Raw genomic sequence first — 72,089 nt, 5'->3', positions numbered from 1 at the left:
GGACTGAGTTACCTGATTTGTGTGCAGGGCTATAAAATTTCAGTGTAGGTATTCCTAGCCTGGGTTATGATTCTGCCCTCCTTTTTGGGGTCTTAGTGCCAGGGCTCTAGCCCAAGCCTGAGCACTTACACTAGAGTTTTATAGCCCCCGTGTCCCAGCCACATGTGCCCAAGTCACCTGTGCTGCAAGTCTTTTATGACTCTGTAGTTACTCACTTTGAGTCCTACTTTCCTAAATTCAAGATCTGTTTTATCTACCTATTTTTGTGTCTTGGTTCCTAGTATTCCTTACCGAATTAGTGATTTGCCAGATTTATACAGGCGCAAATTGCATAATTCAGTTGTTTGGGTCTAACTGATGGAAAAGCATGGAGGAGCTTGCTTGTACATGGCTTTAAATTGATGTTTAGTTAATTTCCTTGGAAATACTTTTGTGTTTTGCTGACAACTTTCCCCTAACAGTGCTGTTTTGTGACTGCCCATGTATCTTTAAGCTATATTCTTCCATCAGGGTGACCAGATTAGGGATTTAATCGTATAGTCAAATACATGATTAATGGATAAACCTGGATTTATTGGTTAATCTTATCTACTGCATGCACTCTCTATCTCCCCCCCCCCCCCTTGCTGCCCTGTATCAGCTTTTAGCTCCCCATGAGCACTGGATCCAGGGAGCTGCCTGCCCCCACTTCCTCGTTGCTGCCTCTGTGTCTGAGGCGGCAGCATGGGACAGCAGGCGGGACCTGGTCTGTGCAGGGAGCTGGTTTTTAAATCAGCTTCCCTTATAGACCAGCTACCACCTTTCACCCTGCACTGCTGACTCCAATACAGAGGCAGCAGCACTGGATGGCAGAGGGCTCCCTGAGAGTGGGGCCAGGAGCACACTGGCTGCCAGCCCCCTCCCTGAGACTATCAAATAGTCATGTAACCAATAATATTTTAGTTGTTACACAACTGTTCAATTAATTGCTATCTAACATCCCTAGACGAGATAGCAAGAGAGAAAGATGGGGGAGGGTGCCTACATAAAACAAAACCCCAAATAATTGAGCAATGGTAATTTTGTTTAAATCTGTGATTCTTTTAAATAGCGAAGCCCATGCTGCTATCCAAAAAACTTGAATTTTCTAATAATCTATTAACACTTAATGCAACTGATACTGGTGAATACGTGTGCATATTTATTGCTTTACTTTACCAGGTTTTTATCTCCACCTCAAAGCAAGATGTAAGCAGAAAGTAGGGGCTGCTGGAATTTAATTAGTAACAATTGGAGCTAGTGGGACAAACATCCATGACATTGTTAACTTTATTCTAACTGGAGTGTATGTTTGTAAATTAAGCTTTGCATCTCAAATGTCCTCGTTAGGGGGTCTGTTCTCTCCTACACGTAACTCCCACTAAATTTACAGTGAAAGAACATTATGGAAATGTCCATGCAGCAGATGTGGCAGATTCTCTGATTTTTATGACTAGTTTTGCCATTATTGTTTGTGATGCTGAGTCAGGTGGTAAACATTTTAGATGTTTGTGCATTTAAGAGTATTTGCTGGGTTTTCATCTTCCTCCTGGACAGATGGAATCAACATAGCTAAATACACCTGCTGCTGAAACACTCTTGTAATGTATACTGATTATGTTTACAATGGCAGGTGGTATGTGAAATAAAAGCTATGCGACTTGTAAGTATGCCACTTGTTAAGGTAATTTCTGTAAAGTGTTCCTGATAATTTTCAGTGGATTATTTGAAACAAAATAGGGAGAAAGCTTTTGAAAAATAGAGTTGTTTCCCTCCCCAGGTACATTTTTTTTCCAAATACATATTTGATATTGTGAAATGTCAAGTTATGTTTGTTAGAAATGATCCATGCAAGATTTGACATGAATAATTTTTAGGTATGATTTTTAACAGGAAGTTTTTATTTTGACACTTGAACAGTGTTCTTTTCCAGGCTGCAAGCAAATTACCTGTCATTGAGTGTTTGTATTTTATTCAGTTATATTATTGGAGAAGCTTCTTTGAAAAATTATTTTGATTGTGCAGAATACTTGGGTAAAGCCTAAAAAATGAAATTGTAAATGGCCACTTCAATGTAGCTTGAAAGTTTAATTGTACAGGCAGTCCCCGGGTTACGTACAAGATAGGGACTGTAGGTTTGTTCTTAAGTTGAATCTGTATGTAAGTCAGAACTGGCGTCCAGATTCAGCCGCTGCTGAAACTGACCGCCAGTTCTGACTTACATACAGAATCAACTTAAGAACCCCAGGCGTCCCCAAGTCAGCTGCTGCTGAAACTGATCAGCAGCTGATTCCAGGAAGCCCAGGGCAGAGCAACTCTGCCTCGGGCTTCCTGTAGTCAGCGCTGGTCAGTTTCAGCAGCAGCTGACTTGGGGACGCCTGGGGCAAAGCAGCTGGGGTGCTGCTGGGTTGCTCCAGTAGCGCCGCTCCTCGGTGCTACTGGACCTACCCAGCAGCACCCCATCTGCTCTGCCCCAGGCATCCTGATTCAGCCGCTGCTGAAACTGACCAGCAGCGGCTGAATCAGGACCTGGGGCAGAGCAGCTGGGGTGCTGCCGGGTTGGTCCAGTAGTGCCCAGAGCCGCGCTGCAGGACCAATCGGCAGCGCCCCAGCTGCTCTGCCCCAGGGTCCAAAACAAAAGCCTGGTCTGCTTGGGGGGGTGAGGGGGGCACACTAGCTGTGCGCCCCCCCCCCCCCCCCAGCAGACCGGGGACACGGGGACAAGAGCAGCAGCGGCAGCGGGGTGCCGCGCCTCTGAGGCTTTGCTCTGGCGGCGCCCGGCAAGATGCAAATGAAGCCCGGGAAATTCAAATCCCGGGCTTCATTTGCAACTTCGGTTGCCTACATTAACCACCCTAGTTCGAACTAGGGTGGTAGTGTACACATACCCAGATTGTGGCCAGTTTTAAAAAAAAAGGCAAAGAATAGTGCAGCTTTAGAGCAGGATGAAATTGTACTGGTCAGATATTTACACTTAGGTTGTTGATTTTGGGGGTAAAGGATGAGAAAAATAAAAACGAGTGGAGAATAACTATGTTGGCTATTTCTACAATGCTACCCTGAACCAATGCCTTCATTAAGGCAAGGAAAAGAAGCAAAATCATATGGCAGTCCAGATAAAATAACTGCACTTACAAAAGCTGTGTGTGAAGACTCCTGCATTTTTTTAAGAAGTGGTGGAACACTAAGCAACTGGTATAAGACACAAAAAAACTATTTGAATGTTCAGCCCTGGGTGGAGAACCACCTTTTCCATGGGGATGAATCTAGCATGTACACAGACTCAGATTCACAGAGGTGTATGTAGCTTTATTAATTCCATCAAAATCAATGGAACTTAGGATCATAAATACCTCTCTAAGGATCTAGACTAATTTTTGAGGTGATGGGTCTAGCCCTTATTGGTGGGGACATTTCAGTTGAGGTGAAATTAAATCTGAGGTATAGTTAATGGACCTACATTATCTGATCCAGAATTCACTATTGTTGTCTTCTCTTAGCCAAAATAACTATTTATCGAAGTACTGTAAGTAAAAAGGAAATAAAAGTAGCGGTTGAATCAGACACCTCTCTAGGAAAGACACTTGTTGCTGAGGGTCAAAGACTGCCTCTGCAGTGAGCTGGAGGTAAGTGAGGGGCTAAAGAGTTCTTGCATTAAAGTAGTTGTGCAAGAGAGCGTCTACACTGGCATGTGCTTTTGCGCAAGAGATCCATGCCAGTGTAGATGCTCTCTTGCGCAAGAACGCTCTGATGGCCATTTTAACCATAGGGCTTTCATGCGCAAGAAATTCATGTTGCCTGTCTACACTGGCCTCTTGCACAAGAACAGTTGCGCAAAAGGGTTTATTCCTGAACAGGAGCATCATAGTTCTTGCGCAGAAATCCCTGATTTCATACAGTAGAACATTAGTTTACTTGCGTAAGAATACACGGCCAACGTAGACAGGCAGCACATTTTTTTGCGAGATGCTGCTTTGGCACAAGACTGCGCCAATGTAGATGTCATGAATTTTTTTTCCCCCTTGTAGAAGTAGATGAAACAACAAATGTCCTTTAAATGTTTATTTCCTCATCTGTAATCTTTGAATAAATGCTTTGTCTTTTTAATGTTATTTACATCTGGGGAGCTAGAAACATCTCTCTATTGCGGGACACTAACAATACATTTTATTGAGTTTCTTTTAAACCTATGTTTAAAATACTATAACTGAAAACTTTTACAAATATGACCTCTTTCTAAAATCTGCATGTGCTATTCTGGACTTTGTTTCCCATCATTTATGCACAAAACAGATTTCTTTTTATTAGCCGCTTTTTATCCTGCATGATTCTTTTCACTAGAAAATTTCATTTTGGTAGCACTCAGCAGTTAATTTTACAAACATGACTTGTTCCTGTCTATTCTGATCGCAAAGTCATAGTGTCAAAACACTAACTTAATCAAGATATTTTGGAAAAGGAGGGAAATGTAGGCAGGTGGAGTATAGAAGGGAAGAGATGCTGTTTACACACATCTGGTAATGAGCAATTATGCAAATACATGATGTGCATTATTTTTCTGAATCCTCCTACAAAAGTACTAAATGTTTTAAAGTCTGCCTAAGTTTGGTGTGTTCCTGCCTATTTTTAGTAAGCTTCCTTTCTCTCTCTCAACTTTATACTTTAAGTATCTCGATTAATATGTATCTCAATTAAGATGAATGACTTCAAAACTGCCTTGTAATAACAATCTATATAAGTGGATGTCAAACTTGTGTTCATAGAGATATTTAAGCGAGTTAAAAAAACTATTGCTTTCTCATTCAGCGTCCTTTCCTATTGAATGTACAACATTTTAAAATCACTGTTATATGGTTTATAGACTAAGAACAGAATTCGTCTTTTACAGTTCCGATCACAGTAAGTTATACCTTTTGCATTCAAGATTGTTTCAGCTGGAAGTACTCTAAGAAGCTGAAACCTACCACCTTTGCCTTCAAAAATCCTTTTGAAATAATTAGCTTTTCAGTGTCTATACAATGCCTAAACCACGTTAAAGTTATGTCACTTAAATTGCAAGGTTGTCTTTTATAACTTATTTTGCTTGAATATTTATTGTAGAGCACAGTAGGCAATCATTCCCATTTGTAGGTGTCAGATCATATAAAAAAGTTAAGATGCAAGAGCAAAAAATTTAGTCCTGTCTTATTTTAAAGTTTTGAATTTACATTTTAAAGTAACTTAATAACATTAGTTGATGATGGAAAAATACTCCTTATATAACAAGGTACAATGAACTGCATTACTGTGTATGTGTCATCAGGATCCCAGGACGCCAACTGCAAAGAATGGTGCAGCCCCTTCACAAATTTGGCGGTTATTCCAATATTTAGATTTATCAAGCCATCAAGAAATAGCTTCTATAATACCCTTAGCAGGGCTACTCAATTTTGGAAGCCCCAGGGGCCACAATTATACTTTCAGCACATGCCAAAAGCTGCAAGTTACATGTGGTTGCATATAAATGCAAATAGATGGAAATAGCTTTTTTTCACACTTACCTCCATTTCCATTTATCTCTGTAAAAGCGAATTCCATCTTCCAAACAGGGTTGAAAGCCCTTTGTGCATCCAACAAGCATCTCCTCTGTGTTGCCATTTTTAATGCTTCTTATTAAAAAGAAAATTGTATACCAGTGTTTTGGATATTTAGCTTGAAGCTTGAGGTTGTGTGTTTCTTGGAATGATTTTACTGTAAAAAGAAAATCAATTCCAAGGCAGAGTGCTCCAACCTATGGCAGGTGGGAAGCTGCGTGAGTCAGGCCGGACATAAGAGGCAAAAAAAGACTGGTGCCCGGGAGCCCCACCCTGGATTCCTGCTGGGCTGATGTCCCCACACAGGAGTTTGTTACTACATGTGAGATGGAGGCAGAGCTACCTGGCCATGGCACTGGATCCAACTGTAGCCAGTGTGAGCCAGTCAGCACCTCTCAGGCTCTGCCCACAAGGCTAAACAGCATTTCTCACAATTCCCCAGCACTCTTGGCACCTCCTCCCTAGGGGCTAGAAATGCCGACACCCTGTACCCATCTGTTCCAGCCAGCCAATCCGCTTGCATCTTTCAATGCTCACCCTGCTTGGGAGCCGCCTTGCTTTTGTAGAGCATGTTGTCAGTGTAGGTCATGTTCAAAGGATCCATCCATAGGCCGCAATTGAGTGTAAACCCAAAAGGCATCATGGGCTGCAAACCAATGGGCCGCGTGTTGAGTAGCCCTGTCTTACTAGTTACCCAGTTGCCCAGACATCAACAGTTCCCTTAAAGCAACCCAGCCTTAGGCCTCCACTTAGACCCCAAGTCAAAAATCCCAAAAGATTGGATACATTACTGAATAATTCAAGTCTCACCCCAAATACACACAGCCAATTCTTAATAAACTGAAATGTATTTAAAAGTACTGGTTAAAAAATGAATATCCATACAGACAGGAGTACAGTTTTGACATCAGATTCACAAAGTTTATATCAGAGGGGTAGCCGTGTTAGTCTGAATCTGCAAAAGCGACGAGGAGTCCTGTGGCACCTTATAGACTAACTGAAGTGTAGGAGCATAAGCTTTTGTGGGCAAAGACCCACTTCGTCAGATGCATGTCAAAGTTTATAGTTGCAAAGTTTGTATTTGTAGCTTTGTCATTGCAAAGAGGCCCTGCAGAATTTATCCATCTCCTACCCACCCACCCTCTCAACAGACCCTCAGGTAAGTTACTAGCTTTGTACTTGGCTATTCTGGAGGTGAATATTAAAGAGTGGGCTCAGGTGGCTTACAGGTCACGTGACTGATCTACTGCTGCAAGTACAGCCAGGAGTTTTGATACAAAACTCTATAGTGCAGAGGTGCCTTCTCCTGAGATTGCTTTTCTGTCTTGCACTTGAATTGCAGAATATTGAAGAAAATGGAATGGAAATATCCATACAAACTCCCATCCTATCTGATGATTGCCTTAAACGTAGGATTGTAGCTGTTCAAGAAGTGGGAAGCAAAGATCTCTGTGATCGGTGGCATATAAATGCATCTACTCTTTCCTTCACAGTTAGGAAACGTTTATAACAACTGTAGGTGCCCTCTGACTATATGCTACCTTATGACCAAAGTAAGGTATTTTAAACTAGAATTAGTGATTCTCTCTCAGAGTATGGCAACATCTAAAACTTGCTAGGTTGAGAGATCCATTTCTTACTTTAAAGAAGCTTCATGGGGTAGCCGAGTTAGTCTGTACAGAATATACTTAAACAACCAATGGTCTTGTAGCACTTTATAGACTAACAAAACATGTAGATGGTATGAGCTTTCGTGGGCACAGCCTTTCTTCAGATGACCAGAGTCATCTGAAGAAACTCTGGTCATCTGAAGAAGTGGGCTGTGCCCATGAAAGTTCATGATACCATCTACATGTTTTGTTAATCTATAAAGTGCTACAAGACCATTGGCTGTTTAAGTTTATCCTATTTTAAAGAGTTTCCTATTTATCTAAACCAGCTTTCTTGTTTGATGTTTTGCCATAAACTAACCTAGTAGTGGATTTCATAGTGAAAGCCTGTTTAAGAAATACAAAACTAGAAACATTATATTGCAAATGTAAGAATCTCCAACAGAAGCTTTCAGCAGGGTTTGGACTAGACCTCCTTTTAGTGTGGCAGACATCATTGCCAAGCAGAGAGACAAAAACTTTCTGAAAGTCTGAGACTGGGGTATACTATCTTTTGCACCTAAATTTAATTCCTAGTTCTGCTAAAATTGACTCTCTACCACCTAGCAGATACCGTATTAGTTAAAAAAAAAAAAGTGCATCATAGTTGACTCCCTCTATAGTGGGGCTCTTAAGTATTGTTGAGTAATAAGGGCTGTGAAACACACAAGTATCAGCACTGGAAGGAATAGATAAGATTAGAACTCTAACCTACTACTAGTCTCCCCTTCCCCACACTGTCAACATCTCTAATCCCACCACTTCGCATTCTGTATATGAGGGTGTACATGAGGGAGAGAGGGGCAATATCACTTCTATTTCTTCAAATCTTCCTGTGCGCACCATTTTAAAAATACAGGAAATTCTATGAACCAAAACTTGAATTCGTGGAGGTTAACGCGTTGCGTGTAACATTTCCTCATCAATTAGAGGGGAAAAGCAGGAAGTACCTTGGGGTGATAGACAATCAGCAGGAGGATCGTGCTATATCAACATTAGGATAGGGTCAAGAGTTGTGTCTCAAAGTATTTAAGTGCTTTTGAGGGTTTGTGGTGGCAGTGCGGAAATTGTACATGTTTAGTTATTTCTGAATGAAGTTTCTGTATATGGAATTAACAAAAAATAGGTCTCTCAGGATCATCCTTTTTAGTGAAGACTAAAATTAAGTTTGCATCTCCAATAACCTATTTTCTTCAGGAGCTTCCTATTTCTCACAGATTTCCTGCTTCTGAGCTGTAACAATCTGCCAGTTGATCTCACACTCCTGTTTGCTGTAGCTCATGAACGTGATCCCTAGATACTTGAATTCGCCCAACAAAGGCAACCTGCTCTTCCCATCACCTACAGAGAACAGTCCTCTTTTTTCTGGGAAAAGACCATGACCTTAGATTTGGAGGTGCTGATTCTCAACTCAGCTGTTTCACGCTAAGCAGTGAAGTGTACAAGTGCATGCCTGAGATCACAGTCTGAGGAAGCAAACAGTAGAGATGCCATCTTTGAGTCCCCACACCAGATGCACTATACAGCTCGGCTGTGTCGTGGTATCTAGCCTTAAAAATAATGAACAGGAGTGGGGACAAGACATGCCCTTGGCAGAGTTCAATACCCACTTGAATGAGTTCATATTCTTGGCATGAAGTCATGTTCAACTTTCATTCCAAGAATCAAGAGACCAGATAGCATGCAAAAGCAGCACTGGCTCCTCATACTTCCACAAGACATCTCTAGGACGTGTGCTCATGTGTCTTTTCCAGATCCACAAAAATAAAATACCCCAGACTAGCAAACTTCCATAATCCCTTAAGTATCTGCAAGAGAACAAAGTGCTGTTCTTTTGTTCCCCCTGAATCTGCGGTTCAACTAATAGGCGTAACTTCCTCTCCAGTACCCTGGGATAGGTTTGGCCACAGAGCCTGAGGTATGTGATGCCCCTATAATAGGTACACATAGTTGGTCTCCTTTTTTAACCCATCACTCTAATTTGCCAGTCCAGAGGAACTACACCTGCCTTCCAGGCAACACTGAAGGCACCCCAATATTGTCCAATGCTTTCAACATCTCTAGGTGATGCCCTACCACTGTGAAGGCACTTTATTTCTATATCTACCTCAGCATCAGAAATAGATCCATTTCACCAGAGTTTTCCAGTGCTTCCCCCTGGAAGGGGAGTGTGTCCACTGAGTTAAGGTGTTCTTCAAAGTGCTCCTACCACTTCTCAACAATCTCTTCAGTGGAGGTCAAAATTTCACCACCCTTACTGAATACAGCCTGGGCAATGTCCTGCCGACATCCTACTAAAGGAGCAAATGGCTTGCAAAAACGCCTTTGAGGCTGTTTGATAGCTGGTCTCCATGGTTGTCTCCAAAATCCTCCAAGCCTGGACTTTCACTTCAATAACTGCCACAGTCATAGCCCTCAAGTCAGCCAATACCTCTCAGCCATATCAGGAGTCTGGTTTGCAAGCATTGCTCAGAAGGCCTCCTTCTTTAACCTGACAGCTTCTCTCTGGAATCAACCAGTAGGTCCTAGGATTGCTACCACTTCCTTTCATGGCTCCTTCAACAATTGAGGCCCTGAACATGTTTTATTTGGACTCATGTGTCCAAGACCTCACCCAGAATGCAGAAATTCTTCCAAATGTAGGAATTCTACATTAGGTCTTCCTACTGATGATCCCAGGTGACCTGTACTAATCTTTTGGGCCTCCCATGTCTATCCAGCCAGTGTTCCATGCACTGAATCAAGCTCATATGAGGTGGTGATCAGTTTCAAGCTCTTCCCCTTTCTTCATCCAAGTATTAGAGTTGGGTGAAAAGCTTTTCAATTTTTGACATTTGAAAAAATTATGAATTTTGACAAAAGGGTAAAATTTGGAAACTCTTGAATTGTTAAAGCCAAACAAGTTGTTTAAAAACTATGTAATATAAATTGAAATAAATGCATCCCACTGTTTCTAGGTTAAGGGATTATAGTTTTTTTGTAGTTTTATCGCAATTTTTTTTCTTACCCTATTCCAGCAATTTGACATATTCTTCTATATGGATATCCAATCTCCTTTTAGGATCTGATCCGATCCAATACCAAGAGAAGTCAATGAATAGACTCCCACTGACTTCAATAGGTTTTGGACTAGGCATGTAATACATACACATTGTTACTACTGTTTGGGAAAAATCTGAAAAAAAATCTATATATAAATTCCAGAAAGCAATTTAGAATCAGAGTAAGAAATACGTTCAACTAAATATTTTTCAAAGTTATTGGCTCATCTGTTTAATAATGAATTTTCACAGAGCCTGAATAACTTAAATGCATTAGAAACAAGTTGCTGCATTTAAGACTGCATTCTCAGAATAGTAAATAGTACATCTTGGCTCAAAGCTTTCAGTTGCTTTATGTTAACTTTTCCTCATTTTTTTTTATTTCCATTTCCAGGACTTTCCTATTATTAGTAGACACTATGGCTACGTCTACACAGCAGGCTTTTTGCGCAAGAACTGTTTTGTGAAAGAGTTCTTGTTCAGAAGGTCTTATGCAAGAGTGCGTCCATACTGCCATGTGCTTTTATGCAAGAGCGTCCATGGCAGCGTGGACACTCTTGCGCAAGAAAGCTCTGATAGCCATTTTAGCCATAGGGGTTTCTTGCACAAGAAACGTCTGTTGCCCATCCACACTGCCTTCTTGCGCAAATGCTCTTGTGCAAGAGGGCTTATTCCTCATGGGGAGAGGATTAATTCTTGCACAAGAAGCCCTCTTTTCTGACACATTACTGTAAATTTACGTGCGCAAGACCGCACGTGCAGTGTAGACGCTCCGCAAGCTTTTGCTCAAGAACGGCCGTGTAGACCTAGCCTTTGAGCATAACAAACACATTAAAGCCTCGATTAGAGTCAAACATGGCATCAAAGGGATATCCTAGGACGGGTGGCCAAGAGGCTGCCAATGGTTTGGTGGGCCAGATCCATCCCGCATCTGCTTCACCAGCATTCTTAGGCAGAGACCAGTTCACACTCTAAAAAGCTACAGCTGTTCTCCATTCTGGACAGCTGGGGAGGGAGGAGGGAGACTTTTCATGCTGCTCCTGCCTCCCAGCAAAATCTCTTAGCTCCCATCTGCCAATCTCTCAGTTTCCAGCCAATAAGGAGTTGAGAATTTTTTCTGGGAGCTAGGGCAGTGTAGGAAGTCGTCTGCCTCCCTCCTCCCTCTCATGCCTTGAGTGGAGTCTCATGGAGCAGCCTACAGCAGACAGTCTGCCTCAGGTTTCTGCTGGTAAGCACCTCTCAGCCCTGTTCCCTTCTTCCACATAACCAAACCCCCTATCAGATCTGGCACCCCAATCTCCTGCCCCAGATCACAATCCCCTCCTACCCTAGTTAGAATCATAGAACTGGAAGAGACCTCAGAAGGTCATCAAGTCCAGCCCCCTGCTCTAGGCAGGACCAATTCCAACTAAATCAACCCGGCCAGGGCTTTGTCAAACTGAGACTTAAACACCTCTAGGGATGGAGACTCCACTACTTCCCTAGGTAACCCATTCCAGTGCTTCACCACCCTCCTAGTGAAATAGTTTTTCCTAATATCCAACCTGGACCTCTCCCACCACAACTTGAGACCATTGCTCCTTGTTCTGCCATCTGTCACTACTGAGAACAGCCTCTCTCCATCCTCTTCGGAACCTCCCTTCAGGAAGTTGAAGGCTGCTATCAAATCCCCCCTCACTCTTCGCTTCTGCAGACTAAACAGACCCAAGTCCCTCAGCCTCTCCTCATAGGTCATATGCTCCAGCCCCCTAATCATTTTGGTTGCCCTCCGCTGGACCCTCTCCAATGTGTCCACATCCTTTTTGTAGTGGGGGGCCCAGAACTGGACACAATACTCCAGCTGCGGCCTCACCAAAGCCAAATAAAGGGGAATAATGACATCTCTGGATCTGCTGGCAATGCTCCTCTTAATGCAACCTAATATGCCATTAGCCTTCTTGGCTACAAGGGCACACTATTGACTCATATCTAGCTTCTCATCCACTGTAACCCCCAGGTCCTTTTCTGCAGAACTACTACTTAACTGCAGCTTGTAACTATGCTTGGGATTCTTCCATCCCAAGTGCAGGACTCTACACTTGTCCTTGTTGAACCTCACATCCCAAAACCCTGCATCTCAGTCCCCTGTTCTAGGTCACACCTGTCTCCTTCACCCAAACTCCCTCCCAGACCCCAATCCCTTAAGCCAAGCTCCCATCCCAGACCATGGAATTCCTCCATTAATATTCTGGAAGAGTGTGGCCCATGACCACTTTCCAAAATCTTGGAATGGCCCCGGCCAAAATTATTGCTCACCCCTGTTTTAGGGTGACCTATTAAGTAATCAGAAGTGACTGCTTTGTGAACAGCTGTACAGACCAAGTTCTGTTTTAAATTTGAGATTTCACACTGACTAATTCTGAGATTCTACTGGTGAACTTCAATGCTCATGTAGGGACCAGAAGAGATACTTGGTGGGGAGCGATTGGGAGGAACAGATTCTATGGCCTGGACCTGAGAGGTGAATTGTTATTGGATGTCTGTGCTAGTCATGGACTTTCCATACAAATACCATATTTTAAGACAAGATTACTCAAAAATGTACTTGGTACCAGAGTACCTTGGAATGAAGATCAATGATCAACTTCATAGTCATCTTGTCAGATCTAAGGCCTTTTAATACTGACCCTGATAGCAAAATTAAGTGCCAACAAGCAGCTTTGGGTCTTTTTAAACACACAAAAAATATGATTCAAAAACATCTGAAAATGCTTATTTATAATGTAGTTCTTTCCTTGATGGGTTTGCAACTCAAGCATTGCAGAATTATGACTGTGGAGGAGAACTAAGTGACAAATTATTTGTTTTCATTTTGCACTGCACTCAGTGTGCACAAAGTAAAATGGACAACAAAGGTTAAAACATTTTTAAAGGCTTTAGCTTTTACAATTTAAGTGTATTAAGAGGTAAGAGAGACTGTTAAATGAAGAAATTGCCCCTTTAGCAGTCTGTCATCTAAATAAATCTTGTTCTTATTTTCTATGTAATTTAGTGTTTTCATTGTAAATGTTGGACCTCCCAAATTCAGGACTCCCCGTTCCAGCAACATCCGTGGTTCAGCCAGATGTAGTATGTATCTACTACTACAAGTCTAGCAAACAACAGTGAACTCATTAAGATTTAAGTGTACTAAGACACTGATCCTCTTAACGAACCATTACGTTTTAAAGTCACATGCATAGACCAACAGGTCTAAGTTGCAATTTCCTCATTTTACTAAGAATAGTCAAGGGAACTGTGGGAGAAAAATCAAATAACTCCAATTGTGTCTAAGGGTGGACTCTGCAGGAAATCAAAACTCTCTAAAAGAAAACTGCTGTAAGGGTTAAAAGTTTTCCAGGCCTCTCTCTCTGTAACAGAGAAATCATCTTAACTCTAATCAAGACCCTTACAATGCCTCCTATCTCAAGTTCATGGAGACTCCTAGTCTGTCACAAATTGTCATGTAAACTCTTATCTTTGTCTCAGTTTGCCTTGTAGACTCCTCACTCAAGCTCTCATGTGCCTTTGTACTGTAAAACTTACTTCTAGCACTTCTGGTGTGAACAGAAATGTCTCCGAGTACCTCTGCTGAGACTTTGATATGTTAAAGAAAACAATCAACTAAACTGTCTGAACATACTGTATAAAGGATCCCTGAAACTCTCTCTCAGGGCTGCTGCTGCTCTCACTCTGGTAGCTGTCAGCCTACATGCATGCATAATAAAGTTTTCCTTCTAGATTTCTCTCCTGCCTCACTGCTTTGACCTCCAGCCTCGGACCCTTCTGGGGACTCTGTACCCCAGGGGAGCGAGATTTCCCCAACAGAAGCAAGCACTGTTACTAAATAGATTCATAAGCTTAAAATTTAAGTTTTATTGAATAATTTTTTTACCTTTCATTATATGAGAAGTCATATTGAAATTCAATTTAAGATATATTGACAGAAGTTACATTATTCATAAATAAAATATAATAAATATGTACACACCTGAAATGCTGAGGAACTAACAACTTCTACACAAGGAACAGACTTCAATCAAAGCAAGAAATATTGCACTGACAGAATATTACAATGCATCATGAACTGGAAGTCTAGCTACACTATAATGACAGATACATTTTCCCTCTATTTCCCTTCAGACTAGATCTTCTCCCAGGAAACTAGCATGCTAAGTGACCACTATTTAATTTTCAGAACTCTAGATATGTTAATTGCTAATTCTGAAAGATGCTTCAGTTAGATAAAAAGATTACAATAACAAGGAGTGAACAGAATTTTTTCCCCCCTCTAACTCTTACCTCACACGTTTCCTTTCCACATGCAATTTAGGCAAATTTTTCAATGTGAAATGTCGTGATCACGAATGTCCTAAAATAATATCCTTTGGAACTATTGTGTACACAGTGTGAAAAAAAACCAGCGTCACTATAGACTAAAATTTCAGCATCCTGGAGTAATCTTCATTCCTGGTCCGATGTCTGCCCACTTAAAGAAATCACACTGTCTATCCTTCCCCAAAGGGCACACAAAAAAATTCTTTCCATTATTAGGCCCAATCTTCAACACTGTCCTCATAATGCAGCGTTTCCCATGATTGCACAATGGAAACTGTAAGTCTGCCCACTGTAAAGAGAAATTATTAATTTACCAGTGGTGTCACTGTTGAATGGTCAAATTCCTATTTATGAACCAAAGACAAAAATTCAGACCCACAAGACAAGCCCTTCCATTTGATTCAGCCATAGCAATCAAAAACAGGCTTCCCTTAAAACAAGTCTATAACTAAAGTTATGGTAAATAAATTATATACACATAAAACTTTAAATTGGCATTAAAACACAAGCTTCTTCTCAACAACTAGTGGTGCAACTGTCATGTTAACTTCTTCTCAGTGGCCTGATAGTCAGACACATAGACCAATAGGTCTAAGTTGCAATTTCCTCATTTTACTAAGAATAGTCAAGGGAAGCAAACATTGTCACTAAATATACTCATAAGGCAATTGAGATGGATCTTTCTGGTTAAATGGTCCTAAAACCACTGTTTTTAATGCACCAGTCCCTACCCCCAGTGCAGTTGAATAACGGGTGTAAAATCACCACTCTCTGGCGGTGGTGCACACATTTTCTTTATCCAAGTGATAGCCCCAAGTTATAAAATGGGGCTAAACTGGAAGTTACATAACTACTGTTCTAGAACACTTTTGAAAATCCCATTCGGAAACTATTCACACTTCACATAAATACTTTTGAAATTCTGGCCCTTAGAAAACTCTGGCTTTGACTACACTAAAAAGTTTAAAGCACAGCTACAGCAGTGCTGTCACAGCAGTGGTTTAAACTGAAAGTGTGGCCATAGCAGAAGTGCAGGTAGAAGGGTCTCCCAGTGCTCTACGTAAACCACTTCCATGAGGAGAGTAACTAACAGTGCTGAGAGCGTGGCTCCCAATGCTGTAGCCTGGTTCACGCTGGCACATTAAGGTGCTGTAATTTGCTGCGCTTAGGAGGGGTAATGTTTTTTCACACCCGAGACAGTTACAGTGCTGTCAAGTGGCAGTGTAATTTAGCCTCAGTCACATTGAAAGTTAGTGGGACTTAAATACAATTTCAAAAGTACCCAAGATAAAATTGCAGTTTCTTAAACTGAAGTTTGCAAATATGCATGCGCAGCCATACTCTGATTCTTCACTAGTTACAATTTTTTTATTTCAAATACTAGATTTTCACAACACGCTAGAGGTGTGATTCCCCTGTGCTCATTGAGCCATCACAAGTATAAATAGCAATGTAGCTTAAGTGGTGACTGTGGAAGCATGGGTTAACTGGACTCGGTACATACCCTCTGCTTCCACAATGTGTCATTTGTACTTGAATTAACTTGATGAGTGCTAGCAAGAGTACATGTATGTGAGCAAGAGAAGTCACACATCCAGCAGATAACATAGATGCAACAACAGTGGGATCTTCCTCCCTCAGACATTGTTTTTAAATAATACTAATATAAAAATCTACAACAATCCAACCTTCCTCAGTTAACAAAACAAAATCAATCACTAGCCAGAATCTCATCCATTTTCCATGGCACTTTTTTTTTCTATTTAATAAATAGGAAATAGTCACTTCTTTATTAAGATAATACTAAAATGTTTACAAATATTTGAGAGGAAAAAAGTACTTAGAGCAAAAGAAGTTTTGACTGATGAATAATAGTTTTGAATAATTGAAAAGCTTAAAATTAGGGCCCGAGGTCTTGTACTTACTTCAAAATACTCACACTGAGTCCCTCTGGGTAGAGGACAAGTATAAAATTGTCTGCCCTTGTTTTCTCCCTCCTTTCTCACAACTCTGAGACTGCAGAGGCGGTTGTGTTTACTGCAGCGAGGACTGCCTGCATTTAATGTGCAAATACCATCTGTCATGTTAACTCGATGTTCACTGTAATGACAGGTTACAAAATAACTTGCATAATGTTGAAGGGATTAGCGCCACCACCAACCCCCCTCCACCCGACATACACTCTTGCTTGTAAGACCGGATTGCCAATAATGTACCTTTACACAGAGTGACAGCTACATAGAAATTTTTAATCCACACCATTGTTTCTTTATATAAAATGGATGTATTTCAAGGACACTGAATGCTAAATTTAACCTGTTAAATAAAGTAAATTCCAATCTAAAAGTAAAAAGCTGTCTTACTTCAGGGCTTATTTATAGATATACACAATGGAATATCCTGAATTTCAAGAACAAGAAAGGTTACAGTTACAATCTTCTATCTTTCATGCAGTGGAAAATCATCAAAAATAGCTTAGACAAGACCACAGGGATCTACCTACTTGTCCACTTTAGGGACAATTTTCCATGATCTTTGATCAAAACTACTGTAATGATCCCAATCCTATTCCAACAAGGGACTGTCTTCCTGACTGAGCAGATATTTCTTATAAAGCTGGTAGGGAAACTTTATTCTCTTCTATCATTACTAAGAATTGTTGGAAACTGTATCTGAATTTAGCACACCCTACAGTTTAAATAAGCTTAATCTTCTTTAAATGTATTTTAGAGGAAAAAAGGAATCTGTTTTATCAGTTACAGGTTATGTGTCATGTTCGTGGAGTGATGTAAACTGCGGTGAAAACATAAGAGATTCATTACTCTCTCTCTTTTAAAAAGCAAAACTCTGACCTAGAAGTTTCAGGAATATTATGCACATCACAAATTATCTGTGTAACCTTATGTTCTCATTACTGTTACCATGTATCTCTTCTCTCCCTTGGCCATCTCAGTTACTTCCAACCAATTACATTTCTCCTAACCCAGACTGTTTGTTCAGAGTACAGTTCCCGGTGTTTCTTTAAAATGGGTATTGTGAAACTATGGCCCATGTTCTTCATAGAAATATTGTTAAGATGTGAATATGATATAACTCAGATATATTTTAGGAAAGATGTGAGGTTTCACTGAAAAAGTTATGATTTACTGAAACAATTATTCTTTTTGTATGATGTATCATTTTTGTATCTGAAGTTGGAAATATTATCTATGTACCTTTTACAAGTATGTTTGTAAATATCTGGGGAATGGCCCACCAGACAGAATGCAATCAGCCTGGATGGGCATGATGGAAAATAACAGGATTTTGAATATGCTAGTTTCCCACCTTCCTGAGAAACTGCAAACAATATTGACTCAGGGCTACTTTGGCACTACAGAGTCATGTGATCATGTCACCTAGTACTGGACTCCATCTCAGACCCTTGGTATTTTTCCACTAATAGGAGGCGGATCAAACTGGGAAACTAAGAATTCTCACCATATGTAAATCCTGTTTGAGGCAGGGAAGTGAATTAATCTAGGTTCTTTCCTCACTGAATCCCCAACTAGGCTGCTGGAACCATCTAATAAACCAAGATAAAAGGGAAAAATTCTAAGCCCAATCTGGAAAAAGTGTCTGGCCTGTGAAAAATGCCTAAAACATTTATAATGAAAAATAATAACTTGTAACCAACTTCCTTAGTGTATTAAGCTTAGTTTGCATGTTTGTTTTATTTGTTCATTAATCTGCTTGCTATCCCTTAACTACAAAATATTTTAAATGACTAATAGAATTATTTTTGTTCTCTCTAAAAACAGTTTATGAAATTCATAAGGGGGAGGGGAAAAACTATCTATTTTCCTCCACCTTGAGTGGGGGGACAAATATTACTAGTTTACACTGTGTAGTTCTCTGTGCAATATAAGGCTATGTCTACACTACAAAGAAATGTCGCAAAAAAAAATAAGCAAATTGAATATAATTTCCACTTTTCTTCTGAAAGAGGCTTTTCCGACATTTCTCCCATCTATATGGGGCCAAATGTTGAAAAAAAACCTTTTTTGGAACATCCTTTCTTCCTCATAGAATGAGGTTTACAGTGATGCCAGAAAAACCACGTCTGCTCTTCTGAAATTTTTTTTTTTTTTTTTTTTTGGAAAAGCAGACATGTTCCTTGGATGCAGCAGAGCTTTTCTGGGATACCTTCGGTATTCCAGAAAAGATCCGCAGTGTAGCCTAAGACAGTACAGTTGTGGGTACATAGTGTGAGGTGTTCACTTGAGGATTGGGCAATTCCCAAGCTAAATATTCCCATGCAAAGATGATTTCAGTGTCTGTCTCTTTCGGCAACTGGCCGTGTCCCTACCTGTGTGTGCGCGCGCGCTAGAGAAAGCCTGAAGACCTGGCTCAGCAGGACAGGGTAAGGGAGCCCTCGCATTTGGAATAGGCGGGCTCAGTAGTACCCCAGTATAGCAGATGGCACACTGCAGTGAGGGGTAAACCATCACAGGTACACACAGGAAGGTTTACGAACATCCATTTTCCAACAGATGTTAATGTTGAAACCTCTGGTTTGGAAGACTGGTGATCCTAATAGCCTCTTTGGATATAATCACAACAGTATAGAAGAACCTCTGACCTAACCCTATTTAAAATAGGATTGTTAGTCAATTACTATGCAGTATTAAGGTAATGGTAATATACTTACATAAGCAAAAGACACAATTTATGTTTGGTGTTTTGTCTAAAACTTATTGTCATTTGGTCAGTTTTTTCACAGGGCCCATGAGAAGTTTCCTCCACCTTCCTTTAAGAGATAAGCCCTGTATAATAAGTGCACATGTACTTGCAAACAGCAGAAGTCTAAGGCTAACAAATTCATTAATTTGTTTTTAATTTTAAAAGTATTAAAGATAACGAAGGAAGGAGGAAGCACCATGTGCAAAATATATGAAAACTTGACTTTTCATAGTGAATGAAGTAAATTGCTAGTGCAGATTATAATGGTCCAAATCCTCAGCTGAAGTAAAGGGAAATAATTCAACTGCCTCTATGCTGTTTTACTCCAGCTGAGTTCAGATAATCATCAAGCTGTACTGAAACTTGCCAGATGCCAAAAACTTTATTTCCCAATGGCAATCTGGGTTGCTCAGCACCTCTGAAGTCTGGACATAAGTGCTGTCAAATGTACAAAGTAAACAAACTGGAAGAGAAATATTTTCCCTATTCACTCATCTTCATTTTAGAAATCTTAGATATTGCTCTTAACTAGAGTATGTCACAAATTTTCAAACAAGTGTGATTTTCAAATTTGACCACATCCCTTTAAGCTGTACTGAAAGATATTTATTATATGCAGTCCATGAAAAATTAAACTGAATATGTGCAACAGAAGAGGCCAATGTTTAACTGGTGTAATTTGAAGTAGGGTTTATGACCTTGTAGTCGCCTCCGCTTTTTTTTTTTTTTTTTTTGGCAAGTGTATCCAGTATGGTATAATTTTTCTCATTTCCACAGTAGCGGAAGCAGCAGTAGCAGCCAAATTTTATTTATTTGGGGGGTGTGTTATTTTTGCTGAGGATTAAGTTACCTTAAGCAGGGATCCAAAGAAAAAATAACTCCATGGGAAACAGGAGCAACACTCAAACCTTCCCTTAAATTTGGAAGTGAAATTTGACAAAGGATCTGAAGAGGCTCCTTCATGCCCATCATTGGATGGATTTCTTTTTTTTGGCTACGTCTACTCTGCCTTTTTTTGCAGCAGAAGATATGCAAATCATGCTCATTTGCATATCTTCTCCTGACCCTTTTTGTGGAAGAGATTTTGCCGCTAAAAAGCCCCATGTAGATGGGGCCATTTGTTGGGGGGGGGGGGGGGAGAAACCCTTTTGCACGAGATCCTGTAGACCTCATTTTTTAAAGAATAAGGGATTTTTTCAAAAGGGTTTTTTTCCGACAAATGGCCCTGTCTACATGGGGTTTTTGTCACTTAGAATTGAGACTCTGGCTATAAAATGTGTAAAATATAATGAAATAACTGCAGAGAACTGATAATCTTTGTAATAAAATTAGTTCTCAATTATCTCACATGATTATTTTAGTTGTGTTATGCCTAAGTAATAACTAGTGCCCTTTTTTTTCCAGTCATCCAAAATGAATGAATTCCTGCATTCCTCAGCACTTAAAAATATTTTCATTTTAGGCAAAAATCATGATCCAAGGCCCAGTGGATGCTTGCACTGAATAATATAATTATAATTCAATTACCCACACAGATCAGCAATTATCAGGGACAAAAGGCACTGGTGGCTAATTTTGTGACTGGTTCCAGTGTTTCTACAGTAGCTCTTTTTCAGCTGCTGTTCAGTATACATAATTTCAACTAGTCAAAGGAAAATAAAATAAACCAAACCAAGGGGATGTGCAAATCAAATGATTCAGTGGAGAAAAAGTGCTGCTGGAAATATGTTATTGTTGGAATGTATTTTGGTTGTGCCCAGTAGAATGCTCATGCTAATCAGAAAGGGGCTGCACTGAAAATATGTGCCTTAAACTACATATCTAAAATAATTATGTATTGTACGTAACCTGGAAATTAGATTTTGTTTTGAAAGTCACTCTGTTTGTAAGCTATGATCACTGTCACCTGTGTGGGTCCTTTTATATATTACCAAAGTGCCAAAAACATATTTGTAAAACAGGGACATTTCTTCCCAATTTTACTGGGAATAAATCTCTCTATTTTACTGGATTAGATAATAATTAGAGCTTAATTATTTAATTGTTGTGGAATAGCTTTAACAAGACAGACAGAGAGACCCACATCATAATATCCCACAGTCTAGTTCTCAAAAATATTATATTTCATCCCATCTCTTAACTGCTATCACTATCATTTTTGGAAATGTCAGTGGCATGGAAGCAATACTTAAGTAAATACCATTCAAAGTTTTCTCATTACAGTGTGATTACATTCTGGGCTCTTCGGTCATCCACCAAAGCACCCAATCACATTGTTCCTACAGCACACACCCACTAATTCCCATCTTTTTAGATATCAGAGGGGTAGCCATGTTAGTCTGGATCTGCAAAAGTGACAAGGAGTCCTGTGGCATTTTACAGACTAACAGATTTATTGGAGCATAAGCTTTCATGGGCAAAGACCCACTTTGTCAGATGCATGTAGTGAAAATTCCAGGGACAGGTATAAATATACAGGCATAAGAAAAGAGTACCAATCAAGAGTAAGGCTGGAGATAACGAGGTCAATTCAGTCAGGGAGGATGAGGCCCACTTCTAGCAGCTGATGTGGAAATGTGAACACCAAAAGAGGAGAAACTGCTTTCGTATTTGGCTAGCGAAAGGCTATTGGTACTCTTTTCTTATGCCTGTATACTTATACCTGCCACCAGAATTTCCACTACATGCATTCGACAAAGTGGGTCTTTGCCCACAAAAGCTTATGCTCCAATAAATCTGTTAGTCTGTAAAAAGCCACAGAACTCGTCACTTTTGCATCTTTTTAGAGACAGTTGAACATGTTTCTTTCAGGCTTTGAATCAATATATCAGAATTCTCCAGCTCAGTGTTTCCCAAACTTTAATCATAGAACTGGAAGGGACCTTGAGAGGTCATCTAGTCTAGTCCCCTGCAGTTATGGTAGGACCAAGCACCATCTGGACCATACCTGACAAATGTTTGTTGAACCTGCTCTTAAACATCTCCAGTGATGGAGATTAAACATCTCCAGTGATGGAGATTTCACAGCCTTCCTAGGCAATTTATTCCAATGCTTAATCACCCTGACAAGAAGTTTTTCCTAATGTCTGACTTAAAACTCCCTTGCCGCAATTTAAGCCCATTGCTTCTTGTCTTATCCCCAGATGTTAAGAACAATATTTCTCCCTCCTTCTTGCAACAACCTTTTATGAACTTGAAAACAGTTATGTCCCCTCTCAATCTTCTCTTTTCCAGACTAAACAAACCATTTTTTTCCCAATTTTGCCTCACAGGTCATGTTTTCTAGACCATTAATTCTTTTTATTGCTCTTCTCTAGTCCTTCTCTAATTTGTCCACATCTTTCTTGAAATGTGGCACTCAGAATTAGACACTATACTTCAGCTGAGGCCTAATCAGCATTGATTAGAGCAGAAGAATTGCTTTTCATGTTTTACACTTGTGATAATACAGCCCAGAATGATGTTCACTTTTTCGCAACAGTGTGACACTGTTGATTCATATTTAGCTTTCGCTATGTTAAACATCAAATCTCCACCTATTTTCTTGGTGAAAATCGAAACAAAGACGTTATATTAAGTACTTCTGCCATTTCCACCTTTTTTATTATGGCCCATAATGACCCCAGATCCCTATCCACAGTACTGTCATTTCTCATTGTGTGTGTGTGCGCGCACGCGCGCGCGCGCGCGCACGCACACACACACACACACACACACACACACACACACACACACACACGACTGTTCCTTCCTAAGTGGAATATTTTGTATTTTTTCTTGTTGAATATCATCCTAATTACCTCAGACAATCTCTCCAGATCATTTTAAATTTTATTTCTATCCTCCAAAGCACATGCAATCCCTCCCAGTCTGGTATTGTCCATCAACTTTATAAATGTACTAGCTAGGACATTATCTCAATCACTGATGAAAACATTTAACAGAACCAGACCCAGAACTGACCTCTAAGACACCCCATCAGTTATGCCCTTCCAGCACGGGTGTGAATTATTGATAACTATTCTCTTGGAATGGTTTTCCAATCAATTTTGCACTCTTCTTATAGTAGCTCCATCTAGGTTGCATTTCCCTAGTTTGTATATGAGAAGTTAATGTGAGACCATATCAAAAGCGTTACTAAACTCAAGGTATACCATGTTTACAGTATCCCCCTCTTCTGTCCAGCAGCCTCGTTACATTGTCAGACAAAGCTTTCAGGTTGATTTGACACTATTTGTTTTTGACAAATCCATGCTGCCTGTTACTTATATTATCTTCTAGGGCATGTCTAGACTGCCCGTGGCTTTCGAAAGAGGATATGCAAATATGGCGTGAATTTGCATATCGTCTTCCAATCCTATTTTGAGGAGTTTTTTTCAGAAAAAAAAGCAGTCTAGATGCAGTTCTTTCACAAGAAAAAAAAAAACCAAACCTTTTTTGAAATAACCTTTCTTCCTAAAAAAATGAGGTGTAGAGGGGTTCTTTCCAAAAAAGGGGTTTTTGTTTGTTTTAAAGAACCACGTCTAGACTGATTTTTTTTCCTTCTAAAATTATATATATATATATATTTCCGAAAATGGGATCGGAAGAAGATATGCGTATTTGTGGCAAATTTGCATATCTTCTTCCGATCCCATTTCATTATTTGCTCCATTATCTTTCTGAGTACAGAATTTAAGTTGTCTGGTCTGTAATTCCCAGGGTTTTCTTTCTTTCCCTTTTTATAGATGGACACTATATTTTCCTTTTTCCAGTCTTCTGGAATCTGTCCTGTATTCCATGATTTTTTCAAAGACAATTGCTAATGGCTCAGATATCGCCTCAGACAGCTCCTTGGGTTTTCATCAGGCTCTGCTAACTAAAGACATCTCATTTATCAAAGTAATTTAACCTGTTCACTTCCTATTTTAGCCTCTGATTCTACCACATTTTCATTAGCTTTTATTATGTTAGATGTCAAATCTCCACCTATCTTCTTTGTGAAAATTGAAACAAAGACGTTATACTGAATACTTCTGCCATTTTCATTTTCTTTTTGTTATTATTTTCCACCCTCACTGAATAGGAGTACTACCCTATCCTTGGTCTTCTTCCTTCTCATATATTTATAGAATTTCTTCTACCCTTTCTAATTTTGTCCCTATGTATTTATTTATTTATATTTATCCTTCATAATTAACTTAGTTTCCACTTTATATAGTACTCTTTTCTTTTTTTAGATAATTAAAGATCTCCTGGTTAAGCCAGAATGATCTCTTGCCATACTTCCTATCTTTCTTATGCAGTGGGATAGTTTTCTCTTTTGCCCATAGCAACATCTCTTGAATTATTTTTCTCCATAGATATGCTTCCTGTAGGATCTTACCTACCAACTCCCTGAGTTTGCTGAAGTGTGCCTCTTTGAAATCCATTCTCTTTATTTTGCTGTTTTCCATCCTACCATTCCTTGGAATCATGAACTCTGTCCATTTCAATCATTTTCACTCAAGTTACCTTTCACTGTCTAATTTGCAACAAGTTCCTCTCTATTTGTCGAAAATCAAATCTAGAACAACCTCACCCCAGTAGCTTTCTACACCTCCTGAAATTAACAAAATAAACTGCCTTCAATACATTCCAAAGACTTTTTGGATAATCTGTGTCCTGCTATGTTATTTTCCCAATAAATATTTGGATAGTTGAAATCTCACATCATGACCAAGTCCTGTGCTTTTGATGATTTTATTGGTTGTTTTTTTAAAGAAAATCTCATCCATCTCTTCTTACTGGGTAGGTGGCCTGTACTACTATGACATCATCCTTGTTTTTTATCCCTTTTATCCTTACCCAGAGACTTTCAACATGTCTATCTTTTATTTCCATCTTAACCCCAGTTCAAGCATATACCTTTTAATAAGTAAGACAACACCTGTTCCCTTTTTTCTCTGCCTATCCTCAAAGTCCTCCTTTGGTAATAGTTTGGCACATTTTCATCATTGCACCCTAAATCTCCTTCTGCCTCTAGCCATCTTCTTTGAGAACCAATATTTTTTATTTTCTTCCTTTTCTGTGTATTCTTCCATTTTAGCTTTGTTCTCTCCATCCTCACTCCCCCCCATACTCCCAACCTTCACTCAATTCTCTGACTTTCCTCATTTCCACTGGACACATTGCCAGTGTCTCCTCCCAGGCTTTCATCCCTTCTGCCTCTGAGCCTTCTGAACTTAGACACACCACCACAAGAGAAATAAGTGAACTGTCTTATGTTCTTAAAGTAAAACATTAAAAGGCCAGATCCAAATTTTATCCACAGACTTACATTAATTTCCAGTTCTCAAGTTTGTTTTTATAGAAGACTGATGCTCTGTATATGAAAAGTTTAAGTTTTGGAAAATAACGTACCTGTTTGACAAACTCTTATTACTTTTGAAATCTGAGGATAAATGATCAATCTTCTGTTTCTTCTGCACAGGATTGGAAGAATCAGACTGATGATAGAAGTGTGATGCTGTATTTACTGCAGTGAACAAGTCTGCTGAATGAAATTCATAATTTTTTCCACTGCTCTGGTGGGAGTTATTCTGGCAATAGCTGTTGTTTCTTGGAGAGTCACACTGAGAATTCCCATCTGGCGTTTGGCTATCACTTCTGCCATTTTTTAAAGGAGTGAGTTCACTGCTGAGATCTGTCAAGACTAGAGTTATCATTCCAAATGCGGTTTGCCTATTGACCTTTATTTCTGTGTTTGGCTTTCCAAAGAGGTTACAAGGGTACTTAACTAAGCTGCTATTAGAGGCTGTAGAACCTTCATCAAGTTGTACCTTTGAAACTTGGGGAAAAAAATTTTTGATTATCTATTTTGTCTATAGTTCATATATAAACTACATGTATTAACATCCGTGACCGGTGTTCCCTCTAAACTGCATGGCAACACAGCTTCACTGGTGATTAATCAGCCCCGCCCAGTCAGAGGCTCAGGGCTCCATGCATGAGGCTGACTGACTGGGAGGGGCTGATTAATCACCTGTGAAGCTGTGCTGCCACACTTCTTAGAGAGAACATTGTCCATGACACATTTATATAGATTACTTTGCAGATTAGACATACACAAGACTCATTTTCCTTCATTACAGAAGTCAAACATGGAGTCAAAAATGGCAGCTGTTAAACAGTGGGTTACAGTACCATTAAGTGTAAAGTACTGTTCACAATGGAAACTCTAAAGGTCAATTCATTCTATAAAATTGACCATGGCTCAAATATGAAGGGTTGATATTCAGTATCTCCTCCCTCCCCCTCTCCACACAAAACAACAAAAAAGGGATATTTAATGACCACAAGTGCACTGGGCATCTCTTTTGCATTTGCTCTAGGAGATGCCACCTCCTACAGCAATGTTATATTAAGGATGTTAAAAGGTGGGTAATTGTGTAAATACATAACCACTGAAAAACCTCAGCAGTTACACACACCCACAGCCAGTTTCCACAAGCCGATGTGCGCCACTCCTGGAGAGCCGGCTGCTGCCCCATGCTGCTGCCTCTGTATCAGAGGCAACGGCACTGGGTGGCAAATAGATCCCTGGGAGCTGGTGCATAGGCTTTTAAGCTGGCTCCCTGTGTGTACTGGCTCCCTCCTGCAGCCCTGCTCCCAGGGAGCTGGCTCGTGACCCCGCACTGCTGCTTCGGATACAGAGGCAACAACTGGCTTCCCTGGAGCAGAGTGGGAGCAGGAGCCTGCATGTAACTGTGAACATTAACCAAACCATTTACACGGTTATGTGTTCATATCCCTATGCAATAGTTTATGCTGGGGCACTGTTTTACTAGTGACCTAGAAGAAAAGTGCCAGTTCACTAAGTCGCAACTGAGATTTGCTACACCACTAGGGTTTCACCTAGAGGCCCCCAATCTAAACCTTAAGCAGCCCTACTCTGGCTGAATCCTGATGGCCATAAATGCCCTTTTGGATCAGGGAAATCCCACTCCTGAGTGGAGCAATGAACGGCTTGACACTAACAGAGAAGTGAGGCACAAATAGTTATAATAGACTTTAATCACTACATATAAGCTGACATTTTACATCAAATGGCAGGCTTCTTAATTTTTGAAATCCTTTAAGGTTCAACCTCATGTGAAAATGGGAGTGGGTAGGAGAAAAAAACATTCACAATTCCATCTGGCAAATCCCTCTCTCTCTCTTGCATAAACTGAATGAACTAGCTCTTTACTGGGGGATTCCTTGGGAGCCAGGAATGGAATCTTTTCCCCTACATTGCCTTCAGTGGAGACAATGTCTGCTGCATCTTTCCACCATGGGGAGTGGATGAGGGAAGGGATCACGGACTGGGAAATTAATGATACATGCAGATTGACACTGCCTCCACCATCATTCATGACATTAGACGAGGAATCCCTACACAGCTTTGTTTTGCAGAATATAAGGATGCAAATTCTCTGTATTTTGCCCCTCCTACATAGTGGAATTATATTAGTTCTAGTGCATTTTAGAGCCATTTGAGGAGGGAGGAACAATACGTAAGACTTGTGCTTATGGAGAAAAAAAAAGCAAGAAAATTAGTATTAAGGGTAAGTGTCCTTATTGTAACCAGCACTTTATACCCAAGAACTATACAGATCTCTAGACAGTTGAAATTTTTACATGTTCTATATTCTGTCTTTTGTCAAAGGATTTCAAATATTAATGAAATCAGACTCACATGTAGGAAAGAAGAAAAAGAACAAAGAAAAAAAACAGACTAAATCTCAATATCCATAAAGACAAGTGAATAAAAAAGTCCTAAATTAGAGGAACCCACTTTGCATACCATTTTCTGCAACACGAATAAAATATGATTTAAATAGAAAATATGTAATTGAAATTTTGTAGATATAAATGTTTCACTGAATTAACCAAATCAAATTCCAGATAACAGCTTAAGCACTACATGATTGGAATGGAAAAAAGTCAGAGGAAAAGAAACAGAGTAATCAGAATTGTGTTTTAAAGCCTTAGGCTACAATGCCTTTGCACAGAGACTGCTGTAAGATTTAGAAAATCAGCTTGGTGTATAAATTAAATAAAAAAAAGTTAATTGGCAAATCTGAGTTTGCAGACAGGTTTCAGGTTTCTCACACTGGGATTCTGGAGGAAAAGAACCAGCAAGCTCAGCCTCTGCTGGCAATAGAAATCTGTGCTAGCTGGAGAGATAAACACTTTTCTTCCTTCCTGGCCTGGAGAAACAAATCTGTGCCAGCTAACCATGACATAGGAGTCAAAGCATCTCACTCCCTAGTACAAAAAGACAACCAAAATGAATTAATAGTCTCAGTTAAAAATATAAAAACAAACATTAGTGCTATGGTTAAAATATTTTCAAACATCTTATGGGAATTGTGTGTGAAAGTCCCTTAGTCGGTTTTGACAATCTATATGATCCTTTACACTTCTTGAGCATATACATAGGAAGCATGAGAATAGGGTACAGAACAGATGTGAGTGTTTTAGAGGTAAAAAGGCACATACACTGTGGTGTAAGTAATCTTCCTTAAAAACTAATTTGGTCTTATGATGAAGATTCTTGTGGCAAGTAACAACAAAAGGATTTTTGAGCTGGGTTCTTCAACTGGACTGTTTTTCAGAAGTCCCTTTGTACACAGATTTCCTTTTTACATTGGAGAAATGGAAAGGGCTCCTCTCCCATGCTCCACATAATGCCCCTATGCAGGCCTATATGTAGTAGAACTGGACCCAGGAAGTGAAGGAGCCCATGGAAATCTGCTCCCTACCTCACCGATCCCTGCCTGGTGGTTAGATTTCCAGACAAATCTAGACAGGAGGTTCCGAGCTCTATTCCCACACTGAGACCCATTCATAGTTGGAATTAAGCAATCTCAAGGAGATCAAGTCAAAAGTACCATGGCTCTAGTAGAAACCATACTGCCTTCCAATAGGGAACTAAGGGCATGTCTATACTAGGAAATTGTTCTGAAATAGTTATTTTCGGGAGTTATTTCGAAATAGCATGTCCACACTACAGGGAAGCCTCAAAGGCTACGTCTAAACTACATCCCTTTTTTGGTAAAGGGATGTAAATTAGGCACGTCGATATTGCAAATAAAGCCGGGATTTGAATTTCCCGTGCTTCATTTGCATAATGGCAGCTGCCACTTTTTTCTGAAATGGGGCTTTTTTGAAAGAAAAAAAACCCACCCTGCAGTTCAGACGTGGCATTTTCTAGAAAATGCCCCATTTCGAAATATCCTGTACTCCTCATCTTTCGAAATGGGGCATTTCTGTTCAAAATTTCCCATCTAAACTGCCAGGTTTTTTTCAAAAAAGCCCCATTTGAAAAGAAAGCGGTGACTGCCATTATGCAAATGAAGCATGGGAAATACAAATCCCGGCTTTATTTGCAATATCGACATGCCTAATTTGCATCCCTTTACCAAAAAAGAGATGTAGTCTAGAGACGGCCAAAATTAGTCCGAGGCAGGCTCCCTTAATGTGGACGTGTTACCTCAACTTAGAACCCAGGAAGCACGGGGAAGTAATTACTTTGAATGACTCTGGGGAGTAGTTATTTCAAAATAGCTGGAGTGAAGTGTCCACACTACTGCTATTTCAAAATAACTATTTTGAAATAAGTGTTATTCCTTGTGGAAAGCAGGAGTTCTTATTTTGAAATAACCAGCCCTTTATTTCAAAATAACTGCCTAGGGTAGACCAGGGCTAGCAGTGCCAAGAGTTATCTATTCTGACCAGATTGGAATTAAACATGCACAACAAGTAAAATTAGGCTATTATAAATGAATATGTCAGAATTCAAAGGATCAAGTAAGTTGCACGTTGGTGCTTAAGTTCAAAAACCTATACCTGTGGACACAAAAGTTAGATAATCAGATATGCAGTTACTAATGTAAAAATAACCTGCAAGGTTATATCCTGGGTTGAAAAAAAAAAATCACTGAACATCTGGCCTTAAATTTTGATTTTAAAATTAAAACTAAGACTGGAATTTGCAACAACAAACAAAAACCAGATTCTTAATGTACCTGTAAAATACCACTTTCTACAATAAGACAATATTGCAAACAGAATACAGAAGCAGCACATGAAAGCCATCATTACCTTCAGGCCTTGAAGTCAAACAAACATCACAGATCTGAGCAGAAGGCTTGTTTATTAGGGTGCAGAGAGTACATATCCATTCTTCTTCAGATTTCTGAGCTACATGTTCATTAGAACATGACCCCTTGCTATATGCCCAGCCAATTAGGCTATTTCTAGTTGGCAGTTTGCTGTGAAACAAAACAAAAACAGAGTTAACCTTTTTGTGAAGTTTCTTCCACAAATTGCCTGGCATCCAGCATATACTGGAAGATATGGGGCTGGAGAATAAGTGATACCCAGAGCTTATAGCTGCATATCATAGCTTGGACAGCATGACAAGATTAGATAGATTCCTCCTTTACCCAAAGGACAAATCCTTCTCAATTCTGAATAGGTCAGTAAAAAAAAGTTCAAACTAAAGGCATCTCAGAGGATCTCAAAGTGCTTTAACTGAAGTTAATTATCCATAGTGCACCCTATCATCATGCTATAGATTATTTCAATAAGTAGCAATAGGAAATAGTGTATGGGGAGGCAGTATCCAGTAGTTCAATTCTTGTTCTCCTTCCACACCCCCAGCATTCATCAACAATGAGTCAGATGAGGAACTTAAAGCAGAGAGAGGCTGAACTGAGTAACATCACACAGTAAATGAGTACCACTATAGGGAAAACAACATTGATTTCTTTACTTCTTTATCCTGGGGAAGCCACTAGACCACACTGTTTTCATAAAAGCCAAATTAAATGAGAAATGCTTACAAATAATAAGCATAAGCACCTACTTGCCCAAAAATGAAAAGGAAACAAAAATAGGGTGGAGAAGGATGGCAGGAGAGAGATGGCTTGATCATTACCTGTTCGATTCACTCCCTCTGGGGCACCTGGCATTGGACACTGGGCTGGATGGACCTTTGGTCTGACCCAGTATGGCCATTCTTATGTTCTTAATATTAAATATAAAAGTTTGCCTTACAATATCAGTTGTATGCATCTTACTGAAATAGGCTTAGTATTTAGGAACCTGTTCAGAATCAGAGCATTAAATAATCACATCTACCTTTTTTTTTTTTTTTTGGTCATTTCTGACTACTGATTGCCAGGTTGTATAGAGAGATCTTAAATTTATCGTCAGAAATCTGACATGAAACTATTTTCATGATGCATTACTGCACCTTCTCTTTTGGTACACTTCAGAAATTTAGTGGTGGATATGAAACAGTATCAGGCTGTCAATAATTGGTAACACCCCCCAAATCTGAGCTCTACCAAATTGAGCATGCCTAAGACTATATTTTATACATTTATTAATTTTGACAGGGGTAAGAATTATTGACTTTTAATAAGTTTTACCCTCTCTCTTTCTTACCTTGATGCAATCTTGTTTGGATTCAGGAGTGGATAGTTCAATAAGTACTAATTTTTAAAAGGTTTTATTAGTTCTGGTAAAAAAAATATCAATCAAAACTGATAAAAGTGGGTTTTTTGCAAAAAAAAAATCTTTCTGCAAAAAAGGTAGGTTAGTCAGAAAATAAATATTTATTTTAAAAATATAAATATTTTAATTTGGAAATCCTGGTGAGATGGAAGTTTTGGTTGCTTTATGCCCCTTTATACTATGTGGCTGTGTCTACACTGGTATGAATTTCCGGAAATGCTTAAAACGGAATACTATTCCGTTTTCAGTTTTTCTGGAAAAGGAGCGTCTACATTGGCAGGCTGCTTTTCTGGAAAAGCCCTTTTTCCGGAAAAGCGTCTGTGGCCAATGTAGACGCGCTTTTCCGGAAAAGAGCCCCGATCGCCATTTTCGCGATGGGGACTTTTTTCCGGAAAAGACTACTGGGCTGTCTACACTGGCCCTTTTCCGGAACAGTGTTCTGGAATAAGGACTCATGCCCGAGCGGGAGCAGAATAGTTTTTCCGGAATAGCGGCTGATTTTGTACAGTAGAGCATCGTTGCTTTTCCGGAAATTCAAGGGCCAGTGTAGACAGCTCGCAGCTTATTCCGGAAAAGCGGCTGATTTTCCGGAATAAGTGGCCCAGTGTAGACACAGCCTGTTTGTCTAGCTTCCTAGCCAAAATACATTTTCGATGATGCACCATGACGAGAGACTTCTCTGATGCATCATCTCTCCTCTCCATGAGGAGAGATTAGGTTGCAACATGGGACACATAGTCAGACCACGGAGCCTGTTTCACAGAGGAAAATGAAAACGAGACACCCTAACTACAGCTCTTGCAAATTACCATGGCAGCATTTCTAAAGGAAACTATTTGGTATTGGATGAAGGATTTTGGTGTTTGAATTTTCACCAAAAATTGAAATTGTCTGTAGAGGAAAAAACCTGAACAGCTAAAATGATGATCTCAGGAATGTGTCTGTACAAAATCTAAATTCTCAATGATATTATGAAAAGTGTGGACAAATCTAGATTTATGTATCCACCAAGCCTTTATAACCATCCCTCCCAGACCAGGGACTATAGTCAATCATTAAGGATGATCAGCACATGAACATCTGGAGAGGAGTAACTGCATTCTAGGAAAATCAGTTCTCTGTAACTTCTCTCAACTGGGGACTAAAGGTTTAGAGACTGAAAATTACCCACTGCAGAACAAGGACACCAAGGTGGTGATATTAGACAATAAAAAGGACTCATAGGAGGATCTCCCCCTCACCTCCTCAGATGAGAGGAGTGGCTCAACCAGTGAGGTCAGAAAGGACAAGATAGGAAGATAAGTCTCAAAGGGCTATATCTAAAAAGAGGTTTTAGATCCAACAATGCAAGATCTAAGATGTAGGCAGTCTGCTGCCTAGTGGAATCCATAGCCTTGAGGTACACATACTCTCTGTTCAATGCATTGAGAGAGTCAGTCACCTAAAAATGAGATCCAGGCAGATGAGTGGGGAGCTGTTCCACCTCGCCATTAGAAAATGCCAAGGAGAGGAGTGAGCATTAAGCCTCATCATCCAAAGAGTCTTATGCACCTATGTCTGGATTGAAGGGAGTGCCTATCTCTGTATGGGATTTATAGCCATGAACCTTCTCCTGGAGTTAGGTATCTAAGCACTTTCTCAGAAAAACAATCATACTAGTAGTGCTGGTGGTTTGTTATTTTTGCACAGAACTGTGCATTTCCTGTTTTAGAATACTCAACTAAGTGCATAGTGTGTTACAAGGGGAAGCCTGCACGGTCAGTACTGATTCCAGGGGCAGCCTGTATAATTGCAGCTCTCATAAGCAGGAGCTAGTCATAGGATCTGCACCCCAAGTGAGTGTCTAAGTGCCCCAGGACAAAAACTGTGTTTGGTCTCTGTTCAGACTCCTGAGGTTTAAAACACCCAGGGATTCAGTGGTTGGATCCCCTCACAGCAGTCTGGTGAGTGGCCAAGAGGGTTGCTTGATCAGATCTGTGACAGCTCTACGTGTGAAGACTGTTTAGTAATCTAAAATGGTTTCATTCTTAGTTCATTGGACTTTTGTCATTTCATTATCTTAAGACTGAAGACCTACTTGGATTTGATAAGGTAAAGAACATTTAATAGAATTAATCTAAGTCTTGAGGATGCTTTAATCATTGTCACCTGCATCAAGTCACAATGCTCCCTTCTGGCCTTAAAAATCAGAGCTTCTTGAAGCAGTAAATCAGCCTTTTCATAAAATCCTTGACACTTGACAAAAGAGCATTTTCATTCTGATAAAAAGGACTGTCTAATAGAAAACACAAAGGAATGGAATATAGTGTGCTCTGACACATGAATAACAACGGGGGGGGGGGGGGGGAAGAGGAGATTATTATGGTCTACAGCTACCTTTACCAGATGATAAATTCTAGTCTATAAAAAAAAGCTATGTTTGAAGTTGCTAAAAGTTTGTTTTTAAAGTAAAATCCTTTCAGCTATTTGAGTTATAACTGCCTGAAAAGAAGGTGGCGGTAGTGGGTATTTCAATTTTCTCTATTCTTAGCTACAATTTTTGTTTTCTTGAAGATTTGTGTAACATTTTCAAATATGTCTTAGGCACTAAGGAACTGAAGGCTCAATGGAAGTGAGGCTCTTTTGAAAATTGTATTCCTTGCTCCTCTGTGATATCAAATGTATGTTCCCCCTTCCCAACTTAACCAACAGAAATGCTGCAATTTAGTACAACTTGTCTAAGCCTGAAAATGTCTTAGTGGCACAAAAAGGGTAAATTACACCCAAAACCCATCAGAAGAAAAATCGTAAGAGTCCAATTAAAATAGCTGAAAATTCCCAAGATTTGAGAAATACCACAAAATTTTCATAGAATCATAGGGTTGGAAGAGACCTCAGGAGGCCATCAAGTCCAACCCCACTAAAAGCAGGACCAACCCCAAGTAAATCATCCCAGCCAGGGCTTTGTCAAGACAGAAATTAAAAACTTATAGGGATGGAAGATCCCACCATCTCTCTAGGCAACCCATTCCATTACTTCACCACCCTCCTAGTGAAATAGTTTTTCCTAATATCCAAACTAGACCTCCTCCACTGCAACCATTGCTCCTTGTTCTGTCATCTGTCACCTCTGAGAACAGCCTCACTCCATCCCTTTTTGGAACCCCCTTCAGATAGTTGAAGGCTTCTATCAAATTCCACTCCCCCTCCCCCCTACACACACACTCTCTTCTCTTCTGTAGACTAAACAAGCCCAAATCCCTCAGCCTCTCCTCATAAGTCATGAACTCCAGCTCCTAATTACTTTCTCCGATGCATCTACATCCTTTCTGCAATGGCAGAGGGCAGAAGGGACTCAGAATTGAACACAATATCCCAGATGTGGCTTCACCAAGGAATAATGCCGAGGAAAAGGGACTAATAACTTTCATAGATCTGCTGGCAATGCTCCTATTAATGCACCCCAATATGTCATTACCCTTATTTGCTGCAAGGGCACACTATGGGCATGTCAATGGGCTACAAGATTGTCGTAACCAAGATAATCTTCCAGGGTAGCGTACTTTTGCTAACTGCTTGCATACCTAGAATTTGTGAGGTGTGTTAATTGAACTGCATCAGCACTTTGATTGGATGCAAAAGGAGCACACTGCTCTCACAATTCTGAGCACAATCAGCATGCATCTCACTTCACATGCCCTTGCTTTCTGTACATGTCACTTTAATAATACTCATAGGAAAAAACCTATATGGATGGAAACTAATAGAATTTGGCATCCCTGTGCATGGGCAACAGTAAACAAAATGTCTCAGAGGCCACACATAGCACTCTGATGGGCCGCAAGAAACCCTCAGGCCACAGGTTGACCACCACTGATTAGGGATGTAAAATCCTGTTTAATCAATTAAACTTTATATTTTATCAGTTAACACTTAAATGGGGATGGTAGAGGACCGTTCTGGCCAGGTGAGAGCATCCTCTGCCCGCAGCAGTTGCTCCATTTTAATATGTTGCACTTTCAAAGTTTTCTTAATATGTTTCCATAATTTTATTCACTGTAACTATGATGGTGATCTTTCATTGCCAAGTATGATCATCTTTCTTGGGAGTTGTGGACCCTCAGTTGGCTGATAAGGCCAATCCTTGAACCACAAGTTCTGTTACAGCGAGGACAGATGTTTCCAAGTACAGCAGAAGGATGTTGACCACGACTAGAAGCCAGTCTCCCCTTCCTCCTGCACCTCTTCTCTTCTTCAGCATGTTGGCAGGCAAATTCAAAATGCAGGGAGCCATGGCATAGGACTTCTCTCCATTTCGAGTGATCCTGGGCAAATGTCTCCCATGTGTCAACTTCAATGTTGCACTTCTTTAAATTATCCTTTAGCAATTCCTTATAATGCTTTCGTTGTCCTCCGATATTATGGTATCCTTCTTTCAGCTGAGAAAAAAGGACCTGTTTGGGGAAGTGGTGGTCTGGTATCTGAACATGACCAGTTCAGTGAAGTTTCTGATGGATGATCACTGTCTCGATACTGGTGGTCTTAACCTCTTCCAGAACACTGATGTTAGTGCGCCTGTCTTCCCATTTGATCTTGGAGGCAGCATTGGTGATATCTCTCAAGGACTTCCAAGTGATGTCTGTAGGTTGTCCAACTTTCAGACCAATACAATAGTGTTGGGAGAATGACAACTTGATAGACAAGAAGTTTGGTGTCTGTTCAAATGTTGTGATCTTCAAAAACCCTGTGCCGTAAATAAGAAAAGGCTGCATTGGCACAGCTCAGATGATGTTGGATTTCTACACCAATATCTGCCTTGAATGAAAGGTAACTTCCAAGATTATTTTCTCTACCAACATTCTCCATTGCGCCTCCATTGATTTTAATAGATGGGGTGAATGGTACCTCATTTGGAGAGGGCTGATAGAGCACTTTGGTCTTCTTGATGTTGCGGGTGAGACCAAGACTTGCATAAGTATCAGCAAAGTTCAGGCTAGTTTCAAGATCTCTCTCAGAGTGGGCAAAAACCACCTTGTCATCAACATACTGAAGTTCCATGATAGAGGTGGTGGAAATCTTACTCTTAGTTTTCGGCCTGCTAAGCTTAAACAGCTTTCCATCCATTCTGGAGATGATTTCAACACTAACTGGGATCTTAATAAAGACCATGACCCTGGTAGGGGTGATGATACAGCCCTATCTGACTCCTGTAGATGGAGAGGCTTGCATGCTCCAATGAATCCCCCGCCCCCAAATACTGAAGTGTAATTCTGTCTGGAAAAATATTTCTGAAAAGGACATGCGGATCCATCATTATTGTAGAATTAAAGTATTATATTTCAACAGCTTCTGCATCAAATGGCTTGGTTCAAAAATAAAACTATTTTCTCTCTAATAGTAGAGATACCTGAGGTCAGAGTTAAGTAGGATTCTTTCTTTCACATACATCAGGATCAGCTAAGGATTTTGCAGGCCAAATTGTGAAATGTCTCAGCAACATTTGGGAAGCCCTATTGCTTGCAATGGATTAGTAGTAGTTATTTACACTGTGGTAATGTCCAAAGGACTCAGACAGGACCATGGCTCCAATGCACTAGGCATTGTACAAATATATAGGAAGACATGGTCCATGTCCTGAAGCTCGTATGATCGATGGTCCTGATCTACAAATACTTACGCAACTGCTTAGTTTCAAACAAGTCGGATCAAAAGGACTGATATGTATAAAGTTAAGCACATGTATTTGCATAAGCTGGATCTCATTTACAATGGAAGAAATGAGTAAAAGATGATAGGCGTACAACTAGAATGAGAGTAAGAGTAATAGCAACAAAATTGCATTGGCTAACACTTGATGATTCAAATGATTTCAAAGGTTTGAACAGGGAATTTGGAACTGGAATTTAGCCAACCACATAGAATTTAATTTACCAGGAGAGAGGGGGAAGAGGAGGGCATAAAAGTCCCTTTTTGTCAGTAAAGGCAACATACAGAGTTTGAATACATACTGGGAACAGGTTTTTTTCAGTATGTTTCAGAGTGGGGTCACATTTCAAAGAGTTATAAACCAAATGCCATACCTAACATCAACAAGATGAGGTTTATCCTTTTGACACTGTGGACAGAAGTATGTCATCCTGTTATTCTCTCCTAAACGACAAACAATGATCTTTCCAGTGCATTGACCACAGTTAGGGCGTTTGTACACTTTGTAATGTTTGTAGAGTGCTGATCCTGTCTTGCGGCACTAAAATAGAACATTTTTATAATGCGATTAGAACACGATTTGATTCAATGCAAGACTTCTGTATCCTCCAAAATAGAATTATAGAGAGTGACAGAGAAAGTGAATGCATACACATGAACTGACAGCTTTGTAGCTAAAATATTACTCAAATAATTAAGAACGGCTATACTCAATTGTCTTTGCATCAGATTCAAGCATGAATTAATACCACTTCATTCAAATATTAACAATTCAATTTTCTTGAATTTCTGTTCTATATTTAGAGTTATGTTCTCATTACCAGCCAATCTGTGATTTGGAACATTAGGAGGCAGTGCACCCTGCCTGCTTCACTCACCAGCCCCCCTCTTACAGGGGGTAGGCAACCCTGGCTCTCTCCACAGCCACTGGGGAAGGCCAGGTTGTGGACGCGCCAGCCCAGGCCCCTTCCTGCCTCCTGCTCTGAGCTGCACCAGCCCAGGCCCTTTTTCTCTCCTCTCCACCCTTGCCCTCCCCGCACCTCTGCAGCCACATCAGCCTGGGCCCAATCTCCCCCGACCCACTGCTGCTCCAGTTCACCCCGCCCCACCATGGCATAACCTACCACCCCCCTCCTCCTGGCCGAGGCCATGCCAGGCCTAGCCCTCTCCCCTTCAGCCTCTGGGGGCTTGAGCCTGGCCAAAGCCATGTGTGACCAGGCCTGTCCCTGTCCCCCTGGCCTCCTGGGGCTGGACCAGGCCAAAGCCTTGGCATGGCTAGGCCCGGCCCCTCTCCTGCCTGGCTTCCTGGGGTTTGGACCAGTCAGGAATGGTCCTCTTCTCCCCTGCCACCTCTCAGCCCCACCTCGAGAGCATCAGGGACAGAGGGAGAGGAAGGGCCAGCTCCCGCCCCTCCTCCCAGAGCACAGGGGAGGGAAGGGGAAGGGCCATGCAGCTCGCGGCTCCTGCTCCACCCCGCTGCAACTCTGGGGAAGGCCATGCAGCTACCACCCGCCGCCCTGGGAGAGACCGGACCCGAGCTACACTGGCCCTCCTGTCCCCTAGCTGGGAAGGCAAGCAGTGTGCTGGGGCCATAGGCAGCCCCAGCCCTCAACGGGCCCTGAGAAAGGCCAAGCTGGGAGTGAGTGGGGCTTTTCCTGTGGGACAGACTGATGTGAAGACATCGCTCTGTCATCCCACAGAAAAAACTTTTTTAAATATAAAGAGAGAGTTGTTAAATCCTTGCATTCCTTCCTATTTCCATAATATTTTTAAGAGTACCCAACAAAGTTTGTTTATACAAAACAATACCCAAAATATTTGCAATTGTGTAAAGTTTAACTAGAATTTGCATACCCCACAGTATTTAATATTTTAGAAACAAAGATGAAATTATTACCACTCTTACTAATAACACTGCAAAATGGGATAGCGAGGAAGCTATCTTCAAGAAATTTTAGGGACATTCTTTAAAAGCCCTCTGAGGTTCCTAAATAGCAAATGCTATGTAAATGCAGAACACTATACCTATTTTAAACACTGCAAAGCTAAGCCACAGAAAGGGTAAGCTGCTTGGCCAATAGCACACTAAAAATTCCTAGTACGGCCAGGAACAGAATCTCCTAACTCTCAGTTCTGACTACCTCTCTCTTGCTGACTTCAGAGGATTCAGGGTTTTAAAAGTTCCACTCTTCCCTGGATGAATGAGAAGATTGCCTTGGTGAGTGAAGGGATCTACTCTATTGCTGCATAATTTAAGATCAAAATCTAAAAAGCTGGAGGTTAAATCTACTCTTTATATTTAAATAACCACACATCTCATTTCAGACTTCATTAACAAAGCCATGAGGATCCAATTACCCACAAACGTTCTTGCATTTGCTTGTTTTTTCTCAACAGTGCCTGAATCAAAAAGTCCTTCCCACTTCCAGCAGACTGACTTACTGATTCTTTTAACTGTTTCCACTAGATGGCTACATATAGCTTATACGTTTTGGTGCAAAATTACAATGGACTTTCTCTCCTAGAAATTATTGCTCTCACCTTATAAAAGAGAAGAGTAAAATCACGGATCATTTTCACCAAGTGATGTGTCTGTTCATCTGTTAATTGACAAGCCTGTGAATAAGGCAAAAATATTTTTAAAAATGCATTTATAACACTATAATACACTGGAGCAACTATAGTAAAGAAATGTATAATTAGAGATAGAGGCTGTTCAGGGTGGTCACCTTAGGTCCCGCACTTTAGAGGGGAGCAGGAGCCAGCAGCTCCTGATGTCACTCTGGAAAGGAGGGGTCAGGAGCTTTGGGAAAGGGGCAGAATGGAGGCAGGGATGGGCTAGGAGGAAGGGACAGAGCAGAGGTAGAGCAGGAGTGAAGTGGGGTGGGAGCAGAGTAAGGAGTGTTCCAGGATCCACATACTGCTAAGGATGAATCTGATCAGTGTCTGTGGACTTCCCCAACAAACAGGACATTACACAGCTGCTTGGTCTCAAATATTCTTGTACTTTTTTTGCATCTTCTGCTGTATATTTGTATACACAAATATGCTTACTTATTATTTCACAGTGTCTATGCAGCTTCCCCCAAAATAGCTATAAAGTTTCAATATTTTAACTTCAAGGTTCACCTAATGGTCCCCAGAGGAAAATGAAGTGGGTTTCAATTACATGTAGTAATCTTCACTAGCTGCCTTTTGGTTTCTTGTTGGAGTCTACAGGTTAACGCCAACACCTCCATGATTTAGAATCTTGTTGTTAGAAAATTTAATTCTCTTGTGTGCAACATCACCTCTTGCTTCAATATGGAAATGAATACCTCTCCGACTGCATACCTCTAGTTTTCACAAGGATTCCATAACTTTCTGCGACCTCCGTAACTTCTACAGTAGTCAGTGTGGCTGACCCCAGGGGCACCCATGCAGCTGGCTCCAGAGCTAGGTGCTCAAGTGGCACTAGTGACAGCCATATTGGCTGCTGCTGGAACAGCTCTGCAGCTGACACCCCAGCCAGCTTCACAGGCCACTGTTTGAGCAGCTTTAGGTAGTGGTCCTAGGACAACCAAAGCAGCCACTGGCCCTAGCCCACCTCCTCTCCCCCTCAGCAGCAATCCCTCAAGATTTAGTTAGGGTATTTAAAGTATAATTCTTGGACAGGTCATGGCTGTTAATTTTTGTTTATTGCCCATAATCTGTCCATGACTGTTACTGAAATTATCTGAGACTAAATCGTAGCCTTAGTTATCCCTTATCATCCCACATTGGAACCCACGCTATGGAGTATCAAACACTTAAAACTCATACTTGATGGAGATGCCATTTTCAATGAAATATCGTCTGAACTCCCACTTTTCCTCAAATAACCCCCTTGCCTCCAGCCTCATAATCAGAAGCAATCCCTTCACAGAACAGGACACACCAACTAAAGTGGCACCAGACCACACCAAAACAACAGATGCAAAAGCTTTGTAGAGCTATTTCCACTGCTTTGATGATCAGCATCCCCCACAACACACTTCAAGATCCAGGAGTCCTAAATGTGCCTATCACAACACGTGGTGTAACTCGTGCAGTGCACTGCATACTCCAATAACAGCTACATGGCAGCTAGGGATGTTAGATATCGGGTAACTGAATAGTCATGTAACTGCATGATATATTTGCTATTACTCAAGTATTCAGTAGTCTCCAGCGGTGGGACCAGCAGCCAGTGCACTCCCAGCCCACTCCCTGCGTCTCTGCTCTGCTGCCTCTGTATCACAGGCAGTAGCACAGGTGACAGGGGGAGCCAGTCCATGAGGAGAGACAGTTTAAAAACCAGCTCCCTTCGCAGACTGGCTGACTGCTGCCCCGTGCTACTGCCTTTGATACAGAGGAAGCAGCGCAGCATGGCAGCAGCTCCTGTTTGTGGATGGCCCAAATTCCCTGGGGACAGATGCGGAGCAGCCACTCTCTATGGGGAGCTGGGACCCCAAAGACCAGCCACTGCCTGCAGCGGGCCCAGAGTCACCATGAACAGAGGCCGCTCTGTAGGATGCAGAGCAGCCTCTATCTGCAGGGCACGCAGACCCCCACTATGGACAAGGGCTGCTGTCATGAAGTAGTGTCTGCCCACAGTGGGTTCAGACTCGCCACAGATAGAGGCTGCTATGAAGCAGCCTCCCCACAGAGGAGAGGGTTAGGTGGCACCATGGAGCCAGTGCTGGAGGGAACCGGCTTGTAAGCCAACTCCCTGCAACACTGACTTCTGCTCCTGCCCCCTTGCTGCCTCTGATACCAAGACATCCCTAGTGGTAGTAAGAGGTTCACTCTGCCCTTTAATGAACTCACACAGATAACTAATAAGCGACAAACACCATACCAGCTGTGGATGATCACTTTTCACAAAGCGATCACTCTACATCTATCTGCTCAAGACCTCATCTTCAAAGAAAACCTGCACAATGACTTCAAAAGATGAGCCCTGGACCTTAAATTCTGAACATGTTAGATACTAAAAATCATGGACTAAATAAAGAACCTGGATTTATCACTTTATTACAACAATCTATAACCCATTCCACACTTCCCCTCACGAGCCTCTCTTTTTTCTGCCTTTCCCCTCTATGACTACAAGGAACTATCAGGCCACCTCACTTGAATGGTCTCTTGAACTGTGAGCTAACTACTCATGGTAAACATCTGTTCAACTCAAATTCCGCTGAGACTCTGAGGGTTCTTAGAGCTGAAAAACAACTCCGTGTAAGCTTTATATGCTCATCTCTCTCACCACCAGAAGTTAGTCCAATAAGAGATATTATCACAACCATGTTGTCTCTAGTATCCTGGGATCAACACAGCTACAACAAGAGTGCACATCTCCATGGACACACTTGAGTTGAATCCATTTAATCAGGAGAGTGTGTCTAGCAACACATTTTCTGATATGGGTCTCTAAACTTTGAAATGTGCATCTGCCCCTGAGCCCAGATTTAACTCCTAAGACAAACCCCACAGCACTTCTGTTTTTCCTGTAACTTAGGGTATATGTCTACCGAGAAATTACAAAAAAAAAATCCACACACACAGCAGGTCTGGGTCTGTTTACTGAGACTAGCAGGGCTCCAGCTCCAACGATGGAAAAATCACTGTGTAAGTTTTCTAGCCTGGGCTGGTCCCTATGAGCATGGAAGGTCTGAGGCTAAGCCTTAACATTTACACTACAATTTTTAGCCCTACAGCCCAAGCCCTGCAGGCCCAAGTAAGCTGACCCACAAAGCCAGCCACACAGAGATTTTATCCCTAAATAGACATACCTTTAGGAAGCACGCAAAGTGAGAGGCAAAGGGTTTTCAATTCTTAGCATGATTAGTATTAGCTGGCAAACACAGTTGTCATGTGGAAGTTGCACTGGCACCAGGGCTCAAACTGTGAGCAAAACTAACAATGGAGTGAACAAAAGTACCTGAGAAAATGGACAGAAATACTTGAACTCTAGAGCTATGTCAACACTGAGGAAACAGACAAAAAGATTCACTACAATAATTCAGCTGAACTAGTGTTAAAACCAATGGGAGCTGGAGCGTAGACAAGGTTTTGGCAGCTAAACAGTTTTTAATCACAATTTTAATTAAATACACTCTAACTGAAACAGTGGTGAAAATGACTCCAACTGCTGGAGACTTGTCCAAGCAATGGTTCCCACTGATTTTAACACTTGTTGAGATGAGCCAGTGACAGAACCAGTGGGAATTCCAGGGGAACTTTTTCCCACTTTAGACAAAACCTAACGCCCATTCCTATAGGAATATGTAAGTCTTTAACCTAAAAGGTCCCAGTCCTGCAAATGAAAGGTCCCTGGAGCCTAGATAAAGCCTAACTTCAGGGATTCATTTTAAAGGATCAGGGCCTACATTTGTAACTCACCTAGATTAGCTTTCAACAGTCTAAGGCTAGATACGTTTTCATTCCATTGACTTGCAATTTTCTCACACTCACTCTGCTCAACCTTGTTTTAGTTAAGAATCTATGTACTCTTAAATTGTTTTGAGAACATTCATTCAGACCTGTCACAAAGGGCAAGACTACGCACGCTGAGGAAGGTTTGCAGCTTTAAATCAATGATCTAGTCCCATGATGTATTGTGAATGAACTGCATGGGAAAAGCTTGACAGCAGAATCTGAGGTACTAAAGAAACTGAATATGATGAAGAAAATATGTTGCAATGTAAACTATGTAGAGCCCACAGGGATTTTTGTAGGAATTTTAGCAAGCAAAATGCAAGCTGTCTGTAATATGCTTATTAATTTATTTTATAATGGGCTGGCATGGTAATATCACAGTAGCCCACATGATTCAAGACAGTGGGTCAGAATTTGAAAATTACATTTATTCTAGTCAAGAAAGGATATGAGTTGAAGAGATCGCATGCTTGCCTTTTGGTGAATGCAGTGCCGCAACAACTTTCATATCCAACCCATAAGTCATTTTGACAGGACTCCAGAGAGTGCCACACTAACCCCCTAAGGCAGGATGGTCAAACACAGGGGTGGACAATAGTTTTTTTATGGGACTCACTCTAAGAATTTGGAAAGTGGTCAGGGGCCACACACTCATATTAATGGAGGAGGTGCTGGGTCTGGGATGGAGGTTGGGTGCAGAAGGGAGCTTTCAATAAGGGATTGGGGTGCAGGAGAGGGTGTGGGTCCTGGGAAAGAGTTTGGATGAAGGAGGCAGAACCCTTGACTTGGGTTAAGGGACTAGAATGCAGAGGTTTGAGTTGTGACCTTGGGCAAGAGGGTGTTGTGACCTGGGGAAGGGGACTAGGATGTAGGGGAAAGGGGTTGTGCTATAACCTAGGGCAGTGGTTCCCAATGGGCTGCAGACCTCTGGCTGCTGGCCACAGTGGCTCTGGGAACGGGGGCTGGGGTACACCGCTCTTGCCACGGCTGCTGGAAGAGGCATGTCCTAACCCGCCTCTCAGCCAACCGGCAGGTAGGTGTGGGTCTCCTGGCTGTGGAAGAGCACTTCCCTGCACAGCAGGAGGACCCTCCTGCCATGCAGTGAACACTCTTCTGCAACTGGGAGGAGACCCGTCTCCTGCCCGGCGCTGGTTGGCGGAGAGGCAGAGCAGGACATACCTTTCCCAACAGCTGCAATGGGCAGGGAGGCGCTGAGCGGTGTTCCCCAGCCCTCAGTGCCACAGCCACATGGGCAGCAGCGCAGGGCTAAGTGAGGGGGGTGGGGAAAGCACTGGGGGCTTCAGGGGTGGGGCTAGTGCTTGGGGGCTCTGGAGGCTGAACTAATAGTAGGGGGGCTATGGGGGTAGAGCTGGCATTGGGGGGCTATGGGGACAGGAAGCTGATACTGGTGTGTCTGGTGGTGTGGGGGGGCCTCTATGGGGTGGGGGGCTGTACTGGGGGCTGTGCTTTTGGTGGACTGGCAATGCTTTATTTGCATAATGAATAGTCAAATATGCAAATAAAATGTTGCTGATGTGCCAAAATGGGTCTGTTGGTCCCCGGAATCAAAAAGGTTGGGAACCACTGACTTAGGGGAAGAGGGACCGTGACTTGGGGCAGGGGACTGGAATGCAGGAGGTGGTGCAGGGGTTTGGATTGTGACACGGGGCAGGGGTTGGGGTGCAGGATCTGGGAGAGGCAAAAGGGGGCAGAGAGTTTGGGTTGTGACATGCGGCAGAGGGTTTGGGGTGCAAGACCTGGGAGGGGGCATGGGGGCACACTGGGTTCTGAGGGGTAGCAGGGCAAAGGGTTGAGGGGCCAGAATCCGGCTCTGACTGGCAGACTTGCCTGCTTGACTCCTAGCCAGCAGCTCTCTCGAGCAGACCCCTCTGCCTGCCCTACCTCCATACTTGCTGCAGGGGCCATTTGGTTTTTGAACAGCTACAAACCTGAGGGGAAGGTGCTTCTGAAACGGCCTGTTGACAACAGGCAGCTCCCATTGGCCAAAAATCGGCCAACAGGATTGTGCTGGGGACAGGAGCAATGTGTGAAAACTCACAGCTGTTCAAACAGAACCCAGCAGCAGCTTCATTCAGAAGCATGCGGGGTGCCAAGTATACAGGGGGAAAGAGGGGGCGCACCGCCAGATCCGGACCACAGAAGATATTTTACCCAGGTCTGGTCAAACATGACAGTAGGGATCACTGGCATCCGAGATGGAAATAATTAGGGTAAGTGCAGGGGGGAAAAATATGGAGACCTTACAAGCTCCTCCTTACAAATATCTAAACTAGACCAATTGTCTTGTAGACACATGTTTATGTTCTTAATAGCTGCTTACAATACAAGAATATAGAAGGAGTCCCTGGAAATACTTCACGTACTTTAACAACAGGATGGAGACCACTGTCAAAGAGTGCTTCATTTTTTATGATATTTCCAACTCCAGGTAATACTCCCTGATCCAATAACACATCACATAGCATGCGACCTTTTTGTCGCTTTATCTCACTTTCTGCTCGTAAAAAACTAAATTTTGATGAGCATACATCTAAGTCTTCCATCATTCTTATTTTCTGCTTGCTTTCAGCGGCATTCCTGCAAGACAAGACAAAACACAAAATAATCTATATTGCATGTAACTAGACTCCACTTCCACAATGTGTAGTATTTCTGAGTGTAATCGCACATTACACACTGATCAAAAAGCCCCCAGATACTCATGACATGCATAGAAAAACAAGTCTTAACCTTTCTTTTTTTTTTAATATGGTGGTTTAAGTACATATACATAGATTAGGTTAGTGCCAAGCCACATCCATAAGCACACATTCTATCTTTGTTCAGATCAGCTCCAAGAATAATTGCCAGTCTGGCTTTAGAAATTATATTTCCAAATTATTTCCAAAGGAGAGACTCTCAATTGTAACTAAATATAGGGGAAGATGGCCCAATGGGCAGGGAACTAGTCTGGGACCTGGTTTCCATCCCTCTCTCCACCATAAACTTCTCGTGTGGCAAGTCCCTCTGAGCAAGATTCATCAAGATACTGGAAAGCTAATCCCCAGATTTAGACACTCTAATCCCATTTTTATGCACCACTACAATTCACAAAACTCTCTGGGTTCCAACCTAACTCTATAGAAACCTGAACTTGTTTGGCACCTAAACTTTTGCAGAAAAAGTTCACTAGGGACGCGTCTATACAGCAGGGCTTAACTCAAAATAAAATATGCAAACTGAGCTACGTCAATTGCGCAGCTTATTTTGAAACTGCTTATTTCAAGTTTTGGTGCTGTCTACAGAGCACTCATTTTGAAACAGAGCACTCTTCCTCTGACTTCCCTTACTCCTCGTACAATGTGGGTTACAGGAGTCAGAGTATGAGTCCTCCAACTTGACAGTATTTCGACATTATGTCAAAATAACTGCCGGCTGTGTAGATGTGGACTATGCTATTTCGAAATAACAGTAGTTATTTTGAAATAATGTTGCTGTGTACACATAGCCTAGATGCCTAAGCTTTTGTCTCTGAGTAGGCAAATGGGCCTCCTGATGCGTATCTCCTGCCTAACCGCCAAATGATTCATGAACCAGGGGAAGACAGTTGTTCATCTACCTGACATGTAGCCCCTAATCTAGTGGACATGTTCAAGACCACCTAACGCTTTACAAAATTTATGGGAGTGGGGATTGAGACAGGAGTAACTCCCTCTCAATTTTTTGGGATGTGGGAGACACCAATTCAAGTCCCTATTCTGCCCAAAGATTTGACTGGGGGGTCTGCCGGAGAGTGCCCTAAACACTGTGTGATGGAATATTCTGAGATGGGGGTCCCTTAGTCTCTTCCACTGAAACTGTTCCATTGTGGATAAATCATACAAGTATCACTGGAGTAGGAGAACTGGATCCTGGCTCTCATTTCCTAAGTGAGTGCCCTAACCAATAGGCAACACAGTCACTCAATTTCCAATTGTCTAATCCAATCAACAGTTATTCATCCACAATTGGAACAGCACCTACAAGCAAGACTGAGTGAGACAGACACCAAAATATCCCACAGTGGAGTGGTTAGGACATTCCCCTGACAGGATTTGAACAGGGGATCTGCCATCTTTATCCTCATTAGGCAAAGGGAAGACTTCAAACAAGGATCTTCCACATCCCAGGTGAGTATAGGCAGTCCCCGGGTTACGTACAAGATAGGGACTGTAGGTTTGTTCTTAAGTTGAATGTAAGTCGGAACTGGTACATATTGTACCCCAGGTGTCCCCGATTCAGCCGCTGCTGAAACTGACCAGCGGCTGACTACAGGAAGCCCGAGGCAAAGCTGCTTTGCCCCGGGCTTCCTGGAATCAGCCGCTGATCAGTTTCAGCAGCAGCTGACTTGCTACCAACCCGGCAGCGCCCCAGCTGCTCTGTCCCAGGCGTCCAGATTCAGCCGCTGTTGAAACTGACCAGCAGCAGCTGAATAGGACACGCCTGGGGCAGAGCAGCTGGAGTGCTGCTGGGTTGATCTGGTAGCGCCGACCCTTGGCGCGGCGGGACCAACCCAGCAGCACCCCAGCTTCTCTGCCCCAGGTGTCCCCAAGTCAGCCGCTGCTGAAACTGACCAGCGGCTGACTACAGGAAGCCCGAGGCAGAGCTGCTCTGCCCCGGGCTTCCTGGAATCAGCCACTGATCAGTTTCAACAGCGGCTGAATCTGGATGCCTGGGACAGAGCAACTGGGGCGGACGCAGCTAGCTGCGCCCCCCGCCGCCCCCAGCAGACCAGGGAGACGCGGAGCGGCTTTTCTCGCCGCGGAGGATACGGGCGGCGGGACCGCCCAGACGCGCCGTGGTCCCGCCGCCCGCATCCTCCGTGGCTTTTGTAGAATAATTCAGCTCCCAGTGCTGTAACTCCCAAGGTGTCCACACTGGCTAAGCACTTAGTGCGCACTAACTCAGTAGTTGCTGCGCCCTAGGTTAGTCACCTTGCTGAGAAACGCAGACCTTGCTGCACTCTGGATACAGCACTGGGGGGGGCCAGTGTGGGCACTTGAAAGGATTGCTGCATCCTGACTGGCCTCCCAAAATTGCCCACAATCCCTCAACTCCCATCTCCTTTTTGTTTGTGAAACTCATCTGTCTGCCCTGCAGACATGCACATATCCCCTTTCAGAGCTCCATTTCAGACAGCCTGCATGCTGTGCTGATTTGCTCTGGGACACACAGCAAACCATTCAGATGAAATTCTCTCACTGTTGAACACAGAAGTATGTGTCTTTATGAGTGAGAGTTAAGAAAGAGAGAGACAGACTGTGCAAAGAGTCCGGGAGAGAGGTGGGGTGGAGCAGGCAGAGGCTGAGATGTTGGGGTTTCCCTCTCCTCATTCCTCAGGAGAGGAGGTTTTCCGCTGCTGTCTGAACTTACAAGACAGCATGCTGATATCCCCAAAACACACAGTATCCTCCTTGCCCCTCATACAAACACACACACTCACTCACAATCTTCCCTTTTCCCCTGACTTCTGTGGAAAAGCAGCTGTCCGTTAGCATAATCACAGAGCAATGAAACTGGGAAACCTGCATCATAGGACACAGCTCCATGTGGCACTGCAAACCCTTTCCAAGACACCCTGTGGCCAGTTACACAGTAGGATAGCTACCACAATGCACTGCTATCTCTGGCATGGCAAGAGCTGCTAATGTGGACACGCTCCACTACCACAAGGAGTACAGGGTAGCCACACAACAGCAGTTTCCCTGCAGCGCTCTATGAGAATCGCTCTAGCTACCAGCACTTTACATCTGCCAGTGTAAATGTGGCCTCAGTGTTCCCATATGTGGAATGGGGATATTAGTCTGCTCATCACAGAGGTGTTGTAAGGATCAATGAAAGACTGAGTTTCTGTGCTTAAATACTATGTGGACACGGTTCACATATGAATGATACATTAGATATCTGCATTAGGGAAATTTGCCTGAAATTTGTAATGGAGACATGTAGCTCCAGTGCAAAAATTGAAAAGTACAATTTCTTTCATTAACAGATCTTCAAAAATAGTTTTGGGATACAGAGAAACCAACAGATTAATGTCTTTCATGACATACATCAGATTTCAATGAACAACATTCTTATGCATAAAGACATTTGTATGCATCATTTAAAAACTGCCTGTGTGATTCCAAATGCCAATATTCCTGTATGATGAAAACCTTGTTATATTTATAAAAAGAACACAGACTGAACACCGAAGAAATGCTGTAATTTTTACTTTACCTAAGCTCTACTGTTGCATCAAAGAAACAAACCATATCATCAGTAAAATGTATTTCCAGAACTGGTGGTACTCCATTTCGATCTTTGTTTGCCGTTGGATTAATACACATGGAACCATTCATGCCAAAGTGAACCCTAGGTGAGAAATACATTTCTGAAAAAAAAAACCCATGTATCTTCACAACACTCCTAGGCATCTTAATAGGCTATTTTCTAGCTTGGCAATTAAATTTGCTAAGTATATATAATAATCCTTATCAATAGGAACAACAGGGTAACATGAAGTTCTTGTTACTCAACTTCTCATTCCTCCCACAAATAATGGTATTTAGTAGCAACTAAGAAGCACTTAAGTATACAGTGACCATCATAATCAAAGTTGCCATTGAGTTAAAGATTTACATTTGAAACACTTTTGTGCCGTTATAATACAGAGCAGCATCCTTGGAGTTTCTTCACCTGTAACGTTGCCCTCCTAGATCCCCTGCCAGTGTCCTCCATGGAAGTTCATGTAAACCCAGGGACAATTGGGGGGGGGGGGGGGGGGGGGGGAGAAATACACATTTTCTTTCTTGCTGACTCATTTTAAAATTAAGACTCACTAAAACAAGAACGGTGTTCTTCTCAAAGAATATTCTATCATCAGCTTTTCTTTGGCCAAGTCACAATGATCTAACATAGGAGACAAAACTTCCAGTTGTTTCACTACCACCTTTTTTTTCCATCGTGGTATTGAGTTCCTTCCAGGTGTCATCAAACAATATGACTAGCATCTGTCCTGTGTGGCAGATAGGTCTTTTCCCCACCTCTATCCAGTGCAAAGATTGTGCAGATTTTTAAAATTCTTAAAAATTATTTAAACAGAAGTGCTCACATTTATTAGTTCAGGTGAGGCTGAAGATGCAAAAAACACAAAAGTGATGATATTTGAGGTGCTCTGATTTCTCTACTGATGAGCTTTGAGGCAACATGCCAAAGGAGTGTAGTTGAGCCACTTCCCTCCTACACCTTTCCCCACACTTCTGCCTCTGTATCAGAGGAAGCAGCATGGGGGCGGGAGTGGACGGCCAGGAGCCGGTACGTGCAGAGTTGGCTTGCACCTGTACCCCCATGCTGCTTCCTTCAATAGAGCTTAAAAAGCTTAAAACTCCCTGCAAGCACTGGCTCCCATGGAGACACATGCCCCCCACACTGCTGCTTCTGATACAGAGGCAGCAGTGTTGGGCAGAGTGGGGGTGGGGGGAACAGAAAGAGTCAGGTGGGAGCCGGTGCTTGCACAGAGCCAGCTTCCATCTCTCCTCCTGTGTGTAAACTGCAACCACTGAAATTTTCAGTGGTGACAAGTTTACAAAAATAAACACATATTAACATCCCAAATACACCCTACATCCTCAATAGGAAATCTTATTTCTATGCTTTTCTTTTAAAATACTTTCTATCACAGAGAGGTTAATTATTTTATGGTTTAGAAGTTGAATACTAGACCAAAAGGGGGAAAAATAAGGCCTGGCACATGACAGAACACAAAGACAACATTTGAAATATCAATTTGTTTTTAATCTCTCCTCTATAATGCCACACATTTGTTTATTCTTACTTTTAAATAAAAATACTAGAAGGATGGTTTCTTTGAAAAAATGTATGGTTAACTTTAAGATTACAATGTCAATTAGAAAATAGTAACAAAGTTTACATTGTTAGGTAATTTATTATAAATCCAAAAGACAACCTTTATTGTAAACTGAATCTTGAAGTATATTGTGCCTTTCAGAAGCTTTTCCTTATTCAGTTAAGTTAATAAATACAGCTATTTTGACAGTAGCTGTTACTTCTATACACTTCCAGGTCTCTGTTGCCACATTATAGCATTGCACAAGGTTAAGCAGTATGGGGGAGAGGACAGGGGTTAAACATAAACTTTAAATCCTGTTGTGCGTTATCATAAATGCATTTGACATTTCCTAAAAGTTCTTGACAAGAAAAAAATAATGTGTATGGTAGTAATTAATAGTCTCACTTATGGAGGTCCAGTGTCCTGTTTAAAAGTGCACTACAGTCAGAAAACTAGCTGTCATAACTACTTCTCAGTTTACAAATACACTAGTAGAATATCTCAAATCACTTCCAAGAATAAATTCCTTTTATATTAAAAGCCTTAAGAACTTTACAAATTCCATTCCAGTGTGCCTCATTATCCCTGATGTGCTGAAACAATGAAAAATAGCATTCTTGTCATTTTAATTAAGGGGAAAGTGGGGACGTAAGCTACTTTAATTGAAATCTTGGTTCTGCTGTCTGATGACAGCTAGCATTAAAAAGCAGATTTTTTTAAAGAGAGAAAAAAGAGCTGTTGTAACTGTTCAGCTGCATAAGACATTGAGCAGAAGTTTTTGTGCGTGGGCGGGGGAGGAGGGCTGGGGTTTTTTTGTTTGTTTGTTTAAGAGCAAAGCTCTCATTATTTCCTGGAAAATAGTTGCTCTGTAACAAGACCATTGTTACAGGTTGAACCTCCCAAAGCCAGAACTCTCTCATCTGGCGACATCCATGATTTGGCAGGACCATAGATGTTCCTGAACAAGCGAGCCAGTGGGACTGTGGTAGCCAACAACCCACCTAGGGCCAGAGCAGCCCTTGCATGCTGGCCCAATTAGGGCTATATGCCAGCAGCCTGGCAATGGGGACAGAGCCACAGCAGCCTGGCTGGCAGTAAGGCCAGGGCTCTGCAGCCCAGCAGGGGAAGCTGAGGCTGTGGCAGCCACAACCCAACTGAGGCCAGGGCAGGCCAGCAGCCTAACTGGGGCTCTATGACGACTGGCAGCAGGGCTGGTGCTGCTGTGGCAATCCAGTTGAGACCAGGGCAGCTCAACCAGAGCTACATGTCACCCAGCAGTGGGGCTGGTGCCACAGCAGCAGAGCCAGGGCTGCATGCTGCTGTGTTAGCAATAGGGTTGGGGCAGCCATTCTGAAAGCAGATTCAGGGCCGAAGGAGCTGGCAGAAGGCTAAGAGGGCAATGGCAGGGGACCTTCTCTAGTATGGAAAATTCCCTCACCTGGGACCGCTCAGGTCCCAAGGGTGCTGAACCATGGAGGTCCAATCTGTATAGGAACAAGAAAAAAAGTTGGTAAAATTTTATTACAAAGGTGCATTAAGGTCCTGGATATAACTCCTAATGAAATTAGTGGGAATCTTTCCACTGCTTTTAATGACATTTTATTTGGGCTCCACAAATTAGAATCCTTTCTACATGGAATGTGTCTAAGTTTTGCCTTTCTAAATATATATATGTGTGTGGTGTGTGTGTACACACACACACACACACACACACACACACACACACACACTTACTTTAACAAAATCCTTGATGATTTCCTGGTGGAATTATTCAGCTGCAGTCCAATGGTACATTTATAGCTATTCTGAAGAAAACAGACCGTCAGAACATCCTTTGAAGGGTGCTCTCACGACTGAAGGAAATGACAGTTTAGAGCAAATTAGTCTTTAGTCACTGATTAGCAGAGTTTGCAGATGAATTTTTTTACAGAATTCTACCCCACTCACTTCTTCAGGTTTTAAATGATTCATTTATTTCTTAGTTTTAAGAGATACTACCACCATAAACACAAAAATATCTCGTGGTAATCCTCAAAAATCAACTAAGAGGAAACACAAAAATCAGAGAGTGTATCATACTGTCCCATTTATCAGTGATAGGTGGATCACAAATTCAGAAAAAGTAGATTTCTTTCAAGTGCTAATTTGTATCCAAGTTGTACCTCATTCATCTAGGAGTCATTCAATCAGCACAGAGGATTTCATGGCCAGATCTTCCTTCCCTGATGTGATGCTAGCCAGGGACACAGAAATAAACCTACAGTGTCTGGCTTTTGGCCAAGGAGGAAGTGTTATTTGGGTCCTTTTCCAGGTCCTCGCTTGTATTAGAGTTGTACAAAAAGTCCAGTTTTAAGAGAACAATTTTAAGGTAATTTTTCCCTGGTAATAAAGAATTGCTGCCTTCTAGCTTCAGGATGAATTTCATAGGGGCAATTTATAAAGGCATTTCAGAGCAGTCAGTGATGTGACTGAGTGGACCAATTTTTTTTTCTTCCCTAAGCAAGGATTTCAATTTCCAGTGTTAGAAATCATTTATTTTTCAAAACAGGATTCAAAAGTAACAGATGGAGTTAAATGAAAGATCCATACACTTTTAATTGTTGTTCTACTTAAAGCTCTGATGACATACTTTCAATTACTAATTTTAAAAGGCAGCTTAATAATTAAGATTACTGAAAATCCTTCAGTGCCATAGAATTATATTCTAATACTATGAGGGCACGTTTCTCTCTTTTTTAATGATACAATGAAAATAACTTTTGCAAAATTATACTTTTGACATAGAAAAAATAGTTAATGCATATTTCATATTCATGTTAAATATCTGAGAACACTACATGTCTATACTGTATTACACTGACCATACAAATTAGGTTTTCTGTTTGTTTCTCAAATGAGTCAGCCCAAACATTTTAGCGTAAGTTAGATAAATTTCACTTTCATTGTAGTAGCCATTAGCAATCCATATACTGCATGATAGATTGGAAACAGGTAGAACTAGAAGTAGAAGCTATCCATCGAGAGCATGAACCCAAGTTTCAAAGGTGATGTATTTGAACAGAAAACATTGGGAGTAATCTATATAAAGTATTTTTAGACTTTTCAGTAAAATGGTTTGCTCCTAATCAATTAAGTTTAGAAAATTGTAATAAATGTCCTGTTAATGCTACCAGTTTTAGAAGTTGGACTTTTGTGCTGTGAAGTCAGTGAAATGAACTTTTTAAATGGGAGGATTCATTCTGTTTACCATCCTATGGGAATATGATACTGTATTTGGTTGTTACACACAAAAAGAATAAAAATGCAAAATCAAGCACTCAACATTTCAGAAGTACCAGAATTAACAATAGTGATAGACCACCACAGGACATACCACACTAATACCAACCCCGGTACCTTCCCTTGCAACAAACCCTGTTGCCAGCTTTGTCCACATATTCATTCTGCTGATACCATTATTGGACCTAACCAAGTGAGTTATAAGATCAAGAACACATATTCCTGCGCATCCAGAAATATAATCTACGCTATCATGTGCCGAAAGTGTCCGTCTGCTATGTACATTGGACAAACATCTCAGACACTTCGCCAAAGGATTAATGCCCACAAAACAGATATCAGACAAGATCACAAAGAGAAAACAGTTTCTTGCCACTTTAACCAGAAAGGACACTCTCTAAATGACTTAGCCACCTGCATTCTGCTACAAAGACCTTTTACATCTGCACTTGAAAGGGAATCCTCTGAACTGTCATTCATGTTAAAATTCGACACTTACCAACAAGGACTTAACAAGTCTTTGAACTTTCTCACCCATTACCAAGACAGTTTCCCCAATTATCACCTGTAATACCATTAACTCACAAACATCCCACTCTCCCTACCTTTAATATCAGCAATTCACAGACACTTACCTTCCTTCCTCCCCCTTCCCACCCCCCCCCCCCCCCCGCATCCCCCTTCTGTTCTGCAATGTGATTTGTCCTTTTCATATTTGTTCATTTTTTTAAATTGTATCCTTTGGTATATATGGTTGTGACTACTTTCTTCCACTATTTGATCTGAGGAAGTGGGTCTGGCCCACGAAAGCTCATCATCTAATAAACCATCTTGTTAGTCTTTAAAGTGCTACATTGTCCTGCATTTTGCTCCAGAATTAACAATGACTTTGCAAGCTTGATTTGACCTCTTTATGCATTTGTAACATCACCCAGGATTGCCTAACATTAAATAGAAAGTCTGGAGCAAAGCACCTGCCAACTCTCAAGACTGTCACAAGAAAATGTTCTCTCTTGTCATATTACCCTCCTCCTCATTCACTGTCCAGTTTGTATGGACAACCTAAATTCTGTCATTTATTTCCTAATTGTTTAGTGCTTTACTCTGTCACCTTAATATTCTTCTAATGTTTTGTATGTCATTTTCTAGGTGTTTTTAAGCACATTGAACCCATAGAAATTCATCACATCGAGCTACACCCCACCCCAGGATGAGTGATCAGTATGGGTGGAATTGGGTGGAACTCAAGACCTTTAGATCCACAGCACTCTGTATAGGCATTCCTTGTGATTTTTGGGTTGGCAATACTGCTCTTTGATTGATGAATTTAGAGAGGACTCTCCCTTCAGTTTCTCTTTCCACCCTCCTTTTTTGTCACAGATCATCAGAGAATCAGAGAGACAATGGAGAGTAGGGTGAGTCCATGACTATGGTTAATGACTGGTCAGGGTGACTAACTATTATCAGCCAGTGGTCTGAATGAGCTATCTACTGCCATCTGTTAATCAACAGCACTTTGCCACAGAGATCATCAGTAGACACACTTGCTCTATCAAGGTGCTCAATTTTGGCTCTTTTGACCAAATTCACTTAAGAATTCATTCACATGAGGTAAAAGAGAACTGGGAGCAAAAGCATACTGTTGCCTTATATGTGGACCAGCACTACAGGTACGTCTAGACTACATGCCTCTGGCGACAGAGGCATGTAGCTTAGACTACCAGGCATAGGAAAATGAAGCGGCGATTTAAATAATCGCCGCTTCATTTAAATTTACATGGCTGCCGCGCTGAGCCAATCAGCTGTTTGTCGGCTCAGCGCGGTAGTCTGGACGCACGGGGGTCGACATTAAAGGCATTTGTCGACCTCCCAGGTATGCCTCCTGGGATGAGGCATACCTGGGAGGTTGACAAATGCCTTTGATGTCGACCATGGAACGATCTGCAACACTTCCCACTGCTCACATTGATCATGAACGGTGATTTACGGCCAACCAGAACTGCAATCCTCCAATACATGTGGGGGTGCAGATAAACATAGTGGCAGCAGCACGCCAGGAACTAATCCTGTGGGCTGCCTTTTTTTTATTGCCTACCCCTGATCTGGACCATCCCTAGCAGCTGTTTATCTAACCTTCTCTTAAATATCTCCAATGGTGGAGATTCCACAGCCTCCCTAGGCAATTTATGCCAGTGCTTAATCACCCTGACAGTTAGGAAGTTTTTCCTAATGATCAACCTAACTGTCCTTTGCTGTAATTTAAGCCCATTGCTTTTTGCTCTATCCTCGACGATCAAGGAGAATAACTTTTATTCCTTCTCCTTATGATAACCTTTTAGGAACTTTAGGATCCTTGTTATGTCCCTCTCAGTCTTCTCTTTTCCAGACTATACAAATCCATTTCTTTCAGTCTTCCCCTATGGGTCATTTTCTAGACCTTTAATAATTTCCATTGATTGTCTCTGGACCCTTTCCAATTTGTCTGCATCTTTCCTGAAATGTGGTGCCCAGAACTTGACACAGTATTCTAGTTGATGCCTACTCAGCACAGAACAGAACAGAAGAATTTCATGTCTTGCTTACAACCCTCCTGTTAATACATCCCAGAATGATGTTTGACTTCTCTTTCTTTTTTTTTTTTCTGCACTAGTGTCATATTATGGACTCCTATTTAGCTTGTGAGCCACTGATCCCTCGATCCCTTCCTGCAGTACTCCATTCTAGACAGACTTTGTATGTGAGAGGTTTATTATTCCTTCCTACGTGGAGTACTTTGTATTTGTCCTTAGGCTGAAATTCAGCCTATTTACCTAAAACCATTTCCAAATCACTTACAATCCCTCCTAGCGCTCTATCTTTATCAATGATTTAGATAATGACATGTTGAACAGAACTGTTCCCAAAACTAATCCCTGCAGAACCCCACTTGTTATGCCCTTCCAGCATGATTGTAAACCACTGATAACTACTTTCTGGAAACAGTCATCAAACTAGTTATGCACCTACCTTATAGTAACCCTGTCTAGATTGTATTTCCCTAGTTTATTTATAACAATGACTGAATTGTTTTAAACTTTACAGAAAACAAACATCAGTCTAAGACAGTCACCTAGAATGGACACTTTCAGCCCAAACAGTTAAACTTTGGCACAGCTATAAGCAACTGAAAACAGGGACTTGTAATGAAAGTTCTAGGCAACTGTAATTATAGGCAGAACTGACAGCAGTGCCTAGAACACACTGCAGTTTCATTAAGTGCATTTTATTTAGAAATATCTAAAACAATTCAGGAAATAAAATGGCACTCACCCTCTGCTTTCAAGTGAATAAAGCAGTAGGTTGTGATGTTACCATTTCCAACTCCTTTTATAAAGGAAAAGCAGAATCACGTTGTTATTTGTGTAGTATATCTGGTGTCTAGATACAGATTGCATAGAGAAACTTCTCTGCAATATTAATTAACTTTCAAATAACTGAAAATGATAGTACTGAGAATAAAAAAAACCCTCTGAAAATCTACATGGTTAGAATGTATATATAGGAAATACTGTACTTTCTCTTACCTCAATGCTTTCTGTCCAAAATACATAAAAAGCTCCTTCCCCAAAGTTTCAACACCAGTGTACACACATCCTTTCAGCAATCTCAGGAAATCCTGACAGGAGGCATTATTCCCAGTCACAGCAGTCTGAAAATAAATTCACACACACATGAACATGTTTAGGAAAGAAACAGTGCATAGACTGTTGCAAGGGTACAAGTGCTGCTTATTTACTTTTTTATTATTATTAAAACAAGTCCACGATGATATGTGAGTCGATTCATTTGCCAAGCTCTGGAAACCCTCTCCCTCAGAAGTCTCTCTACTTCTCCGAACAAAATTATGAGTAATTGACAGGACCAAAACTGTTGTTTCTCAGTCTCTACTTTTTCTTTTTAAATAGCTTTGTGAAATAAGTTAAATTAGTTATATATACAAATTACCTTATAATTTAGTATTCCTAACTATAGATAGAAAAGTACCAATTCAAAGTAAAATGCAGGACAATGTAGCACTTTAAAGACTAACAAGATGGTTTATTAGATGATGAGCTTTCGTGGGCCAGACCCACTTCCTCAGATCAAATAGTGGAAGAAAATAGTCACAACCATATATACCAAAGGATACAATTAAAAAAAATGAACACATATGAAAAGGACAAATCACATTTCAGAACAGGAGGGGGATGCGGGGTGGGGGGGGGAGGAAGGTAAGTGTCTGTGAATTGACGATATTAGAGGTGGGGAGAATGGGATGTTTGTGAGTTAATGGTATTAGAGGTGATACAGGCAGTCCCCGGGTTACATACAAGATAGAGACTGTAGGTTTGTTCTTAAGTTGAATTTGTATGTAAGTTGGAACTGGTACATATTGTAGGGGAAACTCTAGCCAAACATTTCTCCAGAGCTCAGTTGTATTCTCCCACACCTCACTTCCCTCAGTCCTTTATTCTCAAGCTGAGGTGTCTGCTGAGAAAAGCCGCTCTGCGTCTCCCTGGTCTGCCGGAGGGAGGTGGGGGGGCGCTAGCTTCGCGTCTCCCTGGTCTGCTGGGGGGAAGCAGCTAGTGCAGGGTTGCCTCACCCCGTTTGTAAGTAGGGATCTGATGTAAGTCGGATCCATGTAACCCGGGAACTGCCTGTAATTGGGAAAGCTATCTTGATAATGTGTAAGATAGTTCAAGTGTTTGTTCAATCCTCTTTGGAGAGTGTCGAATTTTAACATGAATGACAGTTCAGAGGATTCCCTTTCAAGTGCAGATGTAAAAGGTCTTTGTAGCAGAATGCAGGTGGTTAAGTCATTGAGAGAGTGTCCTTTCTGGTTAAAATGGCAAGAAACTGTTTTTTCTTTGTGATCTTGTCTGATATCTGTTTTGTGGGCAAAACTTAAACTTAAACCTGTCCAACACATTATCAATAAACTACAGCCTATACTGGAACAGGATACCATACTCCAAGAGGCTCTGGGAGACAGACCCATAGTCTCCTATAGACAATCACCTAACCTCAAAATGATTCTTACCAACAACCACAGGACATACCACACTAATACCAACCCTGGTACCTTCCCTTGTAACAAACCCCGTTGCCAGCTTTGTCCACATATTTATTCTGCTGATACCATTACTGGACCTAACCAAGTGAGTTATAAGATCAAGAACACATATTCCTGCGCATCCAGAAATATAATCTATGCTATCATGTGCCGAAAGTGTCCGTCTGGTATGTACATTGGACAAACATCTCAGACACTTCACCAAAGGATTAATGCCCACAAAACAGATATCAGACAAGATCACAAAGAAAAAACAGTTTCTTGCCATTTTAACCAGAAAGGACACTCTCTCAATGACTTAACCACCTGCATTCTGCTACAAAGACCTTTTACATCTGCACTTGAAAGGGAATCCTCTGAACTGTCATTCATGTTAAAATTCGACACTCTCCAAAGAGGATTGAACAAACACTTGAACTATCTTACACATTATCAAGATAGCTTTCCCAATTATCACCTCTAACACCATTAACTCACAAACATCCCACTCTCCCCACCTCTAATATCGTCAATTCACAGACACTTACCTTCCTTCCTCCCCCCTCCCCGCATCCCCCTCCTGTTCTGAAATGTGATTTGTCCTTTTCATGTGTGTTCATTTTTTTTTAATTGTATCCTTTGGTATATATGGTTGTAACTATTTTCTTCCACTATTTGATCTGAGGAAGTGGGTCTGGCCCACGAAAGCTCATCATCTAATAAACCATCTTGTTAGTCTTTAAAGTGCTACATTGTCCTGCATTTTGCTTCAGCTACCCCAGACTAACACGGCTACATTTCTATCACAATTCAAAGTAAGTTTGACAGCCCATTATTTATTGTATTCAATATCACTTTTCCTGTTGACAAAGGGAAGGGCGGGGGAGAAAATGTATGAGTCTGTCTAATGTATGAGTCTGTTGCACCAATCCCAAGTGCACTTTAGAAAATATCAATTTAAGCCTTTGGAAATCCCTATATAGACACTTATTTTGGGATAAACAAAGTTTATTATAGTTTATTTTAAGTCAATTAGGAATCAGTTTAAAACAAAATAAGAGTTTCCAATCCACACAACAAAAATTCAATTGATTGTTTCTATAAAGGATTTAAATTAAACCACTTCAACTTCTGTGCTAAAAAAACACCTTAAATTCTTCCCAAAGCAACGGCCTTCATGTCCCACTTAAGTCCTTACATAAGCCATGAAGTCTTCTGGAGACCTCTATACTGGATGATTATGATTCATCCACATGTAGCAACCTAAATGATGTCCTTGTAATGGTCCTCTGCTCAGGTAGAATGAATTTAATCATCTGAGAATATGACCGTCACTGTCTTTTCCCCTTTAATAAATTTATGAGGGCACAATCTATTCAAACTATTTAAATCCTGAAATCAGAAGATTATAAGAATTCATGACATCATGTTTTGCACTACATTCTTTTTAAAGTTGTGTGTAAGAGCACTGCTGTGGAACCTTAATACAGACTTACAGCAAAACATTAGTCTGTGTGGAAGGTTACACATCAAACCAAACAAAAAAAATCGTGACATTCCTGCTGCTTAGAACATAAGGGATACACCAAGTTTCCCACATGTGCAGAAACGAACAAAAAAAAAAAAGGCCCACTCAACAATCAGGAATGGAGTACTGAATCTTCAGAGCTTAACCAGACCTGCTTATGTATATTTAAGCAACTTTTTTCTACAAAAAGGTCCCACAAGGCCCAAAAGCTGTATGCTATTGTATAGTTTTATATTGACAACAAAGGTGGTAAGAATTAGCAGAGATATTACATACTGCATACATGGAAAGCAGATACCCCATTTTTATTTGGTTAAATAATTTGTCTAATTAATAAGTTTAAAACAATAATTCTGGAATTGAAAATTCCTTTTCTGTGGGCTAATGTGTATCATTCGCCCTCTGGGCTTTGTACAGGACACTTCTGAACCCTATGCAATTAAAAAGCAACTAATGCCAGCAACAACTTGATTTTCTTTGTATTGTAGGCTCAAGAACTCAAATGATATTTTAAAAATTACCACCTTTGTAATTAAAACAAGTGACCTGAAAAGATTCCCTTTATTATTTCCTACATGGGTTCACATTTCTCCAGTTCTATCATCTTTTCACCAGATTTGCAATGGCTGATTGATTATGTTGAGGACAAGAATATATTAAGGGTACACTTATTTTGGGGGGAGGGGAGGAAATGTGAAAAAAATCTCAAACAACTGCCAGACACCTCAGCTGTAGTTAACCCTCTACAATGATTTTTGCAGAAGAAAAGTCTGTCAGTTACACTAATGACCTTGCCTGAAGATCAGATTAGTCAGGCACAGTTTATCAACCTCAAAACTACAGCAAACTACAAGAATTTTTACTAGTAAAACTCCTTTGCACTATTTCAAAGCTTAAAAGGAACACCAACTGCATCATTTGTATTGTTGTAAAACTCAGATTTAATTTTAAATAAATTGTGTCACTTCCACTTAATCTGGTTTCCTAACGGTAAAGGAAGAAGGTAACGTTTTCAAAAGTGAGTAACTAGTTTACGAGTGTGAAGTTTATTTTTAAAAGATTTAGGCCAACATTATATTCAGGTATCTAAAGATACAGATAGGCATATAGTGGGATTTAAAAGAAAACACACACATCAAGGAATGTAATTCCCACTGAAATACTTTTCATGAACTATTAGTTAAAAAAAAAAAACCACTAGCTCCCTCTCTGCATCTTTAGGCGCCTGAATTCTTTGTAAAAACTGGCTCTAAGTACCTACATTTCTTTTGAAAATCAGCATGTACTTTTGAAAACTTTACCCTTAATACATTTAGTATACAAGAGGCGAAAGCTAGTCCTTGTATCAGCCTCTTTTAAAGATCAGAGAAATTCTTCTTCTCTGTGCCCCCAAAAACCGGATGGATGCCGTGCGCTATAAAACAATCCTAGTTTTGAGGAGCCACAGAGACTGTTTACATATGGGGTATGAAGTCAGGCTATCAGCACAATAGGGGCGTGGCTTTCTTGCATAAGCGCTCAAGGAGATTGCCCCATCTCTAGCCAGATCTGGGGTATCCTCCACTGCCTGGGGACATCACATCCTGCCTCCTTGCAACAGGGCTCTAGATCTTATAGTTGTGTCACCGCTCCTGACAAAATCCAGAAACTTGTGTAACGCTGTCGACTGCAGGCGTCGTAAAAGGCCCAGCGCTTGGGTTCGTCGCTTAAGAGTCAAGGGAAATGACTGATCAGCGACAGACACTGAAAAGCGCCAGAGCCAAGCACAAGGGCAGCCCTTGTACTTACTCCGGGGGGGGGGGGGGGGGAGGGGATGCTAGAAGCTCCGCCTCCCCCGCCCCAGGCGAGCCTTTATAAGCATCACCCCCCACTGAAGCGGCTCCCAAGCTGCAGGGCATCTCCCCTATTGCACCCCGCTGAGGGCACCTATAGTGTGTCGCTGCCGCATCCACTCACAGGGCCGAGCAGCTGTCCCGCCCCACCTCGCTAGCGCTGGGCGGCTGTTACTGTCCGGCCGGGCTACTCCCGCCGCCGCAGCTGCTCACCCCGGTGCAGGCGGCGGGTCCCGGGGCGGAGGGCCGGGCTGGCAGCAGCGCGCTGCCTTGCACGCCCCGAACTGCCTGGCCCCGGCGCACCCGGGTCCGGATCCTCTCCCCGTGCAGGGTGCAGCCCGGACCTTCCACCATGGCCGGGCCCGCTCAAATCTCCCGCGCGCGGCTCGGCGGCTGCTCCGCCCCGCCCGGTCTCGTCTCTGCAACGCCCTGCGGGAGGGAGAGCGCCGCTACCCTCGCCTGCCGTGGGGTGGGGCCAAACATCGTCCCCGCCCCGGCCCGGCTCCCCTGAGCAGGAGCCAAGTGGGCATCCCCACCCACCGCTTATCTGTGTGCAACGGTCAAGCGTGGCTTTCTACCCGGGCTCTGTGTCCAGCAGCCAAACGGGATCCCTATCCTCTGCACCCGTCCCTAGCAGCCATGAAGGACCCTGAGGGCGTCAACACCGAGTCTGCACACTCCCTACTGCCGCTGGAATGTAGGCCAGCATCCAGCTGCCATAAACAGCCCGTCTGTATGAGAGCAAACCAAAAGGCAAGATCTAAATTTCCCATCTCTCAGAATTTAATCCAGCTTTTGGGTCTTGGCCCTATCAGAATGAGAAAAAGGTAGAACCTGTCCTGAGACATGGTGAGAAGACCGTGCATAGATAGAAGTGTTTTGCTGGTCCATCATAAGGGGTTCCAGGAAAAGAGGACTGAAGCTATTGACCTAACATGTCATTTCTTCCCCTCTCCTCATTCCAGTTCTCTAGTTCTCCCATGAATTCTTCCATTATGACACTGTGTCCTAAATAATAATTCCCGTATGTTATCACATGAATCCTTGAATGGTGACATAAGTACCTCTATTGCACATGTTTATCCACACAGTCTCAGAGCCTCTGAAAAGAAGATGAGAGGCTTGGGATGGTGAATTTCATAGCCAACTCAAAAGTGTTAACAGATATGCTTTAAATACGTATTTTAAAAAATCCCTGGCAATTCCAGGAGCATCCCAACATGCATTTTAACAATCACTAAGGGAAAATATACTTTAGAATTTTTTTACGTGATTTGGACTGGATGTGACCTGGCACAAGAACTGGGAACAGAATCAAAGAATTCTGACTTTGGGCCTCCTATTTAAACATGAGTCAACATTGCTCATGGATTTGTGCATATTTTAGGAGACATGTTCACACTCTCCATACCCTTGCTTATACCTAAATATGTGTGAAGAAATTACTAAATACAGTACTTTCCAAAGAAGCAGCCCAGAAAAGATAACAAGTAGATAACTTTGTTTGTTATCTGTTTTCTTTTGTTTCAAAGTTATGTAGCCATTGTAGGCAGCTTTATGTAGTCAGATACTATGCAAAGCCCCCACCAAAGTTGCAAAATATTACTATAAATAAATTATAAGACATGTCCAGAAAATTAAAAAGTGTATGATGTGATGTACTTGGCTATAGTATATTATATTCAATAAATGACATGCAGTTTCAGAAGCTGTTTTAGCTGTTTAGATTAATTAGTAATTGAAAAACAAGGCTTGCAAAAATGACAACTATTGACCAAAATATTAAACTCACGAGCCAGAAGAAGCAATCACAAGATTTATAAAAAAAGGGTATCTAAATTTAGGCTCCTAAATTCATATTTAAACATCTTAAAAAGTATTGAGGCCAGTAGCTTCCATTTACTTTCTAACCAAAATATCATTTTCCTCCTAAAAAAAATATAGATGGAATCTCTCTAGTTTGGCACTCTTTGGTCCAGCAACATCTGTGGTTCGGCATGATTTTAGTTAGCCAGATGTTCACTTATCAGGGGAATGGCTGAGTTTCCTGCAGTCCCATAGTTTATTTACTACCACCAGTCCTGGCTCTTAATGTTGTGTGCTGTTATTTAGCTCTAATTTAGACCTAAATTTCTTCTGAGAGCCAAACAAGCAGTGGAAGTGTTGGTAATGCTGCTAGACAATATTGACCTGTGATTCGGCAAATTCTCTGGTTTGACATCAGTCAGGTCCAGAGGATGCGGGACAAGAGAAGTTCAACCAGTAGTTTATAATTGGACATTTTATAAATGTCAGTAACTATCCTGTGATGACACACTGCAACAGATCAGGTTTTAACTGTCACATCCAATTACAGAGGAAGTAGGTGTATCCATTGCTTCAATAAGAACCATTTAATAAGGCTATCTTTCCTTTTTTACTCTTCTTCTGTAAACTAATTAATTTTATTTTAACAAGGCGATCTGTAATGACCCTTCCTTCACATGCACTTTCATTCACCTTCTTACTGAACTCTAGATATGTGCAAACCATTATTAGTGAACATTAGATTATGGTATTTGGTGATACCTTGTGGAGTTTGTTCACATTAAGAGAAACATTTGAGGATACAAATACCATAAAGGGAAGGGATGTATGTAATATAAAGTGCTGCAACAGACACTGGTTTGACACTTTTACCATTTGAAACAAATGCCAAATATTGAACTTGGTAAATCTTTGTGTTTTTGTTCCACTGTGAAAAGTACAAGCACATAGATGACAGCAACTTTATAAACAATGAGAGCTGAGTGAAAATACTGGCCATACAGTTTTCTAATCACATTGGAGCTATATTGAATGTGCAACTGCTTGCATTTTACAAGGTGATAAGCAGAATAATCCTAGCTGTTGTGATAATTGCAATGTGGGAAATTCAAAATTGTGGTCCTCAAATTTTAATCATGTACTTGTCATTCATTTGAGTTACAGGATGGGGAGGTGTATTTTTGTTTTCAAATTGTTAGTATTATTAGTATTATCAATTGTTAGTATTAAAACATCTTTGACAACTTTTTCAGTGGTCCATTGTTAAAATGTAGAATATTGTTGGGAACAGATATTTCAGATCTGCAAAATCCATTGGCAACAAGAGACAACCTCTCCCAAGAGTAGTTCTATGTACAGAGTTTAAAGATCAATTTAACAGTTTTACTATTTTACATAATGCTATTCTTCCTTGGACCACATTCAGAGGTACTGGGATAACAGATGTGGAAGCCGGTGGCAAACCACTCACAGTAAACATTTATGACCTACTTTTTTAAATCTGCAGGTGAGGAATTACACAAATGTGTATACAAATCCACACAACTATTGTAACTGTATGTGAAAATTGTGCAACTGTATACACTAATTTATTCATCTAACTGGACATTAGTGTGCAGTTATTTAATTTGTGTAGGCATTTGTAATCATTGCATGCAAAAACTAGGCATACACTGCACAAACATTCTTGATCCCACAATTGTATGCATGTGTTTTCTGAAAAACTTTTAGTATGTTATTTTTTCTTAATGATTTTTATTTTATTTTATTTTTTCTTAATAATCTTTTCTATTTCTCTGAAAACAACATACAGGACTGACTTTTCCCACCCTTTTAGTCATACAGGCAATTTTATCAGTGAGATACTTTATATGGATATAATCTTTTTTTCTTCTGGGATGGTAAAAGTATATAATGAGAGCACAGGCGTTCATGTTGGGATGAAAAAATGTTGGATAAGAATGCATAAGCAAGGCTGACATGATCCATTACATGGTTGCCTAGGGAGCTTATGAGAAGGGTGAAACACGCATAAACTGCATACCATGTAATCCTAATGAAATCCTTTTTAAACCTTGTAAAAACATTACCAAATCCTTCTAAATGAAGTCTGCTAATGCAATTAATCCAAAATTGTGGTGTTAAAGTAGTTTACCCTATTCATGGAGCCATGAATCTATCCTGTTCTTCCGAAGGTTATATACAGTCCACGTATTATTAGCCCACAAAATAAATGACAACATGTATGGTAAGAACCCTCGTGGAAAGTCATTTTAATTCTATTACAAAAATTGTATTATTTGACTTATTCTGTTCTTAAGGGCTATACAATTGCTATTGTAAAGTAACTTTTAAAAAAGTGAATATAGACAGTACCTGGTAAATCTCACTAAAATCTCTACAGTCAAAATAGCAAGTTTAAATATGTTGTAATTTTCAAGTTGAATGTGGACTAGTTTGTATTTTTTTAAATATTGCAGTCAAGATAAAGTGCAACTAAACAACATGATTGTTCTTATCCGATACACACTATGACTTCACACCAATAGTAATACAGCTCATTTGTATCAATGGATTATAGAAAACAGAGATAATTTAAAGTCTATGGCTACGTCTAGACTACATCCCTTTTTCATAAAAGGGATGTAAATTAGACGTATCGCAATTGCTTATGAAGCAGGGATTTAAATCTCCCCTGCTTCATTAGCATAAAAATGGCTGCCGCTTTTTTTCCGCACGGAGCTTTGTCAGAAAAAAGCGCCAGTCTAGATGCTGATTTTGCGGAAAATAAAGCCTTTTCTGAAAGATCCCTTATCCCTTATTTCAAGATACGTCTAATTTACATCCCTTTTACGAAAAAAGGATGTAGTCTAGACATAGCCTATGGAATTACCACAGTTTATGCTTGCTGAAGAAATGACCCCAGATTTACATAAACTTCAGATTCCAATTGATATATTAAAGACAAGATCCTTCTCTTTAATTATAAAAATCATGGTTTATCTGTACAGTCTACCTTGACAAGATCCTTCTCTTTAATTATAAAAATCATGGTTTATCTGTACAGTCTACCTTCCAATTGATATATTAAAGACAAGATCCTTCTCTTTAATTATAAAAATCATGGTTTATCTGTACAGTCTATCTGTACAGTCTACCTTCCCTACAAAGGGAAGCCCATATAATATCAAGGTTTCAGAGAAGTAGCCATGTTAGTCTGTTTCATCAAAAACAAGGAGTCTGGTGGCACTTTAAAGACTAACAAATTTATTATTATGCTATTAGAGCATAAGCTTTCGTGAGCTACAACTCACTTCCTCAAATGGTGAAGAGAAAAAGAAAGACAGAAAAAAAAGGATACAGAGATGGAAGAGTGACAACAGTGCTAGTTAAATCAGAATGGATGTGGCCAATCTCCAACAGTGGTGAGACAGTGAGACTACCTGAATGGGAAATTACCTTTGTAATGCAAGAACCACTCCATATGTTTATTTTGACCAGGGGTGGGCAATAATTTTTGATGGGGGGCCACTCCAAGATTTTGGAAAGTGGTCAAGGGCCTTACTCTTCTATGATATTAATGGAGGAGATGCTGGGTCTGGAATGGAGGTTGGGTGCAGAAGGGAGTTTGGGGTAAGTGACTGGGGTGCAGGAGGGAGACTGGAGTTTGAGAAGGAGTTGGGATGAAGCAGGCAGTTGTGACCAAGGGCAGGGGACTGGAGTGCAGGGGTTTGGGATGTCACCTAGGTAGGAAGGGATTGTGATCTGGGGCAGGAGATTGGGGTACCAGATCTGGGAGAGTTTATGGGTGTAAGAGAGGGACAGAGGGTTTGGGTATGTTGAGTGGGGGGGTGGTGCTGGAGGCAAAGAGTTGGGACAGGAAAGGGCTGGGGTGCCAGAAGCAGGTTGTAGCCAAGAAATTTACTTGTCAGCTGCCAAACTAGCCTGCCTGCCTGCAGAGCTTAAAATGTTTCCCAGCCAGCCAGCCTGCCTGCTTGCCTGTCCATGTGCTTCATGAATAACTGAGCGGAGGAGAGGGGGCGTGATACTTCTTAGTTGCCTGTTATTCTAACAAGAAGCTCATATTGGCTGGTTTCTGCCAGAAACTGGCCAATGGGAATGTGCTGAGGGTGGGGGAGGGCTCCTAAAACTTCCTCTCCCCCTCCAGTTTCAAAACAGAAATGGAGTCCTGCATCTGCTTCTCTGCATAGCAAGTGGGGCAAGCAGAGGAGCCTGCCTGGGGCGCCCCGCTGCCTCCATGGGCCGGATCCGGTGGCTTGGTAGGCCAGATTCAACCTGTGGGCTGTATTTTACCCAGGCCTGATTTAGACCTTGGTTCAGGATGTAAAACTTGCAGCTTATACTCTAATATCCTAATATATTTAAAAGTAGCTATTCTTCTAAAAAAGAAATTTACTAGTCAATTACAGAGAGAGAGTCTGCAGAACTGGAATTAATCTACAGATTTGATACTGTTACTTTGGGCTTGAACAAAGACATTAACTGGTTGGCCCATTACAAAGCCAATTTCTCCTGCCTTTAACAACTGCACTTCCACATCAAAAGCTATGTATGGGATGCATCCAGTCCACTTAATTAGCCTCGTTAACATGGGTCTTACAATTGACAGGTACTACTTCTGCTGTTACATATATCTCTTGGTTTCTGTTATTTCCACTCCAACTCATCTAATGAAGTGGGTTTTACCCACAAAAGCTCATGATTCTATATATTTTGATTAGGTGCCACAGTACTACTTATTCCTAATAAATGTGTTAGTTTTTAAAGTGCCTCTGGACTCTTTGTTGTTTATACAGTATAAAACAGCAAATAGTCCTGTGGCACATGAGAGACTAACAAAAATATATAGAATCATGAGTTTTCATGGGTAAAACATGGAAAGCTCATAATTCTATATTTTTGTTAATGTCTAAGGTGCCACAGGACTACTCATTGTTTTTAAAGTTATGGACTACACCTCTGAGACTTTTTAACATACAGTATAAAGTTACTCTTATTTTGAGGTTCTCATAGCTTTCTCCTTGAGCTCCAGGAAACATGGTTAATATTCCTGCCAGATGTGCAGTGATGGACTAATCCTAGCTTTCAGTGATTCCCTATGTGGCCTTGATTAAGTCACTTTCTGCTCTTAGAGAGAAATCTTTCCCCATGGAAGTCCTCATGTATATCATGGAGATAATAATATTCATTTACCTTTCTTAAAGAGTATTAATTAGTTTATATTTGTACATTGCTTTGAAGAAGTAAAGCAGTTTATATAAAGGTTTTATATTATTACTTACTATCTAGGGTAAAATCCTGGTTCCACTGAAATTTATAGAAGTTTTGTTATTGATTTCAATGAGACCAGGATTTTACCCAAGAAGTTTTAACAAAATCTACTTTTACTCCTGCTATTGCTGACAGGATATCTTATTTGCACTGCACCTAGCACAATGTTCAAAAGCTGTGGACACTATTTTGGGCCCTGTGGACACCACCATGTTTTGCCCCCTTCAGCAGGGTCTGTGGAAGCATCAGAACATCAAGCTTACTACAAAGCTAGAATATAGTTAAAACAACTTTATTGTATAGCAGTTGAAATGTGGACACTGAAGAAGACTGAAGAGCGCTGGACTGACCTTTTCAGTTCTTATCATCTTCATCAGTTGCTTCACAGTAAGTGTCTACACATCTCCTTTTTGAGCAAAACCCACCTCTTGCGCAAGAGCCATTCTTCTTGAAAAAAAGTGGAAGAACGGCTCTTGTGCAAGAGGGGAGTTTTGTGCAAAAAGGAGCCGTGTATATGGCTCCTTTTTGCGCAAAAACCTCATGCGCAAAAATGGAGCCTCAATAATTATGCAAACGAGGCACAGCGATATTCCATGCTTTGCCTCATTTGCATATTTTTTGCACAAGACAGGGCAGTGTAGATATAGCCGCAGTGTATTACCCACATTTAAGCAGGGATTCTCCCTTTTAAGGACCTGGCCTCCTCCAGGCTTAACATGTCTCACAGGTGCCCCCAGGATTGGTGTTCAGTGTGCCTAGAGGTGCTCTAATTCAGAGTCACAAGACAAATTCATTTGGAGAAGAAAAGCTGACAATGATGAGCAACTGCAGTAGGGTGGGATGCGCAATCAACAGAGCTTATTGAAACCGAGGCACACAGGATAAATACAGACAAACGACATAGAATAGCTTTGTGAATAAAGTTCTGAGTTTTTGCTGCATCACCTAAAATCAGCCCAGAAATAATTTATTGAAAGGCTAATATATTAAGCCATTTAAGAAACAAGCAGCTCCTCTAGGGTATCTGTATGCTGAAAGAGACAGTACATACAAGAGTCTTTGTTAGTTGGAGAGATGCAGAAACAGAGAGCAATCACTCTATGCAGCATACTTGCATAGTACTAAAACCATTTAAACTGTAGGACTGTTCTGAGCTGGATCCACTTACTTTGAATGTTGTGTGTCAGAGGGCTAACAGCCTCTAGAGAAGATAGAAACAGATGGGAGAAGGAAAATGTCAGATGAAGAAGCTGCTGCTTCTCTCACCACAAAAAACATGGGGATAAGCATATTTTGACAGTAACAGTACAGATATATCATAAGATCCAACACACTTTAATATTAGAATTTTATTACAGTTCAAGTTAAGACTGCATTGTAAAATACAAGCACGGAGGT

The 72,089-nt window shown here is 41.2% G+C and overlaps 1 protein-coding gene across 7 annotated transcripts; it reads right to left on the bottom strand.

Annotated features, from left to right (window-relative positions):
- Positions 1-14,155: 14,155 nt before the first annotated feature.
- On the bottom strand, positions 14,156-64,333 carry NEIL3 (nei like DNA glycosylase 3). 7 transcript variants are annotated; one of them, XM_075930237.1, is made up of 10 exons: positions 63,807-64,329; positions 58,726-58,850; positions 50,272-50,406; positions 46,395-46,608; positions 40,114-40,188; positions 37,947-38,113; positions 30,469-30,638; positions 25,741-26,167; positions 16,577-16,737; positions 14,156-14,926 (listed from the first exon to the last, which is right to left on the bottom strand). In XM_075930237.1, exons 1-10 carry the CDS (start codon positions 63,945-63,947, stop codon positions 14,850-14,852), a joined length of 1,692 nt encoding a protein of 563 aa, XP_075786352.1. In that variant the 5' UTR covers positions 63,948-64,329; the 3' UTR covers positions 14,156-14,849. The 7 variants fall into 7 exon arrangements, 5 of the variants coding, with proteins under 5 accessions (XP_075786352.1, XP_075786351.1, XP_075786354.1 ...); XM_075930236.1 differs by having other exon boundaries at positions 16,563-16,737; positions 63,807-64,323; XM_075930239.1 differs by having other exon boundaries at positions 16,563-16,737; positions 63,718-63,808.
- Positions 64,334-72,089: the final 7,756 nt, after the last annotated feature.

This window comes from Pelodiscus sinensis, chromosome 5, assembly GCF_049634645.1.
Source record: "Pelodiscus sinensis isolate JC-2024 chromosome 5, ASM4963464v1, whole genome shotgun sequence".
Classification (NCBI taxonomy): Eukaryota; Metazoa; Chordata; order Testudines; family Trionychidae; genus Pelodiscus; species Pelodiscus sinensis.
Note: the sequence above shows the minus strand (reverse complement) of the source record. Positions and strands in the feature narration are given on the sequence as shown.

Excerpts from the sequence above, each read along its gene's own strand:
- NEIL3 (XM_075930236.1), bottom strand. The coding sequence starts at position 63,947 with ATGGTGGAAGGTCCGGGCTGCACCCTGCACGGGGAGAGGATCCGGACC. Across the intron at positions 40,189-46,394 it reads GTCTCCATCCTGTTGTTAAA|GCTTGTCAATTAACAGATGA; the intron begins GTACGTGAAGTA and ends CCTTATTCACAG. Across the intron at positions 38,114-40,113 it reads TTACTCTTCTCTTTTATAAG|TGCCGCAAGACAGGATCAGC; the intron begins GTGAGAGCAATA and ends GTTCTATTTTAG.